Source organism: Rattus norvegicus, chromosome 2 (assembly GCF_036323735.1).
Source record: "Rattus norvegicus strain BN/NHsdMcwi chromosome 2, GRCr8, whole genome shotgun sequence".
Taxonomy (NCBI): domain Eukaryota; kingdom Metazoa; phylum Chordata; class Mammalia; order Rodentia; family Muridae; genus Rattus; species Rattus norvegicus.
Genome location: NC_086020.1, coordinates 98,644,754 through 98,716,842, shown reverse-complemented (window position 1 = coordinate 98,716,842; position 72,089 = coordinate 98,644,754). Strand labels below are relative to the sequence as shown.

General features: G+C 36.2%; 1 long non-coding RNA gene across 1 annotated transcript; it reads left to right on the top strand.

Moving 5' to 3' along the window:
- Positions 1-28,552: 28,552 nt before the first annotated feature.
- LOC134485886 (uncharacterized) lies at positions 28,553-59,335 on the top strand. The gene is made up of 3 exons (XR_010064187.1): positions 28,553-29,960; positions 56,137-56,223; positions 57,882-59,335. It is a non-coding gene; the product is annotated as an uncharacterized LOC134485886 (long non-coding RNA).
- Positions 59,336-72,089: the final 12,754 nt, after the last annotated feature.

The following is a 72,089-nucleotide window of genomic DNA, read 5'->3' as shown; positions in this document are numbered from 1 at the left end:
CTTGTACATGTGCCCTTTTCCTGGAAAATAGGCAAAATACTAGGGAAAATACTCTGAGGGAAACTTTCAGTCACTATCCCAAAAGTGATTAACTGCCAATATTTTCTAAGACCAATAGATGGGACTTCTGGCCGACATCCACTTTCTATGCTGGAGTTTTCTCTGCTTGCTCTTGCACAGGTCTTATGCACGCTGTCACAACTACTGTGAGTTTATATGTACATCTTCCTTAAACATTTAAAGGACAGGAAATTTCAAGCACAACTTTAATATTTAATATGATGGCCTGAATAAACAGTGAAACCTCAAACCCTCTAACTGGCTTTAAGTGTATGTCTAACTGTCTGAAACCTATCCTGAAGTACATTGTCTCTGAAAGAATATCTCTATAACCTCAAATTTATAATCTCTAGAGATGTATATTAGGCAAATATAAGCTCACAGCCATACTAGAAAACACACAGAAAGCAGTCATCAAAATCAAGAAAGAGCAAAGCAAGAGAAAAATTAAACTCTTAGGAATTGTAGATGCTTACATGTTTACCTATAGAATGCAACATACATCTATTGGGTTTATTTTTCATACGTGTGCTTCAAATAAAATCAAGCTATCATAGAGAAATGTAAAATAATAAAGATTGTTTAACACTTAGAATTTTTAGTGTCCTTAAGAGATGCAATTGATATTTCCACAGTGGACAGATCAAACCATTGATCACAAATTCCTAGAAGGAAAATTATAAACTGGAAAAGAAAGACAGATGCAAGACATTGTCTAAAGAATTGTGCAGACAAAGTATGAAACATATGAAATAAAGATTATCAGACCTGAAAGATAAAGTTGAAAACTATTTGGAATCCAAAGGGGAGAATGTGAAGAATATAAGAGAAACAGTATTCAAGTGCCAGACATTTCTCGATTTAATGAAAGATATAAATCCTCAGAATCATAAAGTCGTAGAAAAATCTGTCAGAATAAATAAAAATAAATTTGCTTTTAGATAAAGTATAATGAAACTGAAAACCATCAATAACCATAAAAAGCATACAAGCAATTGCAGTGCACTGTTTGCAAACATGACGGAGAATGTGCTTTGCTGTCCCAGCTGTTGTTGAATAAATTTTCCTCTGCCTTGGAGCACAGGGTTTCCATCTTTCTCTTTTCTTTTCTTTGGTAAAAAAAAAATTTTTTTTGACTGCTTACACAACATTTGGGGGAGTGGAGGACTCTTGTACTGCTTAGAATTTAAATTGTTTTTATGCAGAGATTAAGAACAGGTTCTTGTTACATGCAAATAGAGAATTTTAAAGGCAGATTGTTATTCCCTATTGTTGGATTTGCCTTTACCCCTATGACTTATTTGGAATCCCAATATTTTATTTTACAGGAAATGGTTAAATCTATCACTCTAATCATTAAATTATATCAATCGGCAAAGCCAGGATGTACCATAAAACCTAGCTTTGCATCTTTCTCCACTCACGTCATTTCTAAGCTAAAGACTGGGCCCCACTAGTCTATGGGGGGAGGGCGGCAATGGGGGGAGGGTTGGGAGGGGAACACCCATAAGGAAGGGGAGGGGGGAGGGGGATGTTTGCCCGGAAACCGGGAAAGGGAATAACACTCGAAATGTATATAAGAAATACTCAAGTTAATAAAAAAAAATAAAAAAAAAATAAAATAAAATAATGATGCCCTTTAAAAAAAAAAAAAAAAAGACTGGGCCCCAAAGTAAATAATGGGAAAACTACACTGAGGGTACTAAGACCCCATTTGGGGAATTATTACAGTCTACAGTTAAGTCTTTTTTCCCCGCTCCAGATTTTATACCCCTCCCAGTCCACTCCTAAGAGTTCCTTATCCCATACCTCACCCAGACACCCTCCTCCCCCACTCCCTACCCCCACAGTCTCCACAAGGATGTCCCCACTCCACCCACCCCACCAGTCTTTTAAACTTCCTGGGGCCTCCAGTCTCTTGAGGTTAAGGTGCATCTTCTCTGACTGATCCAAGACCCGGGAGTCCTCTGCTGTATATGTGTTGGAGGCCTCGTATCAACTGGTATATGCTGCCTGGTTGGTGATCCAGTGTCAAAGAGATCTCAGGCACCAAGTTAATTGAGACTGCTGGTCCTCCCACAGGGCACCTTCTCCACAGCTTCCTCCAGCTTTTCCCTAATTCACCCAGAAGGGTCAGCAGCTTCTGTTCCTTGATTGGGTGCACATATTTTCCTCTGACTCTTTCAGCTGCTTGTTGGGTCTTTTGGAGAACAGTCACAGTAGATCCCTTTTTGTGAACTCCCCATAGCTTCAGTAATGGTGTCAGGTCTTAGAGCCTCCCCTTGAGCTGGATCCCACTTTGGGCCTGTCACTGTACATTCTTTTCCTCAGGCTTTTCCCATTTCCATCTCTACATTTTTTTCAGACAGAAAGAATTATGGGTCAAACCTTTGGATGCGAGATAGCAACACCATACATCACTTGATGCCTTGTCTTTCTGCTGGAGATGGGTTCAATAAGTTACCTTTCACTACTGTGGGACCTCTCATCCAACCCTGTCCTGCTTTGTGTCCTGAGAGTCTCTCACTACCCAAGTCTCTGGTATATTTTAGAGGGTCCTCCCAACCACTTTCCAACCAAAGTTGCCTATTTCCATTCTTTCTGCTGGCCTTCACTTTCTACTTTGCCCCCACTCAATACCGGATCATTTCCCCCTCTCCCCCAACCCCCATCCCCTTTCTGTCGCCTGTCCCTACCTCTCTCCCCCCTTGTGGTTCTTTTCTTCTCCCGTCCAAGTGGAACTGAGGCATCCTCACTTGGGCCCTTCAGCTTGTTGAATTTTTTGAGTTCTGTGTACTGAATCTTGGGTATTCTCTACTCTTTTTCTGACTAATATCCACTTATAAGTGAGAACATATTGTGCATGTCCTTTTGGGTCTGAATTACTTAACTCAGGATGACATTTTCTTCTCCCATCCATTTGCCTGCAAAACTCAGGATGTTCTCGTTCTTAATAGCTGAGTAGTATTCCATTGTGTAAATGAACCACCGTTTCTGTATCCATTCTTCTGTTCTGGGACATCTGGGTTGTTTCCAGAAGTCCTATTTGTGCTAAAAGCCTACTTTATCTCCTAACATCAACTTCACAAACTACAGGCCACTTTTATATCATGTCACATATAAGATAATTAAGGTTTTATTAAAATTTACTGAGACAAAGAACTACTAAGTAGACAATTTGAGAAAGAATATTTAATTTCAGAAGATAGGTTTGCAAACTCTCCATAATATAAAGTGTGGTTTATTTGACATTATTCTCATTTTGCCTACAGGGTTTTCTTGCTTTGCTTTTTAAACCCAAATGGTATTTTCTCTCACAATCCATCTAAATGTATAATTTTAGTTTTAAAATTTTACATATATCCAAAGGAAAAAAATTCGAAAATGTGTTCTAATTTAATCTCAAATTATACTGTAAATTAAATCTGATAATTGATATAGAACAGTTAGAGAACAATAGTGTTCCATGTGTCCATAACTATGCTTTATGTAGAGGATACTCTGTTGAAGCATAAAATTGTGAATTTCTGTCATCATCATAGTTACACTTAACATTCTCATTGTAGCTACTTTCCCTGAACTTAATTAGCTTTAAGAAATTTTTTTTAAAAAGTAACTAGTATTCTGAATAAGATGTTTGCAGTTAACATTGTAATTGTTTTTAACAGAGCACAACTAGCATTAATAAATTCATAAAACTATTATTTGGCAGTATGCTGACAAGCCTCTATTGTAACATTTTATCATTTAAACATGTTATCCAAATGCACTGAACTCTTTAGAATTGAATACCCAAATTAACTATGAATAGAAAAATCACCTGGCTTGAATTTATATTGCTTCTAAAATTGTTCATCACTTCATAAGCCTTTCCCTTTGCAGTGTGCTTTGGAAACATTCTCTGAGTATATAAAAAACATCATTGCCCTTGGTTATCAGAAAAAACACTTCCTTCTTGTGATTCCCAATAAAGTCAAACAAACGACCAAGCACAAATTGCAGTACTTAAAACTAGTACTATCCTGCAAATCTTTGTGTCCTATTCCAAAGGAAGGAGTTAACGTACCGATAAGATGTCTTAATGAAGAGGAGGTAGAATTGTATCTCACTGTAAAAATAATAATAAGATGGAGATTGTATCTGTGTTACTGTAGCAAAAACTTAAAATGCAGGGCCTCAGTTCATTATGGTACACAACATAGTTCTGACTAAGTCAAGAGGCTGATAGATGAGCTTTGCCTGTTTGGGTCTTAAGGGCCTTGGAGTCAGGAGGATGGATGACTGCTTAACAAGAACAACATCACATTTTTGTAGAAGACAAGAAATCTAGCTTGGCGCCAATTGACTGTGTTTCTTGCTTAAACTCAATATTCAGATCATGACTATTTAATTTACCTGTCAATGGTTTACTCCTGATTTACATATCACCTGCTCAGCGTCTCCAGGGCAGCTGTTGTGCTATCAGTGTGCTGTAGAATCAGCTTTTTGAGCAGCCTGGGAATCAGTCCCTTTTCTAATCCTGTTTTTATTTCATAAAAATACTCATGCTTTAATTGCTGTGACTAGAAATCACACAGAATAACATGTGAAATGAAAACCATAAATATTCCAATAACTTAGCCCTCTCAAGGTACTTTAAATTAAGAGAAGAGAGTGTAGTGTTAAAGCTGCACATCAAACAAAAGTGGGAAAGACAGGAAGATAATTACAAAGCCGATATCCTGCTAGTAGAGAAGGATGCTATACAAGTTTACATAAGAGAGTGCCACTTAATAGACTACAATTTGGGAGAATAATATACCCACTGTAAATTGTGTAAGTATGCCAAATTATTTACTTATTAATAATATAGTGTTTGGGAAATATTCTTTATCAATACAATAATGATTGGCATTATTTGGCTTTAATAAAAATATTTGATTAAAAATATTATTGACTTAATTTCTTCTGATATCATAGAGCGATCTAAATCTTTGAAAAAACAATGAAACATAAGTAGCTAGCTCACAAGTGTCAAGAAAAGTTGTGAGTAATGTTATGTGGTAGTTCCCAAGACAAAATCATGTAGCTTAAGAAGCAACAGGAGTCAAGAATACCATAAGAAAATGGACAGAATCAACATACCTGTGCTCACAGAGACTGAACCAACAACCAAGGAGCCTGCATGGAACTGACCTAGGCCTGCTACATATATATGTTGCGTAGTTTGGTATTCTTGGGGGATTCCTAACAGTGGGAGCATGAACTGACTCTGACTCTTTTCCTAGCTTTTGGGACCCATTTCCTCATACTGGTTTATCTGGTCCAGCCTTATTAGGAGGGGAGGTGCCGAGTCTTATAGCAACTTGATATGCACTGATTTATTGATATCCATTCCTGAAGAGAAATGAAAAAGTGGCTAGGGAGAAAAGGGAGGCACTGGCAGATGAGTAGGGGGAGGAAATGGCGGTTGGGATGTAAATAATAATAATAACAATACTAGTAATGATAATAATGATAATAATAAAATATAAACAACTCATAAGTCTCAGGAGCTCCTGAAATGTACAGGATTCAGAAGGACCAATCAGGGATGGGGCTTTTTTGAGTTGTCATACATAATGAAGTTTGCCTTTCAATGATGCAGCCCCTTTTGAGTTGTTCACATTCCTTTAAAAAAAACTCCTCACACTTACTCTCTTAGGAAGGCAGCCTCAATAAACTCACTGGTTCATTAAAGTAGACTTTGGGAGACAATTTTTTTTCATAATTCTGGTACTCAAAATATCAAGAGCCAGGTTGCCTCATTCTGAGGCTTGTTCTATGAGTGTAAACATCCTGTGATTTCAGATGACTTCTTATTTATTTACACACTCAAAGAGTTAGGGGATAAGTTCCCTTGTATTCTACTTAATATATTAGTATATGGATGAAAATCAGCCCTCAGAGTCTCATTTGATCCTAATTGCTTCCAAAATCATTTCCAAAGAGCCTCACTATTGGTGGTACAGCTGGCCCACATAAACATTTGGGAGACTAAAATACACAGCCTATAGCATCTAAAATTGGATTAAGTTGTTCACAGCATACAATTTTAGAATAAATAATTTATCATGTCAATCATTTATAAGCAATATTTTATTCGTATAAGTCACATTGAGATAAACTTTATATGATTTTATAGCTTAGTCTAGTAAAAAAGTCATCTTTGAAAGCTTTAATAAAGGTTGTATTAAGAACATGGAGTAGTTTGAAAAAGAAGTCTTCCCCCCAGTAGGTTCATATATTTGCATGTCTTCTCCACAGTTTATGTACTTTTGAAAGGATTAGAAGTTATATCCTTGTTGGCGGAGATGTGTTCTTGTGGGAGGAGGTATATGGCTGAGAATGGGGTTTGAGGTTTCAAAGGCTTGCCAGACCAAATCATCCCTCTTCCCTCTGGAGAGAGAGAGAGAGAGAGAGAGAGAGAGAGAGAGAGAGAGAGAGAGAGAGAGAGAGAGAGAGAGACCCTCTCCCCGTCCATCTGTCTGTCTGTATGTCTGTCTGTCTATTTGTGTTTATCTCATACACTCCCTTTCTGTCTATCTCTGTCTCTACCTATCTTTCTCTCTCTTTTTCTCTCTTTCTCTACCTCTCTCCTATGTCTTCTGTCTGCTGCTTGATGATCAGGTATAAAACTATCAAATACTATTCCAGCACCATGTCTCTATCTCCTCTTAGCATAGCAATAATGGACAAAGCTTCTGAAACTATAAGTAACTCACCAATTAATTGCTTTCCTCTATAACATGGTGCCTCTTCTCAGCAATTGAACACTGACTATGGCACTACCATAACATACTTATAAACTAAATTATATTATAGCAGCACAGGATAGCAGTAAAATAAGTTAATTTAAAAATTCAGGGTAGGTTTGCTGACAGTAAAGTTGCCACTATGATCTTGTGGTTTGCATCTTTCTTCTTAGGTCACATGTAGGAAATCCATGTCCAGAAGCATGTGTAAATAGTGTGTCATGTCAGAATACTTGGAAAACAATTACAACATGTGTGCAAGATCTCCAAAATAGAATTAGTGGCATTAAAAAAAGGAGAGGGGGGACATGTTTACCATGTTATAATGTAGCAAGAAAGTCTTCAATAGATGCTGACACCATAGTCATAGCTATCCCTGCCTCCACATCCATAAAGGTATCGCACTCTATACTCTCTTTTTATAAGTTACCGAGAATGTGTCACTTACTCATAGCCAGGATATTGAGTGGACTATTGTAATAAAGTTAAGAGGAAAGTTTATATCATCAGACCAATCCCATTTTTAAATGATCAAATTCCATGGTATATTAATTATAATTTTAATATGACATATTATCTATAGACATATTAGAAGACAGACAATAATTTTATGATTAACTGATGGATATAACATGATGACTTGTGTTTTTATTATCTTCCATCATATATTTAGTGACTAACATTTTTATGAAAAATGTAAATTAATTGATAACATCAGACTATACAAGAATTACATGCTCTATGGAATATGGGTACATATGCACATGTACATATACGTGTGTGTGTGTGTGTGTGTGTGTCTGTGTCTGTGTCTGTGTCTGTGTGTGCTGTTTCAATGACATCGAAGATATATTCGAATGAGTGATTTCAAATTTCACTAAACAAACAATAGCATATTGCTATAAGCAAGCATATAATATACAAACATAAGTCAATTTCTAAAGTATTCTATCATTATCAAATTATTATCAAATTTGTTTAGAAATGATTAAATTTAATAATCGAAAGAAAGTGTGGTGATTGAAAATGATCTGTTCTGTTCTTTAAAATAACATTGATAATTTTAATTTTTATCTTTTGGACATTTACTCTGGACATATTGTTATTATGAGGTTACACATAGTGTGGAAGGGGTTAGGTGCATAAAATCAAACTCACTGAGTTATATACATTAAACATATATGACTCTCTTGGTTATAGCTCTAACTGATATGTTTACTTATACAACAAGACAACTCAAGGATGGGAGAGCTTATTGGGTCCATGGTTTAAGGGTCCAGTTCATCCTGCACATTTCAAACTTCAGTAAATATCCAGTTTCTTTATTTACAATGTAGACTCAGATGTAATTTATATGATGAAGAGATTTTCCCAAAATTATGATGTAAAATATGAATTCTTATAGATATTAGCAAAAATTCCCCAATATGTCCACAAAACACTCTGTATTTTCTAGCACAGAAACCTTGGCCTGCATTCTAATCTTCATTTTACAGAACAATTTGCCACTGTGGATAACAAATGAGTTCTGACTGTATTTCAACTTAGATTCCTATCATAGTAAACCATACTGCTCTGGTGTCAGTAAGCTCGCCTGGTGTCTGTCTGGTTCCTATTCCATCACTCAGAACACTGAATCTGTGAGATTAATAAAAGAATGACAGAGTAAATCTAAACTATGCTCTACTGCCTCCTATAATAAGCTAAGATTGAGCACTTGCTAATGAAATAAACGTTACATTGACTTTCTAAACATTTCTGAAAGAAAGAAGAGTGTTTAGCCTCTTCCAAAGACATCACAGCAGTATGTATAGCAGTTGACTCTGTAGTGTTACATCCAGGATTGGTCTAATATTATTCAAGCTGGCCAATTAAATAAGGCTTTCCATTGTTCTGGCTGAACAATGATTTGATTTTGCAAACTTACTAATCCATTATTTTAATTATCATTAAGTTCATAAAAAGCTAATTCAGCTTTAAAGAATCTTAAAAACCCTGAAATAAATACTACGAATACAATTATCAAAAAAAAAAAACCAAGAATAATTCTCATTTGGGTAATAAAGTAGAAATGCTTTCAAGGAAAATAATCACAGCAATAAAGCTGTGCTTTAGATGTAATTGGGAGGATCTAAAAGCTACTTACATTATTGCCATTTCTAGCATGGTTTCTGGAATGTGCCTGTCAAACAAGACATTTCATGGCTTATTTACTAGTCCCTTTCATAAAGTTCACAGAGAAGTAGTAATCAAACATTACTCAGAGAACCTCAAAAATCTCATAATAAAAGAAACAATCAATCAAAGATGAAACAAAGATGACCAGAGACTGGGGGGAATGCCCAGCCAAAACTGGCCCAACTTGAGACCCATACCATGGGCAAGCACCAATCCCTAACACTATTCGTGATACTCTGTTATGCTTGGAGACAGATGACTAGCACGGCTGTCCTCTGAGAGGCTCCACCCAGCAACTGATTCAGACAGATGCAGACACTCACAGCCAGTGAATGCAGCTTATGCAGGGACTCTCATGGAAGAATAGGAGGAAGGATTGCAGGGCCCTGAAGGGAATAGGAACTCCACAAGAAGACCAACAGAGTTAACAATCTGAACCCTTGGGGCTTTCAGAGTCTGAACCACCAACCAAGGAACATTCACTTACACAGGCTAAATCTTCGCCATTCCACACATGTAGTAGATGTGCAGCTTAATCTTCATAAGGTCCTGAACAGCTGGAATGGAGGCTATTCAATAAATTGTTGTCTGTATATGGGATATAATCTTTTAGATGGGTTGGTTTGTCTGGCCTCAATGGAAAAGAAAAAGACTAGTCTCATAAGGGCTTGAAGTGCTAGCCACGGAGAGGGGTTACTCAGAGGACCCCACCCACTCACAGGAGAAGGGAAGGTGAATAAGGGAAGGATTGTTGGAGGGGTGATCAGGAAGGCGTAGTGAGCAGGATGTAAAGAGAATAAGTAACAATAAAATAAAAATGATGAAACCTGATACTTAAATGACTAACTATGAAAAGCAACATCTCATCTAAAGAAATCATTCTGATATTGGAAAAAAACACTAAGTCCATTTTTGGATAAGAAAGTTTATTCATTTGTTTCACTACATAGAGAGACTATTTTCCTATAGAAAACAGAAGAAAATGGAGAGTAAGGGAAGGGAGTGGAATGAATGCGTTCATAGAGCACAGATGTTTATATGAAGGACAATGTTAATGCCTGAAGGGTATTTCCAGATTTTCTGGCCCATTCTCTCAACACTGACTGACTCTTTGTTTACAGATAGTCACTATTTTAAACCAGTTAGTTTACATTATCCAAATGTGTTTACTGTAAATAGTTCTGGAATAAACCATTTTGAAGCCAAACTTTGATGTATGTTTTTACAGGTTTATTTTACATGATCATGATGACTGGATGAAATCAGTGCATCAATCCAGAAATTAAACAGACAGGTGACTTTATTGGAAAATCAAAGTTCAGTTTCACCTTATGTATTTTTTAGGCATGGCAAGAGCCGTTCACTAACGGAAGAGTGGAGTCCAGTGGTATCGAGTCTCATGGGAAGGACTACTTCTGGTGTGGTAACTTTCTCTCACAAAGCTGCATTAGCTAGAGTTCTATTTGACGAGGTTCACTCAGTAATTCCTTGGGTACTAATAACCTTGTGGGGTGGGGAAGGAGATAGAATTAGACAGTAGGTGAAATTCCATGCAAGTGCCCAAGACTTTTCACTTACTGAATTGGAAGGGGTTGGAATTGGAAGGGGCCCAAGAACGTGACAGGTATCCACATAAGTTAAATTAGCTTTTGTATTTGTGGTTTGATGGTACAGACTTGTGGAGATGTACCCTGTACCAATGAAACATCTCTGGGCAAAACACACATTTCAACCAAATGAGAGGTGAACACTAACATGCCAAACAGGAAGCATAGTGTTCAGTGTCTATGGTGAAGAGAGTCCTGTGGTTTTTCACAGAGAACCTCATAGGAGGTAGGTGTTCAATGTCTGCCTATGATCCTTAGAGCACACAACACTCCTCAGCTCCGCATTTCCGAATGACAAGTACTTACAAGTTCCTTCCAATCCCTGGTTCTCCTTACTCTCCTTGGCAGCTTGTGACTTCAGAACGCTTATTGCAGAGGACTGCAAACTCTAAAGAATATTTCTAAATACTCAATTCTTCAATGCAAACCATGTAAAGTAAATTAAACCCAAACAGCATTATTATACAGTGTTCCTCCTTAAAGCATCCCTTTGTACTCCTAAATCATGTCTCAAAGATGGCTCCAGAGGGAAGAGGGTGAGATTTATTGAACATTTTACCATGAATTGTTGTCATTTTCTTTTATTTTTCTAAGAATCATGGTGTATTGTTTCTTTTCTTTTCAATCTATAGATGTAGATGCTTGCTCATGGCTATGATTTCTGAAGTTAGATGATAAAAATTAAATATTATTTGATGATTAAGTCCTTTAAAATATATTTAATATTTTTAAAATAACACTAATGCTTGGGTATACAATGTTATTTCAAATAACTACTCCCCAAATACCAAAATTCCAAAAATGCTTAGAAGGAGAAAGTGAATTAACATGGAAGGGTTAAATATAAACACAAATTCACATTAGTATTCTGTTACATATAAATTATCGCTTTATAAATATCTCTAAACAATTATTTAATAGACTTCTAAATTTTAAAGACAGCAAAACTTTGTACATTGTTTTAAATAACAATGTTCTTCCCTAAGCCATGTCAAATTATAGAAGGTTAATTTGTATAACAGGAGAAAGATATATTACATTTATAGCTTTGAAATTTGCACATAAATTTTAATGAGGAATGTCTTTTCCTCTTCAGAGCAATCCAATATTTGCTTTAACGCTACTTACACAGGAAGCAGGGCATCATCATGTCACTCTCATCAACCAATTGTTTATTAAGCTAATGGCAATGTTTTTTTAAGTTCATCTGGCACAGGTGCCAGGTTTATCACCATGGCAGAGTGTTATGTGGGCAAAATAGATGAAGCAGAGTTTAATATGCTCATAAGAGACACTGTGCAAGGCACTGGGATCTGTCTTGTGCTTTTAGTATATACACTTGCAAGGCTAGGCCAGGCTAGACAGTGATGAATACATTTACACATATAAAATGTAGAGAAATTACTTCTAGAGAAATTACTCTCCTAGAATTTAATGACCAGGAAGGGGCTGGTTCTGATGTTCACTTGTAAGCCAGAAAGATCTTTGACTTATGGACTAAATCAATTTAAGATTATCTTATCTCACACACGTTTCTCTAGCTATCATTATCTCTGCTTTACTGAGACACTCTGAGTCTCTTTTGTTTTGCTCTTGATATTTTCTAAAATCTTGGATGATTCCTACTTTTCACTCATCACCACTAGCTGTTTCCTGAACGTATGTCAATATCATATACCATCAGTGCTTACTCAATACCCACTTCTATTTTCTATATGTTCCTGAAGTCTAACTTCCAGAAAATATTCTCCCTCTATTCTTGAGCTATCTATGCTGTTCTTCCCTCAAGTTAAACTGATGGTCGATTTTAACCTTAAGAAATAGCCATCTTGGCTTGAAAACCCATCTTATTCACACCGCCCCATTTAGAAAGCTATTTGGGTCTTCGTGTGCCTTTTTCATTTTCTGCTTCACCAGAAGAGCTGACCACTCCTTGACATGTGCTCTGAGGTCTCCCTTTCCAGTGTTTTCAAGGCCTTTACTCCTCTTCTTCTCACAGGTTGGTTCCTCTCCCTTGGACAGTGGCTTTTTACTTTCCTCTGTCTAGCTCCTATGGTTCTCCGTAACAAACAAAAAGTTACAATATGCCACATTCATTAATAAACCATTTAACAGGGGTTGGGGATTTAGCTCAGTGGTAAAGCGCTTGCCTAGGAAGCGCAAGGCCCTGGGTTCGATCCCCAGCTCCGAAAAAAAGAACCAAAAAAAAAAATAAACCATTTAACAAATTTCCTGTTACTTTAAAATCTTTTAACCTCAACATAGTTGCTTGTGTTTCTATCTAAACAATGTTTCTTAAATCTCTTCACCTCTGGTCTACTCAGCTCTTTCTTTCTCCCTGTGGTGGTTTGAATGAGAATACCCCATAGGCTAATATATTTACATGCTTGATCACTAGGTAAAAGAACTGTTTGAAAGGTTCCTCAGGGTGGCCTGCCAGACACAGTCTGACTCTGCTTGAAACTGGCTGTTCCAGTGCCATGTTTGCTGCCATGCTCTCTGTCCCTGTGATGATGAAAATGAATTGAAATTCTAAGCTATAATCAAGTCACCAATTAAATGCTTTCTTTTATCAGAATTTCCTTGGTCATGGAGTCTCTTCACAGCAATAGAACAATGAATAAGATGCTTCCAATACATTTGTTATGGTTTATATTTCTTCACTTAAGGTATCATGACCCTGGAACTTGATTACCCATAAGATAAATCAGATGCCTCTTTAAGAGGCAGAGCCTAATGCAAAGTAATTAGGCTACACTACCTAGGAATAGATTAGCCTTAACTTGCTCTCTCTAGAGTAGACAATTATATATTAAGACAGTATCATGTGCTTGGACATTTCTGTGTACAGTCATTTTCATCCTGAGTTCAATACAATCACGTGCCTCTTTCAGGCACAACGGGGAACCAGTCTTTCAGTCTGGGTAGAATCTTAGTGTCTCCAACTTTGGGAGTTTTAACTTCGAAAACCGTGAGCTCAATAGAGCTCTTTTATTTATGAAGTTTCTAGCTTTGACTATTGTTATATCAATATCAAATGAATTAAAAATTATTAAGCAGTTCTTCCCCAAAATACCAATCACCTTCAGGATCCCAGAGCAAGAAATTTTACAATCTTCTTTTGAAAGTTTCACATGAACAATTCACCTTTTCCTGAATGTTCCCTACTCATTTTCTATCACACTATGTTTTTCTGTTTTATTTTTTCTTCTATTTCTCCCTTTTACTTATCCTTAATTGCCATTTCTGTAGTACTTGATCAATGATGATATCTTCATACAGCAGTGCTTTTTTGTCCTTCTTATTTCCGAAATTTCCTACTGGTTATTGTAGAGTTTTAAACAACATTTGCACAGGGGCAGGTTGCAAATTATATTTCTACTCAAGATATTTCTTCTAAACTCCGGATTAATATCCTCATAGTTATTTAATATGTCTTATTTTTTATGATAAAAACTTAACATGTCTTTGAGATTAGAAAAAAGTATCAGGAACACTTGTGTCCATCTTTTTGAGTGTTTCATTCTGGGAACCTGTCAAGGGAACTCGTGTTGCCTCAGACGGAACTAGATCTGCTAGATGAAGCAAAAATTTGAGGTTGACGTCAGAGAGTAAAATAACTTGTGATGAGTCCTTGATCTACTTGTGTATTAACAAACATGTTTTTTTTTTCTGCTTCTTCAGTTTTGAATAACAACAACAAAAGACTTTCAGAAACTGTACAGTAGTAGCACATGCCTGTTTGCTCAGAACTTGTAGTGCTGGGGCAAGAAGATCACAAATTTAAATCTACCTTGCATTACATATAAAACAACAATAACAAATAAAACAACTGTGTTTCCAAAATACAAAGATTGAATATGAGATCTATAATGGGGAAGATTTTAAAAAGCTATTGTTGATAAAGTGTTGCAGCTCAAAAATATAAGCCATGTCTCATGTCTATCATACTTAACTCTCCATGTTACTGAGTTTAAAACTGCCCAGCAGAAATGTTACAATATAGACAATAACTAGATGGGTCCTTTCTACAAAGAAAGGATGGAAACTAAGTTTTATAATATCAAAAAATAAAAAAATTAAAAGCATTTGAAATATTTTCCCCTAAAGTTGACAGAAATCGATGATATCCAGATGAAAGGCATCAAACTCAGCTAGCCAAAGCAAGACAGAATGAAATGCAGTTAATGTACCTAAAATTGTAAAATTGTTTTTGAGAGTGCCCCTTCTTATTATATCAAAATGCAATTTTCAAGGTGGAAGAGCTGCAACATGGCTCTGTGCACCGCACTGTGTACAATAAAGCAAGAAAATTAATCCCTTCCCCAACGACCTCTAGAAATGAAAACCCATTATCCTAATAATATTTGTACTTAGGCCTTGACGTTTCTGTGCTGAATTCGAATGCCATGAAATGTTTATATAGTCATTGATGGCAACATATGTGCAGATAATTACATAAATAATCCTCTTTATGTCTGTGTAAGGTGATGTTTTAGATCAAGCACAAATGAGTGTTGCCCTAATAAATCTCAGAATAATTTTCTTTGCTGCTGAGACATGCAGATGCAGAAGAATCATTAGAGTTCCTTGGCTTTTCTCAGGGATTTAGCGATAGAATATAACTAGAGGCCTTCTATCCTCTAGGCCATTGCTAGAAACCCATTCTAAAACTACGAGTACATACTTGGGTCATTAACAACCTGAAAAAGATTGTGTGTGTGTGTGTGTGTGTGTGTGTGTGTGTGTGTGTGTGTGTAATGGAAACAGAATTTTTTTCTACATGCCTTCCCAGTTACCAATCATCCTTGGAAGTTACCTCATAACCCTTAACTGTCAAATTGATAGCCTCCTTTCCTTTGCTTATTATTACATAGTACCTCATTCCTCTGAAGAGGAAGATAACCTGTGAACTTATAAACACTGGTTTCAAAATTTTGTAAGAAAATAAGAATATATATTTTAACAAAAAAGACAGATTTCTGAAACCCAGTACTGAACTACCTTGTGGACTTGCTCTAGTAATCAAGTCATTTTCATGGAGCCATGAGAACCACTTCTAAAATGAAAGGTCTGTGGGTTATACATACAGTTACAGAAAAATAATGTACCATTCCCTTCATTTTCTTCTCTGTAGTTCTCTTTCTTCCTACCCTTTCCATGTTCACTCCCATGTTTCCAAATTCACAGTCTTCTCTTGAAGCACTATTGTTACATATACATACAGATGAAACACATGTAAATATAACCGACTGAGTCAATTTTGTCTTGCCTGCATTATATGTTTCTAAGGGTAACTTCTGCTTTGCCTTTCATTGTTTCAAAATAGCTTTCATACATTCAATTGCCTGTTTTAGAAGCATCCAATGATGTCCAAATAAAGCTCAGTGCCATTCCCAGTTCTCATGTACTTGACGCCTATTTTTCATTTAATTGTTATGATTTCTTAAAACCCTCTCATCCTCTGCTTTTGAGGGTACACAATGAGTTTTGCTTTGTTTGGACATTGACATGGAAGTGTTTGTCTTATTTGTGGTCCTGTAGACAGAACATAGAACTTTTGCTAGGGAAGCAATCTACCACTGAGCAACATCTCCATTTCCAAAGGTTTTTTTCTTTCTTTCTTTATAGAAAGCATCTGCAATTAAAGTGTGTCTTTAATCCATTATATTGCCCTAAATCACCTTAAACTCACATTCTACCTGTCCCAGTTTCTTGAATTTAGTTCTTTGTTACCATGACAGTTTTGATAGTTACTAGTTGGATGAATGAATGAGTAAATATTCTAGTTTTCTTCCACTATGCAGTGCTCCTTGGCCACCTGATAAACACCTACATATATATCTTTACACCTGTACAGATGATGATTATGTTTTTTACTGTATTCCTTGCAGTAAAAACATTCTCTTCTTATAAAATTCTATATGTGATGTCCAAATAACTGATATAATTTTTTAAAGAATTGGCATGCATGAGTTCCTATATTCAGTTCATATTTTTGAAAAAAGAAAAGAGACAGAAAAAAGAGAAAGAGAAAGTTTCAAAAGTTTATGAGAAATTAGGTAGTTTGCCTTCAGTTCTTAAACCTATGCATCTAGGAAAGCATTTTGACAATGGATAGAAAAAGTTTAAAAAACATCCTTTCTAGCATTATCAATGCTAAAAAAGTGTCTGCTAATTATAACAACAAATTCAAGTGCATACTTTATGCTGTAGAATTTAACTGTGTTTCCTCTAAAGTTGATACAATGCTCAAAGTATTAGAGCATTCCGCAAATATTTGTGTACAAATTGTAGTGAAAGATAGTTTAAAAATTTCAGTCCCTGCCTATAATAATTTATAACCTATGGGGTTCTTAAGACATATATGCCAATCACTTCATGGTAGCATATCACATGGCCTAAGAATCAGATGAATTTCAACAATAAAGGTGTTTGTGTCAAGCCAAGTAACCTGTGTTTGATCTATGAGAAACACATGATGGAAGGAATGATACAAATCCTACAATTTGTCTTCTGACCTCAACAAATACTTGGTAATATGTGCATGTTTGTGTGTGTTCATTCATATACAAAAAATAAATAATGTTTTTGAAATCAAATAAAATCAACTTGAGCAGAATAATGATATCCTTGGGTATGCCGGAATCTAGAAGACACTACGCATTACAAATAAAATCAAATGAAGAAGGAGAAGGAGAAGGAGAAGGAGAAGGAGAAGGAGAAGGAGAAGAAGAAGAAGAAGAAGAAGAAGAAGAAGAAGAAGAAGAAGAAGAAGAAGAAGAAGAAGAAGAAGAAGAAGAAGAAAATGTTCTTCCTAATTTGACAATATATTCTGCAGAAACTAACCCATTAAGTGTGCTAATAACACAACAACTTTTGGTGAAAACATGCATTTTTGGTATGTGAAATTTATAGAAATGTCTTATGAAATCTATGTTAGAAGCACATTTGCCAATGGAATTTTTAAAAATCCACTTAGCAAGGAATTTGGTAAAGTTTTTTTGGCTATGAGCTCTCCATGACTGCAAATAAATTCTAAAATAACTTCATAATAAGCACCAAAGAACCACAGCTCTTTTAGAACACAGAAAATCTTGGGTGATGCTAAACCTTAAATTAAAGTATAATGTACTTTAGTGCTTGGATAAGTTTTAGGAATAAACTTGCATTAGATAAGACATTGTAAAATTGTTCAATAATTTATTTTAGGGATATTTATATGCATATAATTTTACACACATGCAGTTAATAATTTTCCATTTGTGTTATATAAAAATAAGATATATGTAATTTTGAAATCTGCTAAAACAATTTTAATAGTTCTTCAATCCTTTGATTTTGCAAAAGAAAAAAACTAACATAGAAATAGAAGAACTTGCTTTTTTCAATTTTATTACACATATATTCTTTTCCCTCTCCTTACTCCTCCCAGTTCCTCACTAACTCCTATACCATTTGCATATACTCCCTATCTGCCTGTCATTAGAAAAGATAATTTGTCTAGGAGATAAAGGCAAAACATAAAAAATGAAATATAATAAGATAACACAAAAATTTTCATGTCAAAAATGAATGTGATGAGCCAACAGAAAAATAAAAGAACTTGAAGAGAAGGCTCAAGAATCAGACTGCCACTCTTTTCCATGTCCAATGGTTAACTTCTTAATGCCAAATGGAGCAAGAATTTGAAGAGTCACAGGGGAACACAAAGGGACATATGATTCTAAATAGAAAATATTACACGTGCTCCACTATGTTCATAGCAGCCTTATTTATAATAGCCAGAAACTGGAAAGAACCCAGATGCCCTTCAACAGAGGAATGGATACAGAAAATGTGGTACATCTACACAATGGAATATTACTCAGCTATCAAAAACAATGCCTTTATGAAATTCATAGGCAAATGGTTGGAACTGGAAAATATCATCCTGAGTGAGGTAACCCAATCACAGAAAAACACACATGGTATGCACTCATTGATAAGTGGCTATTAGCCCAAATGCTTGAATTGCCCTAGATGCAAGAACACATGAAACTCAAGACGGATGATCAAAATGCGAATGCTTCACTCCTTCTTTAGAAAGGGAACAAGAATACCCTTGGCAGGGAATAGGGAGGCAAAGATTAAAACAGAGACAGAAGGAACACCCATTCAGAGCCTGCCCCACATGCAGCCACACAATTAGACAAGATGGATGAAGCAAAGAAGTGCAGGTCGACAGGAGCCGGATGTAGATCTCTCCTGAGAGACACAGCCAGAATACAGCAAATACAGAGGCGAATGCCAGCAGCAAACCACTGAACTGAGAATAGGACCCCCGTTGAAGGAATCAGAGAAAGGATTGGAAGAGCTTGAAGGGGCTCGAGACCCCATATAAACAACAATGCCAAGCAACCAGAGCTTCCAGGGACTAAGCCACTACCCAAAGACTATGCATGGACTGACATTGGACTCTGACCTCATAGGTAGCAATGAATAGCCTAGTAAGTGGTGAGTAGAAGGGGAAGCCCTTGGTCCTGCTAAGACTGAACCCCCAGTGAATGTGATTGTTGGGGGGAGGGGGGTAATGGGGGGAGGATGGGAAGGGGAACACTCATAAAGAAGGGGAGGGAAAGGGGTTAGGGGGATATTGGCCCGGAAACCGGGAAAGGAAATAACATTCGAAATGTACATAAGAAATACTCAAGTTAATAAAAAAAAAAGTAAAGAAAATATTTTAATGAAGCCTTTGATATAGGAACATCAACTTTATATTATATTTTATATTTTGTGTTTCTCCTAGGGCCTGCATGCACTGCTCTTTATCTACTTTAGAAAGAATTGGGGCTGGGGACTTAGCTCAGTGGTAGAGCGCTTACCTAGGAAGCGCAAGGCCTTGGGTTCGGTCCCCAGCTCCGAAAAAAAAAAAAAAAAAGAAAAAGAAAGAATTGCACCATATCAATCCATACAAGATTTAAGCTGAAAATATGAGAACAAGATAGAAGGAAATAGGAAATGTGGGTGAGCTCCTGAAGAAGAACTATACTAACTTGGAGTGGATACTTATGTCTGGATCCTTACAAAGATATGTCAAGAATAGTATTTTTAAAAAATTTGCAAATACATTGGTATTTTCATTACTTCAGCCTACTCTAGCTCACTCATTAGTCCTGCTATCTAAACACAAAGAACACACAATTCTGATAATAAATTGGACTTTGAATAATTTCTACCTCACCATTTACCTGCTTAATAAAATTATGAAGCAAGCAGTTCATACTGTGCCCAGATCTGAATGGATCCGGTCAAACTGCTCCCTGCTCCCAAATCCCATGGGAGGGAGAACTAGACCTTCAGAGGGGGAGACAGGCCTGGGAGACCAGAGGACACTACTCTCTGCTCACATTTCTGACTCTAGAGGAAAACGCCGAGTGCCATCTGGGACCCTGGGCACAGGGACCCAGGAGAAGGAGGAGCAAGCCCTTCTGGTTCCTGCCCACAGGGACAGCTGAAAGCTAGTGGACAGGAATGGATGAGAATGGACTACATGCCTGAGAGCAGAACACTCTTTCCCATTACTGGCTGAAAGAAAACAGGAAAACAGGTCTACAGTACTCCTGACATGCAGGCCTATAGGACACTCAACTCACTGTCAGAAATAGCAAAACAAGGTAACACGAGAGAAACCTGATGGTGAGAGGCAAGCACAGGAACCCAAGCAACAGAAACCAAGAGTACATGGCATCATCAGAACCCAATTCTCCCAACAAAGCAAACACTGAATATCCAAACACACCAGAAAAGCAAGATCTAGATTCAAAATCACATTTTAACATGATAACGGAGGACTTTAAGAAGGTCATAAATAACACAGGACAACACAAGTAAACAACTAGAAGCCCTTAAAGAGAAACTCAAAAACCCATTAACGAATGACTCGGGGGAAAAAAGAAAACAGGAGAAGGAAATGAACAAAACCATCCAGGAGTTAAAAATGGAAATAGAAACAATAGAGAAAACACAAAAGGAGACAACCCTGGAGATAGAAAACCTAGGGAAGAGATCAAGAGTCACAGATGCGAGCATCACCAACAGAATACAAGAGATAGAAGCAAGAATTTCAGGAGCAGAAGATTCCATAGAAATTATCGACACAACTGTCAAAGATAATGTAAAACAGAAAAAGCTACTAACCCAAAACATACAGGAAATCCAGAACACAAGAAGAAGATAAAACCTAAGGATAATAGGTATAGAAGAGAGTGAAGACTCTCAGCTCAAAGGACTAGTAAATATTTTCAACAAAACCATAGAAAAAACTTTCCTAACTTAAAGTAAGAGATGTCCATAAATATACAAGAAGCCTACAATAGATTGGACCAGAAAAGAAACTCTTCCTGTCACATAATAGTCAAAACACCAAATTCACAATACAAAGAATATTAATAGCAGTAAGGGAAAAGGTCAAGTAACATATAAAGGCAGATCTATCAAAATTTCACCAGACTTCTCACCAGAGATTATGAAAGCCAGAAGATCCTGGACAGATGTCATATAGAACCTAACAGAGCACAAATTCCAGCCCAGGTGACAGTATCCAGCAAAATTCTCAATTAACATAGATGGAGGAACCAAGATATTCTATGACAAAACCAAATTTACACAGTAACTTTCTGTAAATCCAGCCCTACAAAGCATAGTAAATGCTAAAGCCCAAGCCAAGGAGGCAAGCTACACCCTAGAAAAACTAAGAAACTAATCGTTTTGGAACAAAACAAAGAGAAGAAAAGCACACAAAGATAATCTCGTCTCCAAATATGAAGATAACAGGAAGCAACAATCATTATTCCTTAATATCTCTCAACATCAATGGACTCAATTCCCCAATAAAAAGACAAAGATTAACAAACTGGATATGTAATGAAGACCCAGCATTTTGCTGCCTACTGGAAACACACCTCAGAGACAAAGACAGACACTACCTCAGAGTGAAAGTCTAGAAAACACCTTTCCAAGCAAATGGCCTGAAGAAACAAGTTGGAGAAACTATTCTAATATGGAATAAAATCTATTTTCAACCAAAAGTCATCAAAAAAATAAGGAAGGACACTTCATATTCATCAAAGGAATAATCCACCAAGATTAAATCTCAACTCTAAATATCTATGCTCCAAATACAAGGGCAGCTACATACATAAAAGAAACTTTACTAAAACTCAAAGCACACATGACACCTCACACAATAATAGTAGGAGATTTCAACACCCCACTCTCATCAATGGACAGATCATGGAAACAGAAATTAAACAGAAATGTAGACAGACTAAGAGAAGTCATGAACCAAGTGGACTTAACAGATATTTATAGAACATTCTATCCTAAAGCAAAAGGATATACCTTCTTCTCAGCTCCTCATGGTACTTTCTCCAAAATTGACCATATAATTGGTCAAAAAACGGGCCTCAACAGGTACAGAAAGATAGAAATAATCCCATGAGTGCTATCAGATCACCACGGCCTAAAACTTGTCTTCAATAATAATAAGGGAAGAATGCCCACATATACGTGGAAATTGAACAATGCTCTACTCAATGATAACCTGGTCAAGGAAGAAATAAAGAAAGAAATTAAAGACTTTTTAGAATTTAATGAAAATGAAGGTACAACAGACCCAAACTTATGGGACACAATGAAAGCTGTGCTAAGAGGAAAACTCATAGCGCTGAGTGCCTGCAGAAAGAAACAGGAGAGAGTATATATCAGCAGGTTGACAGCACACCTAAAAGCTATAGAACAAAAAAGCAAACACACCCAGGAGGAGTTCAAGGCAAGAAATAATCAAACTCAGAGCTGAAATCAACCAAGTAGAAACAAAAAGGACTGTATAAAGAATCAACAGAACCAAAAGCTAGTTCTTTGAGAAATTCAACAAGATAGATAAACCCTTAGATAGATTAACCAGAAGACACAAAAAGTGTGTAAAAAATTAGCATTATCAGAAATGAAAATGGAGACATAACAACTGAATCAGAGGAAATACAAAAATCCAAAAGATCCTACTACAAAACCCTATATTCAAATAACCTTTAAAAATCTGGAAGAAATGGACAATTTCCTAGAAAATCCCAAAGTTAAATCAGGAGCACATAAACCATTTAAACAACCCCATAACTCCTAAAGAAATAGAAGCAGTCATTAAAAGTCCCATAACCAAAAAGAGCCCAGGTTCAGACAGGTTCAGTGCAAAATTTTATCAGACCTTCATAGAAGATCTCATACCAATACTATCCAAACTATTCCACAAAATTGAAACAGATGGAGCACTACCTTCTATGAAGCCACAATTACACTTATACCTAAATCACACAAGACCAAACAAAGAAAGAGAAGTTCAGGCCAATTTCCCTTATGAATATTGATGCAAATATAAAATTCTCGGAAACCGAGTCCAAGAACACATCAAAACAATCTTCCATCAAGATCAAGTAGGCTTCATCCCAGTTATGCAGGGATGGTTTAATATACAGAAAAATCATCAATGTAACCCACTATACAAACAAACTGAAAGATAGAAAACCACATGATCATTTCATTAGATGCTGAGAAAGCATTTGACAAAATTCAACACTCCTTCGTTATAAAAGTCCTTGAAAGAACAGGAATTCAAAGCCCATACCTAAACATAGTAAAGGCCATATACAGCAAACCAGTAGCTAACATTAAACTAAATGGAGAGAAACTTGAAGGAATCCTATTAAAATCAGGGACTAGAGAAGGCTGCTGACTCTCTCTCTTCTTAATCAATATAGTTCTCGAAGCCCTAGCCAGAGCAATCCAGAGCCGGAGGAATGGATACAGAAAATGTGGTACATCTACACAATGAAAGACTACTCAGCTATCAAAAACAACGAGTTTATGAAATTCATAGTCAAATGAATGGAACTGTAAAACACCATCCTGAGTGAGGTAAACCAATCACAGAAAAACACACATGGTATGCACTCATTGATAAGTGGATATTAGCCCAAATGCTCGAATTACTCTCGATGCACAGAACACATGAAACTCAAGAAGGAAGACTAAAATGCAGATGCTTCACTCCTGCTTTAAAAGGGGAACAAGAATACCCTTAGGAGGGCATAGGGAGGCAAAGTTTGGAACAGAGACTGAAGGAACGCCCATTCCAAGCCTGCCCCACAGGTGGGCCATACATATACAGCTACCAAACTAGATAACATGGATGAAGCAAAGAATTGCAGGCTGACAGGAACCGGATGTAGATCTCTCCTGAGAGACACAGCCAGAATATGGCAAATAAATAGGCAAATGCCAGCAGCAAACCACTGAACTGAGATTGGGATCCCTGTTGAAGGAATCAGAGAAAGGTCAGGAAGAGCTTGAAGGGGCTGGAGACCTCATATGAACAACAATGCCAACCAACCAGAGCTTCCACTCTGGTAGTGGACTAAGCCACTACCCAAAGACTATACATGGACTGACCCTGGGATCCAACTGCATAGTTGGCAGTGAATAGCCTAATAAGAGCACCATTGGAAGGGGAAGCCCTTGGTCCTGCCAAGGCTGGACCCCCAGTGAACAGGATTCTTGGGGGAAGGGTGGAAATGGGGGGAGTATGGGGAGGGGAACATCTGCATAAAAAGGGAGGGGGAAGAGTTAGGGGGATGTTGGCCTGGAAACAGGTAAAGGGACTAACATTTGAAATGTAAATAAAAAATACCCAATTTAATAAAGATGGAAAAAGAAAACAAAACAAAAAAATAATGATGAGAAAATAAAGTATGAAGCGAAATAGTTTCCTAAGAATTCTGCATTTCTGCATTTCAGGAAGGTTTTGACCATGGACTATCTTTATTCCATCAGGTTTTCTGGCACTGGCCATGTTTTACACACACACACACACACACACACACATAGACACAGACAAAGTCTGCCAATAAAATGAAATGTAAGTATGCATCAATTAAATCTTTACTATCTTCCTACTGAAGTATATATACTTTCAAGACTCACATAGTACTTTTATTCAGAAAGCCATTTCTTTGTTCAGACATCGAATTCTAAATAGTTTGAAACTGTTTTATAGCAGGAATGCAGTCAATACTATGTTGTAACCACACTCTGTATTTTTATTTGATTAAAATAAAATTCTCAGTAGAAATAACTCAGTTAACAAACTGTTTCTCAGCATCAAGAAATTTAAGTGGGCAATGAACTGTAAGACAGATTGGAATATGAGTGCTAAATATTTTGTTTAAAAATTATACATGATATTTTACAGTTAACACCTCTTATATGCCCATGTATTTTCACCACTCAGAAAAAGTTCATAGGATTGAATATGAATATAAGAATCGGGCATATTAATGAGATGGCAAGGTAAGTAAAGATGTTTGCCTCCATCCCTTGAACCCTATGACCAGAATTCAATCCCTTTAATTTACGTGCAGAAAGCAGAGAACTAATTCTTGCAAGTTACCCTCATATATTTATAGCTGAGTCATAGTCTTTCTCTCTCCCTCCTTCCTTCTCTCCCACACTCTCTTTCACACACACACACAAACACACACACACACACATACACACACACACACATACACACACACACACAAACACCATATTAATGAACACAAATAAAAATATATTTTGTTCATTGAAAAATATAAATTGCATTTGGGAAGCAAAGCAGGTCTCTGGTAGTTTAAAGTCAGTTTGGTCTTTATAGTGAATAACAGGACAGTCACAATTGCATAGTGAGACCTTGTCTCAAATATATATATATATATATACATATATATATATATGCAATATATATTATGTGTGTGTGTGTGTGCGCACATGCGTGCACGTGCATTTCTATGAGGTGACTAATACAATCACAGCTATGGAGATAACCAACTGTGGAATTTCATTCATATTTCTAGTGGATACTGGGGAAGATTCATCCAGCTATTCTCAGAAAAACAAAAGATATTTCTTGCTTTCAACATATAAAATGATAACTGCTTTTCAGGTACTCAGTGTTAAACAAATCACAATAATATAATGTTTAAAGATGGGATTGTCATAACTTTGAATTGTGTGTGTGTGTTGTATGTGTGTATGTGTGTGTGCGTTTGTGTGTGAATAGATCTTGTAAAACATATATTGATGCCTATATTCAAAGCTATAAACTGTATGAATTCATTATAACATAACGATGATGTTCATATTCCAACACACAAAGATTCAGTAAATGCATTAAATTAAGCTGCCACTAAAAGTGTATGTTGCCTCAATATTGGTTTGAATTTTTCATTGGTAAAGCAATGACAACTGTAGTAATGGCCTTAAAAGAAGAAGAGTGAGAAAATACCAGCAGTCCTTCTCTCTCTTAAATCTATTACATGGTTCATGTTGTAGGATGTTACATTGAAGCTAAACAGGGAAAAGAACAGATGGTAAAGCAGAATGCCCCATAAGTTTGGATTGTATCCACTGAGAGGGAAATGCTTTATAATTGGTAAATACTATAATGAAGTATATTAATTCACATTGCAAGGATTTAGAAATCAAGGCCCATCTGTGTAATACGAACTTTACCAATAAAGCTGTTTTCCCATCTGGGTTATCAAAGGATCAAACTGTGATTCAAACACATTTCAATACAAAACCATGTGTTCAAAAGCTTCTCACTTCTAAGGGGTGGTAGCGTGTTTAGTTAGCATATTACCAGAAATATCAGAGAACACACTGACACCCCACTTCTCCTGACTTTTTACTTTAATTTGTTATGAATAATCTCAAGTATGCAGCTCATTTAGAAGCTCTATATAATTGAAGGACCTGTTGGAACTCTTTAAGGTTATTCGTTGCTTCTGTTAATATTGGCAGAGGACAGCATCTGTCTGCCTCGGGATCTCTACTTCATCTTTCATTCTTTTCCATTTTAAGCATTTCTGGAAGCTAAGAGATCTATCTATACCTTGCTTGTTGGGGTTCCAAGGAACCTACATAAAAGATTATTCTGAAACAGAACATTTCTAGCCCAGTGAACATGCAAAACATGTTTCCCTGCCTTCATGCTCATTTTTTTATGTACAATATGTTATCTTGTGTTTATCATGTTTCTGATTTAAGAAAACTATGAACCTGCTTGCAGCGATGAATCTAAAGGCCCAATTTGCTTATAATTAGTGTTCTATCAGATTGATGTGTATGAAGCAATCTGTTCTCTCGGCACCTTCAAATCCCTTGTATCAATCACCAGATCATGATTTACTAATAAGGTTTCAGTGCTTGCACAATAGCCCATATCTAGCCATGTATTAATATTTAATTTGGCATTTTAAATGTACCTAGCAAAAGACCCTAGAACTGTGACAGGACCCATTGTGAATTACTTTAAAGGGGATTCAATATAGTTTACAGTGATTTCATTAAGAAAAGATAAGGAAAATAACTGAGTTTTAATGTTTATACCCAGATATCACAGAACTAGGGTACTTGTTTTTCTTAAAGGTATTATGTTATCATGTATTTTAGATGGCTCACTAAAGAATCACAAGATTGAGTCTGAAACCTGGTTGCAAAATTCACAATTAGATGACAGCAGATGCATCTTGGTTAATAAATTTTATATTAGACAATTTGCTCCTAAAATAATTCATTGGCACTTGCAAAATGTTTTAAATGAGAGGAGGTATAGCCTATAAATCATTGGAATCACCTTGTTATTTGCTTTTAAGTACACGAATCTGTTATGAAGGAGTAACTTGGAGAAAGCTCTTGGTAGATACATGGTTTTGCTTTACAACCTTACTTTCAAAGGTCTGAGATAATCATTAATGCCAAATGCCAGAACTGTCCAGATCTATCTCAAAGGAGAAAGTACAACAGGCAAGAGAATACCCTTATCTACACTGTCGTTAGACTCATGAAACTACCATATTTAATGAAAAGAATAAACACAGAGAATAGGTGTTGAGGATTCCTATGAACGAGGAAAGCCTACAGTCATGTATGAAAGATGTTCCTGCAATAACAGGATGCCACCTGTAGTAACAGGATGTTTATTAGCACACAAATAAGGGTTATGAATGATGTTGCTTATCTGTGGAACAAAACACAAAAGACAACTTATTAGCAAAAAGATAAATTGTTCCACAAAATCTCTATGAGATGCTAGGTTTGGCAAAAAGAATAAGCTTTTTATTTGCAAAGAACGATGCCTTTATAATCTATTTAAAATAATATACTTGCCACTAGGTGGCTATTTCTGATCAGATCATTTTACCATTTTAATTACATTTTTAATATCCTGGCTGCATAAACAAAGATAAATTACAAACCCTGCACAATCCGCTGCTAGCTCAGCCAGTCAGTAATAATATCAGCTTTTGTTTGTGCCTCCTCTAATTAGATTCTGAAGCCGAGGCTTTGTCAATCAATAATTTTAATTTTAGAATCGCCTTTTGATCTTACACTTCATGTTTGTTTGGGAAAATGATCAGTAGGACAAAGCTGATAATTTATGCAGAAACAATCTCTCCACAGTGCTCCAAGCAAATCCTCCCATCCCCACCAGCCTGCAGACTGAGCCTGACACAGGTCTAATTAGCATGCAGATATGTGTCGCCTCATTGGCAATTCAAATTGCTTTTTTATAATGTACCTCAAATTGTGCTACTCAAACATTGTATTTGATTTCCAAAGCCCCCTGGGCATCCTATAATGTCTCCCTTCATCCTGGGTATGAGGCATTTATTGAACAATCTGCTGAAACTGACTGTCTTTTCGAAAACACCCAAACACCCTATCCTGGGGACCAGCCTTGCTTCCTCCCTTCAGAGAGCACCGCCTTCTCCCGTGGATTCCTTGTGCCACATCAGTAGGTTTTGAGATGATAGGTTCTCTCTCATGAGATGCTTCTCCCACGTGGTTGATCTATAGAGGGCTTCAGTCTTATGCCACTCATTTTTTAAGTGGGGGAGGAGGACTGGTGAGTACACATTAATATGCGGCACATAACCACATCCCTGAATGCCAGTCTTCCATTCTTCATTAAACAAAAATGACTGGATTACAGAGCTTGATTTTCTCGTTACCCACTTACATAGACACCCACTTTCAGGGCTGCTTTCTCAGCACACATGCACACATGCAACCTCATTCACATGCACCCATGAACCTATCCAAGACAGCATATCACATGCTTTTGTCACTATTGAGTTATGTGTGAAAGTTGCCTGCTGCACACATGACAAATAATGGGATTCCAGCATACACTGGGGCTTTCTTTTTTTTTAACCGTGCAGCAACAAGTGGCAGAATCAATGGAGTACAGTTATTCAGCAATGTAATTCATTTCACTGGCTTTGGCTTCTAGCCAGATCCGCCATCTGTCTCCAGCTCTCCCTCTCCCCGTCTCTCCCTCTCTTTCTCTTGAATTTGTCCTACATTCTGTAATGTTACGTGCCTGCCATCCTTGTCCTATGCCAGAGGTACACTGCCAGCCTCACCCCTTTTCCGGAGAGGAGTTCTCTGACTTCAGTGACACTTGGGATATTCCACATCAATGCCATGGAAAGACAAGGGTAAGCAAAACAACAACAACAATAACAGCAACAACAACAACAACAACAGCAAAAGGAGTAATTCAATAGCAATTATTATAATTATGATGTTGTGGGATCCAGTTGCTCCTGCTTCTGCTTCTATCCAAAGCCCAGAGTCGGTTCTGCATCATCCAGGAAGTTTCCCTGCTTCTTTAGAATATCTTCGTTTTCTTTATCAAATGCTGGCACACCACGCCAGTACACCACTCCATGGAATGCCTGCTGTTGGACACTTACTTGCAGAGCTCTGCCACCACGCAACCTCCTGCACTGGAAATCAGGCACTCCTCTTAGGATCTTACTGTGCTTGCTGTTTGAAGCTGCAGAAAAGTGAATAATCAATTAAGTATTGATTTCTTGTAAGATTTGGTAAATTTCAAAGGCAAGACAAAGAGGATGGCTTAAGGAAACACTGCAGGGACTTGGCGTAAATTAGACAACTAACGGAGATGCAGAATAAAATAACACCTCAAGTGAAGATTTCCTTGGAAGAATTAGCACTAGCTATTGGAAGACAATGGTGGATTTAATCAAAACAGCAGGCATGCAAGAATTTCACCCGTGAACCAGAAAGAGGAGCTAATTATAACCACCTTTTTAATGGAGCTAATTTTACTGAATGGATGCAAATGCGCTTTACATATGGATGAAGAAACAAGCCTTTCAGCATGATCTTGGGATCATCTTATCTGCTAAGCATTGCAGCTCCTGTGCCCTTCCATACATTTTTATTTCCAGAGAAGGTATTTATATGTAAACAACAGCTAACCATGCAAAAGATTCATCGGGACAATAGACTATTGTATATGAGCTAGAATCATCACTTGCAGCCTCTCAGGATCTCCTCTAACTTGGGGCTTTTACAGTCTTTGCATGCAGCGAGTGATGGTAATAAATGAAAGGTGATGAACTGTTGTGATTTTTTTCAATGTGTATTTTATTAATTTTAGCTTTTGGTAATATGTCAATTCTGGATTATTTGGCAAAAATCTATAATGAGAGGAAGGGGATTGCTATGTGGGGTGCTATTAGGCATTTGCTGTCTTCTTAGAGATCTAAATGTGTAGGTCCCACCAACCCATGAGCTCTTTAATTACAAAAGAATGGTAAAATTTTTGACAATTGAAGAATTGGTTTTATAATGGGAACAGTGTGTTATAATCAGTAAGAGAAGAACTGTTGTATTTCCTCTCTGGGTGGAATGTTCTTGACTGGTTAACTCCTCTGTTGCTGAGGAGGAGTAAATAGCTTAGAACTAGCAACCAGAAGGGAATGCAGTGACAGTGTGTTGTGCCTGTACATCCCCATCTTTCACGCAGGATGTCTGTTAAACATTTGCTTCCATTTCTATTATTTCCCTTTCTATTTTTCTTCTTTTCATCCTTTCTGTCTTGTGATCTACATTCTCTGAGCAACCATAGGAACCAAGTTACATTAAGCTTCAACACAAAGACCTTGTAAGAATAATGATTCCTCATTTGCATAGACATTTGTATTCAGATTTGCCAGGCTATAAACTTGGCAGATCAAGCGGAATATTAAGTAGAGGCTTCCTGGTAAATCGTGGTTCTTGAAATTGCTAAGTACTCTCTCCCCCTGCTTTCCCCCTCACGGAAGGTGAAGTCTTCTTATGAAGTGGATTGGCTCCTTCACCTTTCCGTTCATGATGTCAGAATCAAGCAATCGCAGGTATTCTAGTTGAAAGTACAATATGAACTGTGACGGCAACATTATCTCTCGTGGCCAGAGATGAGAGAAGGTTTTTAAACTAGAGAAAGTGGTGGGATAATTAATCATTATAAATAAATTAATATTTGAATCATTTCTGGTGTGTTCAAAAGTTGAAATATGTGTTTTAAATCTCCTAATGGATATAGGAGAACGGAAGCAGATCTTTATTCTGTAGATGACTGAATTGTGTCATTGAGAGTCATCCTTGCTGGCCAGCTCATGCCATTCTTGAAATGTTTGAAATGCCTTATTACAGTAATCGTGAATGGACTTGTGTAATTCTTCATTTTGCTTGGTTCTGAAACACAAAGAATAGGAATGATTATGACTACATCTAGCAAACTAGAAATATGTCGTGCAAGGTAATATTTATATGACCACAAAAAATGAAGTGAAAAATGTTGATTTTCATTTCTATGTTCATTCTACTCTGTGTAGTGCCAAGCAAGTGGATAACTACGAACATGTGTGCAGGACTTAATTTTTCATACACGATCACAGTATTTCTGAATCTTGTGAACAGAGTATAAATTGATGGACTATTCACAAACTCTCATTCTTGCAGGCCTTTTATTCCCCTGAAGAAACTAATCACTCTGGGGAAACTAATAACACATGTTAAGGAGTTCAAAATTGTGACAATCATATAAAGATATTTATCAATGGTTTTTTTCTTAAATTATATTTTCAAAACCATGTATAATATAAATAATGATATGCAGACTGGGTTTATCATACAGGAATTCCTTATGATATGTGGTGACGAATTTCTGATTTGCTGAAATTACCCTAACCTACTGCTTTAAGTAGCTATTACTTGAAGTACAGATAAGGTTCACTTATATGTGGGAAAATAGGGTAATATGTGAGATGGGAAACATGCATCATCAAATATTGTGATTGAAAACTACAACCCTAAAAGCTTGTAAAATATTTCTAAGAAACATTAGTATCATGTGTATTAATTCATTCATTACAACATGCAATGTTCTAAAGTAAGTTTTAGTTATTCTTCCTAGGCTAACTAATCTATCATCTACAAAGAAATAACATAAATCATGGCTTTAGAATAAATTATAGATTTGTATTCCAAAATATTACTGTTGAGTGAAAATAACTGATTTGATATTTTTATAAAATCATTCTCATACTGAAAAATAATATTAAAACCACTAACTGGCAAAAAGTTATGTCAAATACACTGTTTTATGAAAAATGGAAATTTATTTTCATCAAGTTGTCTTCATAATAATTATGTATCCTACTAGACAGTGTTTGAATGGGCTTCTTCTCCCAGGGCCTTAATGAAAGCAGGCTGTAATGACAGAGAACCATCAATATCACAACAGAGTGCAAGCAAAGGCTACAGCCTATCACATCAAACAAAACATCAATATGTCTTTTTAACAAAATATATGGGACATTTCATATAGATTGGAATTTTCATTTAATATGCTGTAAATGACATATTTACTTATGTAGAAGAGATTACGGACACTATTAAAAGTAAGAATATTTCCAATTCCATTCAAGAATATACACATTCATTATGTATTCAAATACCATTAGGAAGAAACACATTTATATTTATACCTTCTTCAGCACTGCCCATCAATTTGAATCTGTCTTCTCTAATAAATGCTAATGATTCAGTTGATTATGTCTGTGTATGTACTTACAGTGCAGGTTGGGAAATGATCTCTATCAAGGAGAAAGACTATGTGATCTTCTCATTTGCCTTCTGAACAGCAAGAGTGAAAATTCTTTCAAAGATCATAGTGGGTTTTCAATATCCACACAGAAAAGTGTCTCTTAGGTAAAGGTCTTAACGTGTATTAATTATTTCCTCATTTTTGTGCATAGGAATGCAAGTGGATATATATACACTAAAGCAGAGGTTCTCGACCTGTGGGATATAGCATTTTCAAACTGCACATAATTGTCAGGTTTTCCTGCCATAACCAAGCAGCCTATACTCACTAAAAACTAAGGTTGTTTTACACAGACATGATGCCCAAGGGAGTGAAGGGTATGCCAAGGCGAGCTAGATGCTTTGTGGATAGATTAGAGTAGAAGAACCTGTGTTTATTATCCGGAGAACTAGGTTTTGCGGTATATAAAATCAACACTGCTACAGTGGTCATTTATAGGAGGGTGGCTGCAGATTCTGAGCTATTCAAGAGTCACTCAAAAGTGGAGACACTTGTGTTATAATCCTCTGAAGCTACAGGTTTTCATACTATAAACTTGAAAGTCAGCTCAAGACTTTGACTTCTACTAAAAAAAAAACAATAACACTAGATGCTTAAATTTTCTTCCTCTTCTTGTGAAATAATAAAGGTGATTTTTAAAAGAACTCTTTATAATTATTAAAAATTCCTAAGATATTTGTGATGTGTTCCTGTCATCTCTAAGATTAATAGGTAAGAGACAGGTAATAGATGATAAATAAACAAATGGATAGATAGTAGTCTGATAAATTACAGACATTAACTTCAACATAGGCATTTCCCTCGCTGAAAAAAAAATGTTTAAACCATTTCTGCTTAGGAAATATGAATAAATCATAATTTGAAGTTCAATTAAAAATAGAAAATATCATATGACTCAATATCATATGTATGTGTGAACATGTACCAGCCTAGAATATGCTTTGCCTATATAAATTGATGTTTGATATAGGTAATGATCATAAAGGAAAGATATAGAGTGGAAAACAAAACCACCTAATTGGGAAGGATCCAAGAAAGAAAATCTCACCCCTAGTGTTATTTGATATTCTCTTGTTTCAACTTAAAATCAAGTTGCAAGTGTTATGTTTACTACTCAGTTTTTTTTCTTTTCTTTTCTTTTTTTTAGCTTATTCCCAGTATAGGCCATTCCAAGAGTGGATTCAATCACAGAAGTTGTTAGAAAGATTTTGTTAAAATCAGGAAAGCACACACAATATCTTGTGATGTCTGAGATGATATAATTAAATAAAATAATGGTGCATGGTCCTTTTAATATTATTGTTATTTAAAAGTGAGTGTTAAGCAAATGATATCTACTGTGGTTTGCCAAATGTTACTTTAAAATATTTAAATAATAACTCAAATAGTCTTTTAGAAAATAGAAGTTCTGGTTCTCTTAAAACTTGAACAGCATAAAAATACTGATTAATATAGCCAGATAACAACAGCAAACATTGCTAATTTGATTTCAGAACAATTGTCACTATCAAATTACACTGTAATTCTTTAAAAATATTTCAGACATTCAGACATAAGGTTATATCACTGCTCCCATTTTGTCCTCCAAAGGCTCACCCAAATTCAATTAAAATTGACTCTCAGTAAAATCTCTACCGATTGGCTTCTCTCCTATATTCTGGACATTCTAGTGTCTATAGACAAGCATCATTGCTTTCCTGAGGAACCTTGTAGATGGCTTACTAATCTAAACAACACATTTTCTAACCTGTTTTACTTTCTTTCTTTCTTTCTTTCTTTCTTTCTTTCTTTCTTTCTTTCTTTCTTTGTTTCTTCCTTCCTTCCTTCCTTCTTCCCTTCCTTCCTTCCTTCCTTCTCCCCCCCCCCTCTCTCTCTTTCTCTCTCTCTTTCTCTCTTTCTTAGTTTTATTTTTTGAAACAGATTTGGAAGTTGTTAATAAATTTTAAAAGCAGGAAATAAAAGAATTAGGAAGAAAATGAGACACTCCCAAGAATGTGAGTATGAATTTCTCAGAGTTCTTGATGTCTCTAACATTCTAATTAAGGTTACAAGACAGTTAGTTGAGTGGACAGTGGCAAATGCTGAGATATGTGAAGGGCTTTCAACCCTAAAATTAAAAATAACTATTCAAACTACTTTCTAGATTCTTCTGGGGATTCCATTGTCACTCAGCTGAGGGTTGTATACTTCAACACGTAACTGTTCCTCATTGCTTAATCAACTGCTTAGTATAAATATTACCTTTAATACATTTTATATTAAATACCCATTTCAGACAAGAAAAATAACAGCAACGATCTACTTTATCCCAGTGGCCATGAGGTCAATTAAATACTTTCACTCAATTATTCTTCCAACACAGAATCACTAAGCATTGCTCGGTGCCTGACACATAGATATAGAAAGTGAACTGTGGTGCACAATGGAGAAATTTACTAAGGAAAAAAATTTGCAATCAAATATTCTGTCAATTACCATGGGCAAGTGATGATCCTTATAGAATTCAAATTGCAATTTGAAGTATTTCCTACACCAACATAAACAGTGAAATAGTCTAATTATATTATCAAAATGAGAAAAAAATTTTACTACACATTTTTGATTTCTTAAATATATTTTTTCAATTATAAGACAATGGACTCTAATCCATTGGTAAATTTAGTCTTGGAATATATTATTTAGATTAGGATGAAAATCCATTTTGGCTACACATATGTAATTGGAAAACAGGGAAAAAATTAGTAGACTTTTAAGTTAATTGTAAATATGTTTTGATATACATCAAATGATAACCAGTAGCAGTTTTATTGTAGTTATATATATTGTGGAATTTGAAGCCAAATCAATTTTCCCTTATGATCAAAAAATCTATATTGATTGGACATTTTAATAGATTCTTGACACATGCATAATTTCAAAACATAACAAATTAGTCTTCTAGATAATATTGGCTCTTTGAGTCATGTGCATCTCCCAAATTCTATACATTTCATTGTACAGAATGAAAAATAAAGACAGTCACATTAACTAAGTTCTCTTATGAGACATTTCTTTACTTATTTGGAATCTTTTTTCTCTTCCATTTGACAGATTTGTTATCCTAGACATTCAAATGGGCTTCTATGCAAAACTGGCTATTTCAACTGAAGCACAATTACAGGACTGCTTTACTTTGAAGTCACCATGATGATCTGTATTTTACCAAATTAGTACAATGAAATATAGTTTACATACATTTTCTTTTAACATATATAGTTTTTAAAATACAGCTAAGAAAAATGTAACAAAATTCATTTTATACTTAATTGCTTCTTCAAGGATTCTAGACACCTGTGTGTGTATGTGTATGTATATGTATGTGCGAATATAGCACATTTGCTAAATGTGAGGAAATCCATGATTTCTGGTAGTGTTGTATGCTTGCTACCCACAGATTGAGATACAGACTTTCATGCTTTCTGGACTGAATGCAAATTTCTGTCAAAGCAACCCAGGTGATAAAAGTACCATTATGAAAATAGTTTGACCTTAAGGTCTAGATGAACGAACAGCAGTATTGCTTAAAGGCCTGGACCGTGATATGAGAGTCACTAACTTTGAGAAGCCGAAAACATAGCCTGATTTTTCTCTGACATTCATATCAAGTAAAGTCCAGCAAAAATCACCACAATAACACAGCATTCCTAAAATATTTCACAAATCATTGCAGAAATCCTGACAAGAAATTGTATATATAGTGTTCTTTAGCACATATCTTCACTGAAAACCATATGTACATATATATATAAATAGATATGTACATATATAGATATACTTACACACATATAAATGAAGGTAGGCATATGTGTATGAGAGAGGTATATGTCTGTATCTATGAAGGTATATACAAATATATTTTACTGTATATACATTTTTATATATGTATATATATATAAATATATATGCATGTATTTATATGTGTGTGGAGAGAGAGACAGAGACAGAGACAAAAAGACAGACAGAGAGAAAATGCATATACACTTTAAATTTTTAAAAATCCAATATGCAGCCTCCGTTTTTTGTAGCATGGAAAGTTGCGGGAGATTTAACAAATTTTCCAAAGTCACAAGAACAGTAAATGACAGAATCTAGTTTTATATCCAGGTTTGCTAATACGCATAGGTCTCGTTTAACTGTAAGTATTCAGTACGTCTCTCTTATAGCTGCATCTGGTTTAAGAAATAACTATTTTTACATCAACTTCTTGGGAAGTTTTTTCTGAAGCACTTTCAGAACCTCATATGCATATGTACAAATCACATATCTATTCTAAATACTTCAACATAAGCTCTGCTTTTATATCAATTTCATCAGAATCTCAAACTGCCCTGCATTTATAGGCTATCTATCAACATACTTAGTTAGTTTCCTTAACTGCTATATTGATTGATAGCTGATTTCATCGTTTTATTATCCAAATTTTCACTGACCATTTCATGGTCTAGTTATTTTAACCTTCACAATGACCATTTCAATTAAGTCTTGTGACATAACTGCCTAGAAATCAGCTGCAACTCCCCTGAGCAAAAGGGAATTATATACATTTTAGGTGGCCCAAATGTACAGGACACAGAAGTTTAATAAATAATTTTCAAAAGATATAAGAGCTCTTGCATAAGATGCTTTTATTCTATACATTGTCATATTATTTTTTAATTTAAATATGATCACATCACTTCCTGGAGCCCCTTGATATTGTTCTGATGCTAAATTAGCTCCTTAAATCAAAAAAACAATGTGATTTTCTTGTCTATTTAATGGCAGATACTTATTATGTGACCTCTTATTTTCTTTGATTTTAATATTGTAGATTTGATACACAAATGAAACACCTTATCATTTTATGTGACATTTTTTAAACTAACATGTTCACTTTCCATACAAGACTTACTTCATCTTTTATGCTGAGAGCTTTAAAATCAAATCCACTGTGTAAATTTACATATAACATTTTTCTGGAAGTACCTGCTTTTATCTACTGAATAAAGTTCTTTAAGTATGCTATATAATGACTATGTTTAAAATCTGTTTCCTGTAACTAAAGGAAAACTATGTTTAATACTTGTTATGATAATGTTCGAGTAAGTGGGAAAAGCTTGACTCTTCTAACAGTGAAGTACCACAAAATATTAACAAGAAATCCATAAGAGACAAAAAAATGTCACAGAGGGATGGAAGAAAGCAAATTGTTATGTACTTTTTAATTTTGCAATCATTGACATTAAAGGAGCGGACGGTTTCAGAGTCACAAATGAAATCAGCCTATAGAGAAACATGTTCATTTCTTCAGTCATGGGTCAGCAAATTACTAGCATTGAATCCCCGTTTCCACAGGACGAACGTCTCATTATTTTATCATTTACTATAATAATATAAAATATTTATCTGATCCTACCCAATAATGAAAGCTAATGCATCCAATTATTACTGAGAGTGTGTTTTTAAATCAGACTATGCGTTGATGCAGAACTTGCTGAATGCAAATTTCACCAATGTTGAGATGTGGTTTGTCTTTTTCAAATCTCTATGGAAGGAATAAATCAAAGTATCTCTGGATCACTAATGGATGTTCAGGCAACATCTTCATAATCAGCCTATTGTTTTTCCTCTAACACAGCTTAGTCTACATTTAAGAATGAAAATTAACTACTTATGGAAAATCTACTATACAATAAGCAATCAAAAGTCTTGGAGAAGGCTGGGTGGAAGACCCTTTAGCTACTGCTACTAGGCATGAGTGGATCATCATCACTAGCACCAAAGGGAAACAAAAGGGAAATTGTGAAAATGATAATGGTGTCTTCACTACAGAGCAAGGTAAAGACATAGCCAATGGAAAATAAATGTGAAGCATTTGTATTCACTACTTAAAAGAGCTATTGAGACAGAGTTCCAGATATGATCAGGGAAAAGCAAGATACAGGGAATGCACATTACGTGTGTATATGGATATGCACTTTTACTTCAACATGTTAAAAATTACAGCGTCAAAGATATAACCGCTCACTTAAAAGAAAAGTCCATTTCACTTCTGCCTCTCCTAACAAATTTTAGCCAAAGCATGCCAATGGTAAGCCTGAAAATAGTTTAGTTAATGTAAATCAATAATTTATAGATTGTTATGACATACCTTTAGTATTCTAGTCATGAAAATCAAAATTACCATAGGATGAGCTCACTATCGTGGTTCATGTGGTATAAAACTGAAGAGTGGCCATTTCACATTGCAATCTGTGAATGCCTTCATTTGGGATAAACAGCCAAAAGTGTGTTGCTGGCAGGATTGCCCAATAAAATGCCGTGTGTTTATTTGCTGATTCCATCAGCAGGAAAAGGTTACATTATTCAATCAATGTCAGAAATTAAGATGTTTGTTTGTGGTCATATTTATCATTGTTTAATTGCTATTTAAAATAAAATTTTATATTTTATTTTGGAATTGTAAAATTGTAAGAAATTGTTGCAGATATTAAAGTATAGGATTTTAGATGCGAATGATAACAAGGGGTAGATAAGGCTCAGTAATAATGGACATAACCTGTATGAGGCCAGTACTGCCAATTACCACAAAAAACTAAGTAGTGAATAACATTTAAATTTAGTCAACATGTATTGTGGCTTCGATTTTCCAAATTCATATTTCAATATTTTATTGCACCACCATATTGCAAACAAATAAGTTTCATCACCCGTTCCACTGATCAGTCCTCATACTTATTTCTGAATTGCCAGTCAGTTCTTGCTTTTGTTTCTCCTTGTACTTCTTCCTGGTGCTCATGGCCCTAAAATGTCCTCAGAAAGCTTATTCTATTATTTTTACTGCTCCAGCTAGTTTTCTTTTTTTTTTTTTTTTTTTCGGAGCTGGGGACCGAACCCAGGGCCTTGTGCTTCCTAGGTAAGGGCTCTACCACTGAGCTAAATCCCCAGCCCCTCCAGCTAGTTTTCAATCCCTGTCACACTCTACAAAACACTTTAAGGAATGTTTGTCTTCATGAAATGTGTGCTCTTGCCACTGTTCCAAGTAAATAAACTGTGGTTCTTTGGAAGTCAAGCAGCACTTCTTTCCCAGAGTTACATGTATGAAGCTTGGCATTCAGAATAGGCTTTGAGACAAGGCTTTTTCTGTAGTTCATATAGACTTGGAACTCACTGTGTAAACCATGATGGCTTCAAACTCATGGCTTAGCTTTGAGTGATGGGATTATAGGCATGTGTTTCCACAGGTAGCGTATGCTTACTTACTCCTTAATCATTACATATATCCGAGCAACATTCCTATGTGTGTTCCCAAAGAATATATTGAGTAGAGTTTGATAGACAGCTGGGTCAATATTGTCAGAGAGTTAAACTCTTTGGAGATTAAAGTCCAGTCAACGTAGACTCTCATCAAAGACAGTGTAGGTTGATGTCTATATGCAGGTGAGGGCTGGCAAAAGTTAGGCCATGATTGGACAGTAAAAGAGTAAGATGGAGAAGAAGTTTTGGTCAGACAGGAGAGAAGGGGAAGGGGAGAGAATTAAGATGGAGACGGAGAAGGATGACCCAGATCCAGGTGGTCTTAAATGGCCCTAGGTAGTTATATATATTTCTTAAGGGATGGATTTCTATAGATAAATTTATCTTATCTAGGTGGGTTTTATATCTTTATCATTTGGTTGTGAGTTTATTGTGTGGTTGTATTGTGGATTAAGAATCTGTTGTTGTAAAATTATAGAAAAGGGGCTGTCATTTACCCCGACTAGAATCAGCACCACAGTGCTCCCAAGATATCTGTCAGATATCTTGCCAGAAGCACACATCCCAACTCAGTTGGGGGCCCAGTGTCTCTGCCGCCACACACAATTCCAAACTCAATTCTCCACAAGAAAGAACACTCAACACAATAACCTCTGATCCAATAGATAAGACATAATTGCCCACCTAAACATACAAAGCCCTATCCACATCCATCCCTTAAGAATATTCATAACAACCTGTAAATACACAGAGTGAAATCTTAATATCAGCCTCCATGTTCTCTCTGCAACTTTTCTGCCTTCTCCTCCACTCTCCTGTCCTTTCCATTCCAGTCTCCTCCTCTTCCCTCAAACTTTTCTCCCACCCATCCTTCCTTCCCGTCCAATGACAGGCCTCATTCTATCTTGTGCCTGCCTTACCTGTATGACATCATCTCACAGTTTAACATATAAATTTGATTGTTAATTTACAGTTTATTGAGTCATGATTTCACCTGGTAGTTGGGAGCTTTTACCTTAACTATTAGGGGGTGGTTGTGGGGAGTGTGGGCAGAGTCTGTGGCAGGGAGCCTCTGTAGGCCAGCTCCTGCTGGACTGCTACAGCCCTGATTTTACCAGGTAGCTGGAACCAGAGAATTCTTGACTAGTAAAAAGCCGTGGAGAGAAATTCTAACCAGAGATAAATTATGGTTAGTTCAATATGGCCCTCCGGTACCAGAACTAACTCTAGGGACCACTGTGGCAAGGTGCCATGCTAGAATAGCTCAAGGACCGCCTAGGTGTTAAGAGTACTTGGACCCAGGATAGCTAAAGCTATCCTCAACAATAAAAGGACTTCAGGGGGAATCACTATCCCTGAACTCAAGCAGTATTACAGAGCAATAGTGATAAAAACTGCATGGTATTGGTACAGAGACGGACAGATAGACCAATGGAATAGAATTGAAGACCCAGAAATGAACCCACACACCTATGGTCACTTGATTTTTGACAAAGGAGCCAAAACCATCCAACGGAAAAAAGATAGCATTTTCAGCAAATGGTGCTGGTTCAACTGGAGGGCAACATGTAGAAGAATGCAGATTGATCCATGCTTATCACCCTGTACAAAGCTTAAGTCCAAGTGGATCAAGGACCTCCACATCAAACCAGACACACTCAAACTAATAGAAGAAAAACTAGGGAAGCATCTGGAACACATGGGCACTGGAAAAAATTTCCTGAACAAAACACCAATGGCTTATGCTCTAAGATCAAGAATCGACAAATGGGATCTCATAAAACTGCAAAGCTTCTGTAAGGCAAAGGACACTCTGGTTAGGACAAAACGGCAACCAACAGATTGGGAAAAGATCTTTACCAATCCTACAACAGATAGAGGCCTTATATCCAAAATATACAAAGAACTCAAGAAGTTAGACCGCAGGGAAACAAATAACCCTATTAAAAAATAGGGTTCAGAGCTAAACAAAGAATTCACAGCTGAGGAATGCCGAATGGCTGAGAAACACCTAAAGAAATGTTCAACATCTTTAGTCATAAGGGAAATGCAAATCAAAACAACCCTGAGATTTCACCTCACACCAGTGAGAATGGCTAAGATCAAAAACTCAGGTGACAGCAGATGCTGGCGAGGATGTGGAGAAAGAGGAACACTCCTCCATTGTTGGTGGGATTGCAGACTGGTACAACCATTCTGGAAATCAGTCTGGAGGTTCCTCAGAAAATTGGACATTGAACTGCCTGAGGATCCAGCTATACCTCTCTTGGGCATATACCCAAAAGATGCCCCAACATATAAAAGAGACACGTGCTCCACTATGTTCATCGCAGCCTTATTTATAATAGCCAGAAGCTGGAAAGAACCCAGATGCCCTTCAACAGAGGAATGGATACAGAAAATGTGGTACATCTACACAATGGAATATTACTCAGCTATCAGAAACAATGACTTTATGAAATTCGTAGGCAAATGGTTGGAACTGGAAAATATCATCCTGAGTGAGCTAACCCAATCACAGAAAGACATACATGGTATGCACTCATTGATAAGTGGCTATTAGCCCAAATGCTTGAATTACCCTAGATCCCTAGAACAAACGAAACTCAAGACGGATGATCAAAATGTGAATGCTTCACTCCTTCTTTAAATGAGGAAAAAGAATATCCTTGGCAGGGAAGGGAGAGGCAAAGATTAAAACAGAGACTGAAGGAACACCCATTCAGAGCCTGCCCCACATGTGGCCCATACATATACAGCCACCCAATTAGACAAGATGGATGAAGCAAAGAAGTGCAGACCGACAGGAGCCGGATGTAGATCGCTCCTGAGAGACACAGCCAGAATACAGCAAATATAGAGGCGAATGCCAGCAGCAAACCACTGAACTGAGAATAGGTCCCCTATTGAAGGAATCAGAGAAAGAACTGGAAGAGCTTGAAGGGGCTCGAGACCCCAAAAGTACAACAATGCCAAGCAACCAGAGCTTCCAGGGACTAAGCCACTACCTAAAGACTATACATGGACTGACCCTGGACTCTGACCCCATAGGTAGCAATGAATATCCTAGTAAGAGCGCCAGTGGAAGGGGAAGCCCTGGGTCCTGCTAAGACTGAACCCCCAGTGAACTAGTCTATGGGGGGAGGGCGGCAATGCGGGGAGGGTTGGGAGGGGAACACCCATAAGGAAGGGGAGGGGGGAGGGGGATGTTTGCCCGGAAACCGGGAAAGGGAATAACACTCGAAATGTATATAAGAAATACTCAAGTTAATAAAAAAAATAGAAAAAAAAAGAGTACTTGGGGGCAGCATGGAGCCACTGAGATAAAAGTAACCACAGTGCCATGTGGCCCTACAGTGCAGGCATCACCACACGATAAAAGTTTCTGCCTTTTTAAATATTTATCGCAACAAGACAAAGAAAGAAAAAAGAAAGAAAGGAAGAAAGGAAGGAAGGAAGGAAATATATCCACCACCCAAAAAAAAAAAAAACCTTTATTAAACTAAAAAAATAATCTATACTTAATTTGAAAAAAAAGTTTCTAAAGCAATCCTTTCCATATTACTTAACTGTTAAAAGATTAAATTCTACATTTTAAAATAAAATTCCATTTTATTAATTCCTTAGTTGTTCATTCATGGCTTATAGCTCATGTCTAAATGTTCTATAATCTGTGAAACATAGACTATATTTATGTTAGTGGTTCAGCTATGTTCCTGGTCATTCTTATAATTTTACAAAATAGCAATGATTACTCTTTGCATCTGTGAAAAGTCATTCTAAACTACATTGAACAGTTGGGGTCTTTTGTAACTGATCTTTATTTAATAATCATTGTATATTAATGTTTTAACCAAAATTGCTTTGGTTGGCATTTGTGACTTTAGTCTATTGACAATTGGCCTTTAGTTTGCTGGTATCAAGACAATGGACTGTGGGTCTATGAGTTTGGTAGTATTGTATGCCACTATCATTGAGCAAGTTCTTCTGACCTCCCAAATATTTCCATTTAAAGCAATGACTCTTCCAAGTTGGTCTATTTTATGATTCCCAAAGACTGGTGGTGAAATGAAATGATAAATACACTATAATGAGATATTTAAATAAATCTTTATAAACTTTTGTTTATTCCTTATGCTTTTTTTGATATGCTTTTGTGGAAGAAGGTAAAAATTGGGTAAAATTATTTTCAACAATATTAAAATATTAACCTGTGATATAATATTACAGGTGTCTAATAATATTTTATAGTTACAGGAAAAACCAAATTTGGAAATTTATAAATTAATCACATCTGGAGAAGTTGGAATAATAATAATAATAATAATAATAATAATAATAATAGTTAACAGGTAAAAATCACTAATGATCAAAGGATTGTTCTAAGAATTTTAAATTTATCATAATTCATGTCTCACCTCACCAATACCTCTTGATGAAAAAACTGAAATATGGTTGAGTTGAACGATGCCTTCAGTGACCTGATCCGGGACTGCATAGTGGAAGTAATTGGAAGTCCTCCAGTGCCTCTGGTTCTAAGTACTTATTTAGTCACTATTTTATGTCCTGGCATAAAAGTGTGTGTGTGTGTGTGTGTGTGTGTGTGTGTGTGTGTGTGTGTGTGTGTCTGGGTCTGGGTCTGGGTGTGTGGGTCTGGGTGTGTGTGTGTGTGTGTGTTCAGTTCCTTTAATTGTGCTACTAAGGTATTTACCAATGTATTTGTACATTTAGTAAAATTTTGAATGGCCTTAAATCACAACAGATTTCCATCTGTGCTTTTGATAAGTAAGCTGACCACAGTCAGTATCCATTCTTTTCCATCTTCCTGCTACTAAAGTCAAAGCCCTTACTTCTCTATAAATCTCATCCTCTCATTCATGTCTCTTCATTTTACTTTGTGGCCCAGTGAGTTTAACCAGGTCTCTCTGTGTAACCAGGAGTTTTAATCTGTTTAGTACTTTATGGCTGGATCATGAGTGGGCACACATGAACAGCATGGTTTCCCCTTTCTCAGCATCTTTCAACAGTCACTAATAGTATAGTAGTAAGGTTCATGGCTCCATCATCTCCATGCTCACCTATGACTAGTTCTTGAAAAAAAAAGAAACAGGATTTTTTCGTTTTCATTTTTGTTGTTTTGTTTTGTTTTGTTTTGTTTTGTTTTTTTTTGAGATTTAGAGCAAGAAACTGCAATTGCTTTGTTGAGACCATGATGTTAGTGGTTGTACTTTTATCACAGAATAGCACTTTCCCATTTTTTATTCCTACATTCTTACTGCTATTTATTTCTTGCTCCTTCACTGGCAATACTCCCTAAGTCTTTGGAAATGTCTTTATGGCTGGAGATGGTTAAAGAACCATCATCTATTCTCAGAGTCTTTGGCAGACATGATTCTCTAAATTTTACATTGCCTCTACCAAAACGAAGCTTCTTTGATTAAGTTTGAGGGTAACATTTTTATGTGTGGTTATAAAGAAAGGGGTGTAAGACAGTTTGATGCTCTCTTAGTTTAGTTAAACAATAGTAGTTTTAAGCTCGAGCCTACAATGTCTTCAGGCAGAGGTTGTTATTCAGCTTGACAGAACCAGGCGTGGATTTTCTCACACACAGAAACTCTCAAATATACTTGCAACAGTCACACCACACTTACACAAGTAAGTACATCTTACTTGGAAGATTTTTTTTTATTTGCAGCATACAAACAATTAATGTCAGCTATAGCCATTTAAAAGCTTTGTGACTGCTTCCAGCCTAGCTTGAGTTTGCTTCCCCTATATCTTGCAACAGAGGTTTTTGATGACTTTGGAAATAGAATCTCTTTCTCTATTTCTTTTAAGGGGGTATGGTAACCAAGACATTTAACAAGAGTCTGTATTGTTTAAGGACTTCTAGGGTCACCCTGACTTCTAGGGCCAAGCCTGAGAAGGAATCTCACAGCTAGGTCTTACAATTTTATATAGTGTCTCACTACTTGTAGTAGCAAAATTTTCTAAGTATACAAGAAAATTTCCTTCAGTTTACTTTTTAAATTTTCATTGTGTTATAAGATAGTACATTTCTGTATAGTTTTTCAAGTACTCTTCATTATGGTTACACACACACACACACACACACACACATGCACGTGCGCACACACACACACATGCACATACACATACATACACACACACACATGCACACACACACACACACACAACACCCTTTTCTTCTCAATGCACCCATTTCTTGATATGCTTAAGTATTACCAACCCTAGTATTCCATCTCCTTACTTTCCTTTACCAATATTGTACTAACCTCTCTGTTTCAATTCATCTACAAATTTCATAATTTCACTCCCTTCATAGCTGATACAATTCTTTTGTGCATTTTACTCCACTTCATTATAAAGTGATCAGGTGATGGACAGTTAGGCTTTCTCCCTTTACTAGCAATGGAGAAGAAAGCAGAAATGAGCACGATGTGCAGCATCTCTATAACATGATAGAGAATACTTGTATACATGCCCAGAAGTTCAACAGCTGAATATGGTAGTTTCCTTTATTATTTGTTTTGTTGTTGTTTGTTTGTTTTATTTTGTTTTTGTCTGTTTTGAAAACATCTAGACTTAATTTCAAAATGACTTCTAGTTTATATTCCTGCCAAAAGTGTAAATGCTACCCTTTGTCATTTTAATTTCTTCTTTGTGTTTCCACAATAACATACTCTATTTCTTGTTCTTTGTAGATATTCTACTCCCACATAGTTCCAGTTTTCTTTCTATTTCTTGTTTTCTTTTTTTGTTATTGTTTTGTTTTGTTTTGTTTTTGTTTTGAGGATAGAGAGAGGAAAAGAACATAAAGTTCAATAAGAACAGAGGTGGGAGGATCTTGAGAAATTGTTGGAGAGAAAAACATGATCAAAATATTTTGTATAAAATTTTAGCAAAATAATTTTATGGTTTTGTGTTTTTGTAAGTGGTTTTATTGTTATTTATTTCTCCTTTTACTTCTTCTACTTTGCCACCCAATACGCTTACCCTTTTTTTTGTCTACATAAACTAGTTTCCTGAATTCCCATTTATTTTATGTTGATCTTAATGCCTGCACTATCAGAAACATACAAGAAGCTTACAGAACTACAAATAGATTGAACCAGAAAAGAAATTCTTCCCATCACATAATAATCAAAACACCAAATACACAAAAGAAAGAAAGAATACCAAAGGGAGTAAGAGGTAAAGGTCAAGTAACTTATGAAGGCAGACCTATCAGAATTTCACCAGACTTAGTAACAGAGAAGCTGAAAGCCAGAAGATCCTGGACAGATATTATACAGACCCTAAGAAAACAAAAGGGTAAACTCTCAATTACCATAGTTGATGAAAACAAGATATTCTATGACAAAATGAAAGTTAAAAAATACCTTTCCACAAATCTAGCCCAACAAAGGATAATAGATGGAAAACTCCAAAACAAAGAGGAAAACTACACTCAAGAAAAAGCAATAAATTTATCTTCTTTCTATAAACCCCCAAAAAAGATAGCCATACAAATTTAATTCCACTTTTAATAACAACAACAATTACGACCAAAAAGAAGAGGAGGAGGAGGACAAGGACGAGGACGAGGAGGAGGATGAGGAGGAGGATGAAGAGGATGATGAGAAGAAGGAGGAGGAGGAGGAGGAGGAGGAGGAGGAGGAGGAGAAACAGGTAACAACAACTACTGGTCTTCAATATCTGGTAACAACAATGGATTCAATTTCCCAATAAAAAGACATAAACTAACAGACTAGATATGTAAATAGGACCTGGCATTTTCCTGCATACAGAAAACACACATCAATGACAAAGACACACACTACCTCAGAGTAAAAGGCTCAAAAAATTTTTCCAAGCAAATGGTCTCCCCAAAAAAGTTGGAGTATACATTTTAATATCAAATAAAATCAACTTTCAACCAAAAGTTATCAAAATATATGAGTAAGGACACACCATACTCTTCAAAAGAAAAACATACAAAGATGAACTCTTAATTCTGAACATCTATGCTCCAAATTCTAGTGCACCCACATTCATAAAAGAAAAATTGCTAACACTCAAAGCCCACATTGAATCTCATACAATAAGTGCGGGAGATTTCAATACCCCACTGTCATCAATGGACTGATCATGGAAACAAAAGCTAAACAGAGACAACTTGAAACTGACAAAAATTATGAACCAAATGAATTTAATAGAAATCTAAGGAGCATTTCAACCTAAAAGAACAGACTATAACTTCTTCTCAGTACCTTATGGTACCTACTCCAAAACTGACTATTTAAACGGTCACAAAACAAGTCTCAACAGTTACAAAAAAGATTGAAATTCTTAGGCAAATAGATGGAACTTAAAAATATGATCTTGGGGTTGGGGATTTAGCTCAGTGGTAGAGCGCTTGCCTAGGAAGCGCAAGGCCCTGGGTTCGGTCCCCAGCTCCGAAAAAAAGAACCAAAAAAAAAAAAAAAATATGATCTTAAGGGAGGTAACCCGGTCACAAAAGAACACACATGGTGTGTGTGGATATTAGCCCAAAAGCTCATAATATCCAATTCACAGACCATATGACGCTTATGAGGAAGAAAGATCAAAATGTGGATACTTCAGTTCTTATTAGAAGGGGGAACAAAATACTCAACAGGATGTAGGGGGCTGGAGAGACTTGGGAGGAAGAGAGGATGAGGAGGAGAACAGCGAGGACAGGATCAGGTGTGAGAGGAGAAGGGCATGATTTACAGAGGGCCAGAAATTTAAATAGAGATATATAGCAATGGAAGATGGAGCACTGGCTGTAGTCACCAGCAAGTCTCAGATGCCAGGAAAGCAATAGGCTTCCAGGACACAAATGGGATAAGATTAGCAGAAACGCCCAACAAAAGGGAGGGAAAACCTGTAGTGACCATATCCAGAGGTTAGGCAAGGATCCCAGTTGGGGGATGGGGCCACCCAAATTTCTCAAAAAATTAACCCAAAATTGCTCCTATTTAAAGGAAATACAGGGACAAAAAGTGGAGCAGAGACTGAAGAAAAAGCCATCCAGAGACTGCCCCACTAGGGGATCCCTCCAATATGCAGTCACTAGAAGCAGGGGGAGGGTAGATGGAAGAGAGGGGAACCTGAAAAGGTGATACAGGAAAGGGGATAACATTTGAAATGTAGATACATAAAATATCCAATTATAAAGAAGAAATAAAGCTAAAAAATGCTCAGGAATTCCAATGGGGAAAGAAAAACAAGATTGAAAATTACCCCATGCATCCCATCAGAACACTGTGAACTAAAGCTGGTCTTCAATAACAACAAAAACAGAAAGCCCTCATACATATGGAACAACTCTCTACTCAATGATAATGTTCAAGGGGGAAGAAATAAAGAGACAAATTAAAGACATTTTAGAATTTAATGAAAATGAAGGCACAACATTCCCAAATATATGCAAAGAGGAAAACTCACAGCTCTGAGTGCCTCCATAATGAAACTGGTGAGAGTATACACTGGCAGCTTAAGAGCACACATAAAGCTCTAGAACAAAAAGAAGCAAATACATGACAGAGGAGTGGAGGACAAGGAATAATCAAACTCTGGGCTGAAATCAACAACATAGAAACAAAGAGAACTATTAAAAGAATCAACAAAGCAGGAGCTTGTTTTCTGAGAAAATAAATAAGATAGATATATTTTTAGCCACACAAATCAGAGGGCACAAGACATTATCCAATTTAATGAAAACAGAAATGAAAAAAGAGACATAACAGAAACTGAAGAAATTAAAAAATGTATCATATCCTACTACAAAAGCCTAAACTGAACAAAACTGGAAAATCTTTGGTGAAATATATACTTTTCTAGACAAATATCAAGTACCAAAGTAAAATCAGGATCAGATTAATCATCTAATCAGCTCCATAACCCCTAATGAAATAGAATCAGTCATTAAAAGTCTCACAACCAAAATACCCAAGGGCCAGGTTGTTTAATTTGAGAATTCTATCAGACCTTCAAAGAAGACTAATACCAATACTCTTCAAATTATTTCACAAAATAAAAGCAGAGGAAACACCACCCAATTCCTTCTATGAAGCCACAATTATGCTTATACCTAAACCAAACAAAGACCCATCAAAGAAAGAAAACTTCAGAACAATTTCCCTTTTTATATTGATCCAAAAATACTTAATAAAATTCTCATAACCACTTCCAAGAACAAATCAAAGCTATTACTCATCATGATCAAGTAGACTTCATCCCAGGGATGCAGGAAGGTTTCAGTATACATAAATGCATCAATGTAGTCCACTATGTAAACAAACTCAAAGAAAAAAGCCACATGATCATCTCATTTGTTGCTGAGAAAGCATTTGATAGAATTCAACACTTCTTCATGTTAAAAGACTTGGAAGGACCAGGAATTCAAGGTCCATACCTAAACATTGCAAAAGCAATATATAAGAAAGCAGTAGCCAAGATCATACTAGATGGAAAGAAACTTGAACTAATCCCATTAAAATCAGGGAATAGACAAGACTTCCCACTCTCTCCTCATCTATTCAGTATGATTTTGAAGTTCTAGACAGATCAGTTAGGTAGCAAAATGATGTCAAAGGGATACAAATTGGAAAGGAAGATGTCAAAATATCATTATTTGCAAATGATATGATAACAAACTTAAGTGCCTCCAAAAATTCTGCAAGAGAACTCCCTCAGCTGATAAAAAAACAAAGCAAAACAACAACAACAACAACAACAAAAATTTCAGCAAATTGACTGGATATAAATTTAACTCAAACAAATAAATACCCTTTCTCTCCATAAAGGATAAACAACCTAAAAGAAGAAATTAGTGAAACAACACCCTTCACAATACTCAAAATAATATAAAATACTTTAGTGTAACTCATACCAAGGAAATGAAAGATCTGTATGACAAGAACTTTAAATATCTCAAAAAGAGAAAGAAAGAAAGAAATAGAAGACCTCAAAAGTTGAACAGATTGTCCATGCTCATTGATCAGTAGGTTTAACATAGTAAAAATGGCCATCTTACAAAAATAACTACAGATTCAATGCAATCTCCATCAAAATTCCAGCTCAATATTCACAGAGATAGAAAAAGCAATTATCAACTTCATCTGTTATAACAAAAAAATTCCGAGGACACCAAAAACAATTCTCAACGAAAATGAACTCTGGGGGAATTAACTCTTCTGACCTCAAGCTGTACCACAGAGCAACCGTGATACATAAGGTTTGGTATTGTTACAGAGACAGTCAGGTAGAGCAGTGGAATAGAATCCAAGACCCAGAAATGAAACCACACACCTGTGCTCACTTGATCATTGACAAAGGAGCTAAAACCATCCAGTGAAAAAAAGAAAGCATTTTCAACAAATGGTCTAACTGGAGGTCTGCATGTAGAAGAATGCAACTTGACCCATTCTTATCTCCTTGTACAAAGCCTAAGTACAAGTGGATGAAGGACCTCCACATTAAACCAAAAAAGCAATTAGAAGAGAATTTGTGAATGAGACTCAAACACAGGGGAAAACTTCCTGAACAGAACCCCAATTGTTCAGGCTCTAAGATCAACTATTAACAATTGGGATACACAAAACTGAAAAGCTTTTGTAAGGCAAAGGATATTGTCAATAGGGCAAAACAGCTACCTATAGATTGAAAAAAGCTCTTTATGAATCCCACATCAGGTAGAGAGCAAACATACAAAGAACTCAAGAAGTTAGACCACAGAAAACCAACTAACCCAATTCTAAATGGGGTTATAAAACTAAACAAATAATTCTCAACTGAGGAATCTTGAATGGCCAAGAATCACTTAAAGAAATGTTCAACATCCTTAGTCAGAAGGGAAATGTAAATCAAAACAACCCTGAGATTCCACCTCACACCAATCAGAAGGCTAAGATCAAAAACTCAGGTAACAGCAGATACTGGTGAGGATATGAGGAAAGGGGAATATTTCTCCATTGCTGGTGGAATTTCAAGTTGGTACAACCTCTCTGGAAATCAACCTGGAGGTCCCTCAGAAAATTTGAAAAAAATTCTACCTGAAATCTGATGTTTACCACTGCTGGGCATATACCCAGAAGATGCTCTATCATATAACGAGGACACATGCTCCACTATGTTCATAGCAGCCTTATTTTTAATAGCCAGAATCTGGAAACAACCCAGATGTCCCTCAAGAGAAGAAAGGACACAGAAAATATGATACATTTACACTATGAAATTTACTCAGCTATTAAGAATGAGGATATCCTCAGTTTTACAGCAAAAGGATAGAACTAGAAAATGTCATCCTGAGTGAGGTAATTCAGACCCAAAAGGATATGAATGGTATGTTCTCACTAATAATTTGATATTAGCCAAAAAAAGTACAGAATACTCAGAATTATTCCACAGAACTCACAAAGGTTAACAAGCAGAAAGGCCCATGTGAGGCTGACTCAATCCCACTTGGGAAGAAGAAGAAAGCAATCACAGGAGAGGAGAGGAGGGAGGTAACTTGGTGGGAACAGGGAAAGGAAGAAGAAGGAACGTGATCCAGTATTCGGTAGTGGGGGAGGGGGCACAAGACCGGAGCCCTGAGGGCCAGCAGAAAGAATAGAAACAGGTAATGTTGCAAAGTTGGGGTTGGGGGGACCCTCCCGAACGTACCAAAGTCATGGGAGCTGAGAGACTCTCAATGACTCAAAGGACAGGTTCTTAGATGAAATCCCCTACAGTGGGAAGAGGGAACTTGCAGACCCCACCTCCAACAGAAAGACCGGGCATGAAGTGAGGGATGGAATTGCCATTCCACAGAGAACAACTCTGATCTAGAATGGTTCCTGTATGAAAGAACTGCAGGGACAAAAAGACCCTGACGAAAAGGAGTTCCAGTGACAGGTCCAAATTGGAATCTAGCTCAAGGGGAGGCCCCAAGACCTGCCACTATTAGTTATGTTATGGAGCGTTCACAAAACTGGGCTTATCATGACTGCCCTCCAAGAGACCCAACAAGAAGCTGAAAGAGTCCGATGTAGCTATTTACAACCAACCAGTGGACAGAAGCTGCTGATTCCTATGGTTGAATTAGGGAAGGTCTGGAAGAAGCTGAGAAGGAGGGCGACTCTGTAGAAGCAGTCTCAACTCACTTGGACTCTAGAGATCTTTCAGACATTGCGCCAAGAACCAGGCAGCATACACCAGCTGATATGAGGCACCTCATACATATACATCAGAAGACTGCCAGATCTGGACTCAGTGAGAGAAGACCCAACTAACACTCAAGAGACTGGAGGCCCCAGGGTGTGGGGGAGGTTTGGTGGAGGTTTTGGACATTCCTGTGGAGACAGGAATGGAGGGGAGGAGCTATAGGATGTGGAACAGTCAGAGGATAGACCCAGAGAGGATAAAATCTGGGCTGTAAAAAAAGATGAAATAAAATTAAAAAGAAATCTGAAAAGGTAGAAAATTGAGTACAAAAACTAATCACAATTCAGATAATAGAAGAAATGTACATAATCACATACCACAACTGTTATGTGCTAAATCAAAAATATCAACTCAGTCAAACTTAGAAAAATTGATAATTAAATCATTGGAAATACTCAAAATTAATCAGAATTAAAGAACTGATGAAAAATTTTCAGAGGGAACAGATTGTCACTGCCAATTGCAGAGACAATGGTAGAAATAATATAGAGATATATAGATAGATGGTAGATAGATAAATGGTAGATAGATACATGATATATCGATAATAAATTGGTGATTGATGATAGATGATATATAGATAGATAAATGATAAATAGATGTATTTCATTAATCTAAAAGGTAGATGTATGAGGCAATGCTGAGACTAAATCTGAAAACACATTAAAAAGCAGTAATAATACTGCCTTTTATTTTGAGGTGCTGAAAATATTAAACATTAACATAAAGGAGGGGAATGAAAAATCATTGAGTTTATATACCATATTTTATTTTTTCAGAGAAGATATACATGAGTACCAATTGTGTTTTTTTTTTTTAGTATGGGAACACAATTCAGTAAGCTCCAGGATTATAAAGATCCAGCCAATGAACTTGATATCTAAAAACAGCCATGCTTTTTAAATTAAGCCATGGAAGGGCAACGTTCTATTCTGACTGAGTGAACATGCTGTGACTACATAGTCTGCTCCAGTTTCCAGGTGCTTTCCACTGCAAGCGCCTGCACCTTAAATGATGAGTCATTCCTGTTCACAGCAAGATGTCTCCAAGCAAGTCACCTTGTACTGGGAAAAATGAACCATGGAAAGATCTTCATGGGAGGAAAAGGTCTAATATTCTTCTCACATATACCTCACCACTCAAAGTTTATGTTACCGGAGACATCATTTTACACAAAAGCCTTGTGCTATGATTTATCCAACTTTCATACACTTATGTGAGAAGGTGATTTAATCCCAAGAACCTGAAAGCTTAATACCCTGCTGTGTTATAGCTATTCCATGGAAACTAATAAAATATTTTGCCCATTCCCAGGCATGTCATGTTTGATAGAACAACTGTATATGTAAGTCATGTGTATATTCAAATAACATCTAAATTTCATGACCTTCATCTCTGCTGTGATGTGTGCTGTGGTTAACATCTGGAACACATACTTATTAATATTTTCAATCTGAATTTCTTAGTTCTGAACAAAGCTGTGCATGTCCAGTTTACTAACATGTTAAGGACCCTTATTTGTGCCTATTTCCCCTAACCATGCCCTATTCTATATTCTTCCTACTCATCCATTGCTATCTTCACTTATCACTTGTTCAACCTACCTTTCGTTATTTTGATCATCTTCTTGTACTTAATAGAAACAACACTCTACTTATAGACGAATAGAATAGCATTTAATACATGGGAGATGAAATATAATTTTTTATACTTGTCCCTATGAGACATAGATCTCACCTTAAACATTTATTGGGTGTAGGGTGATGTCATTTTGCAGGTGAAGGCAAACAATATAAAATGAGGCCTGTCATTGGACGAGAAGGAAGGAAGGCGGGAAGAGAGGCTTAAGGAGGGAGGGAGAAAAGGAGAAAGAAGAACTGAGCGAGAAGGAGCTGGGAGAACACAGCAGATGTTAAGATTCTCCTCTGCCCATAGATACAGGTTATTATGACTATTTTTAGGGGACGGATGTGTACAGGATTTTGTGCTATCTATATGGACAAATTATAACTTATCAATTAAATCAAAGGTTATAGTGTGGTGTGATCTTCCATGTGGTGACTTAACTGAGTCCACAGTAAAAGAATCTTGAGATAGGTGGTCTCTATATGAAACTAGCATGGCAGCGACCCACTTTGGGAACTAGATGGGTTAGACTGGTGCTGGGATCAGAAAGTAGCTGTCACGTGTGAGATGAGATGGAGCTGTGAGTGAGAGCAGGGTGCCAGGTTGGAACCACTCACACAGACTGCCCAGATCAGAAAGTACTTGGGGGCAGCGTGGAAACTCTGAGGTAAATTAGTGCGAGTTCCAATGGCCAGCTGGAGCTGGAACTAGAGAGAGAGCGACCACCTGGGTATGAGTGGGAACCTTTCCTCCCTTTTGTATTTTTAGCACAACAATTAGGTAATATCTTACAGACCCTTGTTTAGCTTTCATGGTCTACTAAAGCTACATGACTCTAATTTTGTTATTCACTGTCCAGGATGATCTTGTTACATCAGGTGTCCTTGCATGTAGATATTATGACTAAAAGTCTATAACTCTACATTATACAGCATGAGAAAATCATGTAGGCAAAAATCCTTCAGGATGTTTCTTTACTGCAATATATTTAAGTTCTATGAACTCTTAGATTTTAGTTTTTTTTTCCAGAATGTCAATGAGAGGCGAGCTTCAGCTTTGAACCTTTGACTCAGTCTTTTGGAAAAACAGTTTGTTCAAGTGTATCACTGAAATCTCACCTTTCTTCTTATGTCATTTAAATAAATTTCACTTTAGTGCATTACTGGAGCAACAAAAATCTAAGTATTATGAGAAAAATTATTTTAAATCTTACCTTACATGACAAAGATAAAAAGATTACCTAAAATAATTAAATCTTAGTTCATATCATGTTGTTGTTGTTGTTGTTGTTCTTGTTGCTGCTGCTGCTGCTGCTGCTGCTGCTGCTGCTGCTGCTGCTCAGAAAATGCATGGAAGCCACGGTGATGCATCACTGCACTGGGCACACTTATTTGGTCACTTCTGTGAGGCTGTTCACTCACATATAGAAGTAAGTTAATTCTGGGATAATCACTTAAACTTCAGGTCATGGTAAGCTAACAATCTACAAATATTTTTCAGAAACATGAATTATCCTGAAAAATGAACTGTGAGAACCAGGCAGTTATACCTTGCCTTTTTAAATCCATAGTAAATAGAGTATCAGCTGGTCTACCTTTAACACCTCTTACTTATTTATAGATAGAGGACGTGACTTTATTCAAATGTCACAAAATGTTAAATTTTTGTTCATGATTAGAAGTCATTGTGTATCTTTAAGGACTAATATAAATGGTTAGTATTTGGCATGATTTGCTTGTGTGACCATCAACTTGTTGTTAAAGAATGTATTTCTGAATCATTAATATAATGTGAAAATGTTATTTTAAAGAATATATATGATCGGAAAAATAGTAACATTCATATAATTATGAAAAATAAGTATATTCATATTTGCTCTATTAATAAGGATAAAAAGAGTGATATTTTATTCATCTTTTAATACATTATGAGTTGATAAAACAAAATGAAGATAGTATTCATAAACAAAGATATAAATCTTGAAGTGCACAATATTACATTCATGCACAAAAAAAATAAACTTTAAATAAGGAAAGACTTATTCCACATTGGCTAGGCACAAAGCATGTCGAACCCAGACTGTAAATTGCCTCAAATGATCTTTTGACTTCTATGTCTGAGACAACCTATTTTTATAAGGGAAAAAAGTATATTCTATTGTTTTTATCTCAGTCATATGCTAGACACTCACTGGGTATATGACTGAGAAGAGGAGAGGTACACTTTCCCAAATCGTGGCCTAAAACCCTGGTAGGCTATAGATGCTCTGAGACTAAGAAATAGACAAACATTTCTCCTCATCTGCTACAGTTTTCATATTTCAGGGCTCAGAGTAAATCCCTGTTCAGAAAATCACCACTCAGAGTACACAACACCCAGATGTCCTTACCACATAAACCTCTTCCTGACACTCCACAAATTATTGTAAATCACAGAGCAAACAAGCTGAAAAGACAGAAGATCCTAAAAACTGGTTACTAGACTTTAGAAAGGAAAATGGTCTGTCAGTGATGCAGGTTAACCCAAGCAATGGATTTATTTTCTTTCTTTTTTTTTCTTTTTTCTTCTTTCATGGGAAATTCTTTGAAGCATAAATTGTAAAGTGGAAAAGTATAAATTGCCTTCATGGCAAAATTACTTCAAAAAAATGATGGTTTCTATTTATATGGAAACCTAAATTTAACTTAACAATTAACACTATTATAAGTAGAATTTTTCAGACTTTACAGACAGAAGTGTGTGCTTATTTTGTAGTGATAAACCATTACCTATTTCATCATTTGACATCTTTATGCATTCACACATCTTGATATACTTTTAGCTTTTAGATATTCATGTATCATATATACATCTACATGTTAATAGATGTTTTATAATAGCTGTTTATACGTAAGTTGTAAAATCAACTCTCTTACATTATATGGAATTTTAGCTTAAAAGTACAGCTTGAACTAGTTTGTCATTGCTGTGTTAAAACGACACATTGAAAAGTAACATGAGGTAGAAGGGTTCACTCTACCTTACAGGCTGACTCCACTTTTAGGTTGACTCCATCTTTCTTACAGGCTGATTCTATCTTTCTTACAGACTGCAATCTACCATCCTGAATCTTGGCAAGAACTCCTGCCCAGGAATTTAAAGGCAGTTTCTGAAGCAGAGACCATGAAGGAACTGATTCCTAGCTTTCTCAACGTGTGTTTTTGTGCAACCAAGGACTAACTGCCCACAAATGGAACTGCCCACAGTGACCTTGGTCCTTCTACATCAATCACTGATCAAGAAAATGTTCCATAAATATGACGGCAAGCCAATCTGATGGGGGTTTCTTCTTCTTATGCAACTCTAGTTTGTGTCAAGTTGATGAAATCTTACCAGCATACCAATTAACAGAAAAATAGTCAAAGAAAGGAAATATGTACCATCTGACTAAAGTGAGGAGCATTAAGAACAGTACGGGGTCTTCACCTTCAACTTTTTCCAATCTTCCATCAATACCGTCTAAATTCTGTGGACATTTTTTAAAATCTTTTTCACACTGTTAAGTTACCTGAACAACAATGTAGTCAATATGTCATTGCTCTTGAACTCAAACCCAGTGTGACTACTCTAGAATATGTGCTATAAATACCATAGAATGTTTGGCAAAGGTATACTTTCATAAATGTTCAGTGTTGATGATTTTAAATTCCATTCTTAGATTTGTTGTTAAATTTTGGATACAGAACTTGTGGTTCATTTACACGATTGAGTACTACCCAGCTATAAAAAATAAGGACATCATAAATTTTTCAGGCAAATGGATAGAACAGTATCCAGACTAGCCAGTATCATCCTGAGTGATGTAACCTAGGCACAAAAGAACATGCATGGTATGTATTCACTGATAAATGGACATCAGCCATAAAGCACAAAATATTCACAATAGACCCCATAGACCCAAAGAAGTCAGACATTTTTAGAGGCTTGCAGATAAAGATATAGGCCCCTCAGCTCCTTCTGTACCATGCCTTCCTGGATGCTGCCTTGTTCCAACCTTGATGATAATGGACTGAACCTATGAACCTGTAAGCCAGCCCAATTAAATGTTGTCTTTCATGAGACTTGCTTTAGTCATGGTGTCTGTTCACAGTAGCAGAACCCTAACTATGACAGTATTCAACCTCAACTGTTTTTCCACTAATGAGTGAAATAGTAGAGAAAGGACTGGAACCTGTACAAAAGCACAAAACTCAAACACAAGTAGGATATTAACATTATATGAAAAACCTTAAAATTTTGCAAATTATGATCTTTTAAAGTTCTGTAGGGAAGCCTTCTGCAGTATAGACAATTGTTTGAGGAAACTACAAGAAACATATTGAGCAAGTATTCTCTTCCTTTGGTAGGTTTTCACTTTTCAAAAAGTTTTGAAACTTGTTGCAGTATTTCTGGATTTATGCAAATGTGTACCAGATATGCTAAAGTCATTGTTTCAAGTAATAAACTTACAATTCCTAAATGAAAGTTTTTATTTGGAAATTATCTCCTCTAATTTTGCATAGTGTGTTTCACTTTATCAGATCTACACCTAGCCTTATAATATCTGAAATAAATACAAAATATTCCCAGGGGAAAACTCTAGTCAATGGGCACTGGATGTTCTCAGTCACATTTCCTTAATAATGTCCATAGTTACAATAATTGTTGTGTTTGAGATAGTACAAAGAATTACATCACATGGATTTTTCACACTATGAATGAAAAGAACAAACAATAATCAGTGACTATGATACTGAGTCTGGTGGTATGATAGGAAGGTTTGATGACTATATAGGAATAGGGAGAGTATTGAAAACAATTATCGCTGTATTCTGCAGCAGTTCCCTCTTGATTGAAACATTGAATCCTGAAGAAAACTTCATTACAATTCAGAAACTCATCACTTGAAGAACACTACTTATAACTCAAGAAGTAATCACAGAACTATTAGAAAGTCCCCTCTCTCTCTCTTTGAATAAATGTCACTTTTTGAGGCAAAAAAAAAAAAAGAAAGTCCCTGAAACTCACTAGATTTACAATATTCCTACTAATCCACATGTTGTGGTTATATAGTAGTAAGGGTTTTCTGAGAAGAGTAGACTCTTTAACCTATTCAGTTGCAGATAACTACTTTAAAGCCTTGCAAGGGTTCAAAGTTTCATGAGTCCCCGATCCCCACCTCCATGCTTGTGAGGGCTTTCAGCAAGTCCTGATAAATAATCCAGGCTCCTATAACTAATACTTTAACCACACTTCTATAAATATCACCACTATATTCACTGATTCACCAATTTGGACTTTTGAAAGCATCAGTATTTTGGCCTGTCATCAGTTCCACATTTGTGGTTAATTGAAGTTTTTTCATATCTCCCGAGGAAATGTGTCACACAACACACAAATAGAAAAACCTATGAATTATATATCTCCCACATGACAATTAACTTTATATTATAAATATATCATATAATTTTAATTAAATAGAATAATAAATTCACAATACAAAATAAGAAAAATGCTTCAATTTTTATTAGAATTCATGTAACTGGAATTAAAGAATTGACTAATAAGATGCCTTCTCTGGCCTCATTGGGAGAATCTGTGTCCTAGTCCAGCAGTGGCTTGATATTCCTAGGCCAGGTGTTACTCAGGCTGTGGGAATTTCCCCTTCTTAGAGGAGAAGAGGAAGTGAGACATAAGAGGAAGGGCTATGCGAAGTGCAGACTGGGAGGGAGAGCTGTGATCAGAATGGTGAATACATAAATTAATTAATGAAAGAATTATGCTTCTCCCTTCAAGCTGGTTGTTATGAGTATTTTGTCTCATCAATGACTTAAAAGTTGAGTAGAAAGCCATAAATTGATTATTATAAAGAAATTCAAAAAATAGGACATCTTGTGATTCTTAAATTTTTGATAATTTTAGAAACGTGAAGTACAACAAACACAGAGTCAAAAAAAAGTGTCCTCAGTTCTTTCCATTTCCATCTGTAGTATAATTTTAATAGATTCATTGACTTTTTGTATGGATACTGAAACTGTTGCAAGAAAATGCAAGTGCAGCCATACGGTCATAGAAGCATAAAGATACTTATTAATTTATGGAATGTGTTTATGCTTATAATACCACTTGATTGTAAAGTATCTAGCAAGAAAATCTCCTAACAGAGGATTAAAAATTAAGTAACCTGAATGGGACCACCTAATAACATAATGGTTAAATGGGATTCCAGACTTAGCTTCTGGCCTCAAAGTTCCATGTTATATAGAAACAAATACATTAGAAAACTTAAAGTATAAACAAATTTCAGGAAGCCCAAGGACCAAAATAAGACATGAGTATTTCAATAAATACAGCAAATGATTCTGAGTCTTTTCTAATGTTAGCTGATGTTTATTCATTATGGAAATAAAATGGACTCATCAATCTTATTGCTTTTCCTTAATTCTCATTCCCATACTCTAGTCTTCCCTTGCTAGAACTAATTGAATGTCACTGTATAAACATGGCCTCAGAAAATAGGATGCTGAACTATTTGGAAGATAGATGTTCGAAGGGAGAAGGAAAGTGGTTGAAGGGGAAAGTGAGAAAGAGTCAGGGTGGAACACCCTGAAAAACTGAAAGTTAATCAGGAATTGCCTGGCATAGTGACTCAGTGACTAATACAATATTCTGAAATCCGAGTTAGGAACAACAAGGATTGGAAGCTAGCCTGGTCCTCATAACAAGATCCTGTCTAAGAATAAAATATAAACAACAATAAACCTTTAAGTGAATATGGTTTTTTTATAGTAAGGCAAACAAACCCAAGAAAACTAAATCATAATGATATACTTACTGTTGATAGGGCTAAGCATAAGCCCAGAGACGTCAGTCTTCCATCTGTATAAGCTGCCACAGCTGTAACCATTTTCTAACAAGAGGAAAATTGACAGAAGTAGGAAGTCACAATAGCCCATCTGGTAGTAGGGGCGGGAGAGAGATGACTGGGAGCAATGAATCTCATACTTTCAGATTTCATAGAACATTGAAATTTCAAATAAATATATAACTTTCAGTATATTGCCAACATTTAACTTTGCCAAGAAAAGACTTTGAAAAATAAACAAAATCGAAAATAAATATGAGTGATGTTGAGCACTATTTCACACCCATATGCCAAGTTTAAAATAAGCTGATAGCTGCTTTATGAAAATCTGCCTTATGTGGCTCTTCTTCATTTAGGTGAAGACTATTGCATGCTGTATCATGGGCTAACCCTGGGATACTAGCCAATATTTCAGAACAGAATATTCTCTTAACAGAGGGTCAGAGGATTTGACAATAGTTTCTATTAGTTAAAGACTTACAACACAGGCCAGGCTGTTCCCAGCTAGATACCTCATTTAAGTTCATTTACAAAGAGTCTGCCTCTGGAATTTTCATATCCTACCAATGGAGCAAATTTGCATGCACATCTAAGAATCTTTGGGCGTTCACAGAGGTGCTTTGAAGGTCTTGTCATCTGAAGCAACAGAAGAAAACTCTGGCAGGTAAAGAATGTCAACTGACATCCATGAGGAGCTTGGAAATCTATTGTCAAGAAGGAAAATGTCAGAATGGCCAGCACTGTTTTCCTTTAAATGCTCAATCACCTCTATTATTTAAGGCAACTACTATGCCTGATGTATTTTGTAAGGAAAGAGGAAGATACAAGAGGGAGGCTGGGGCAGAGTTAAGTGCAGACACCACAGCTGCTTAGAAGGACTATAAAGGATTTTTCAGTTTCATCCCATGTAAAATTACCTGGATCTGATGCTTCCCTTTACAAAAATCTTTTCAATCTTAGAGTCACTGCTAGTGCAGTTGACCTTACATGTCCATAAATGAAAAATGCAAGTGAAGGAATGAAGGACATTAGAATTTATTAAAAGAGCAATAACCATTGTGGTCCTTGCTTTAGGAACTGCAAAAGGGTGCAAGGGAACCTGTACATGTTAGTTAAACTTTAATGTTGTCGTAAGTTAAAATTTGACTCTTTGGCTTTGGTAGAGTTGAGGGAAGAATCCACAAAAAATGTAGAAAGAACAAGGTAAAAGCAGAATTAGGTAAGGCTGCTCTTCCAGCAGCCTCTGTCAGTCACACCCATAATATAATTATAGCTTCAGCATTTGTGCTTAATTATACAGCACGAGAAACACTCTGTATTTTACAACTAAGCTAAAGCAAACAGCTTTATTGCCAATAGGTTTTGTACTTCTATCCCAAGGAATGAATTTTAAGCAGGCAAACACAAATCTTGACTTAATCAGACAAAATGAAGATGTTTATGGTCTTGCCACACATAGATATTTCATCAGGAAAATCTAGTTCAAATAAACAAATATTTTTTCAGGAAAATCTAGTCCAAATAAACAAATGTTTCATGTCTACTTATGCAAATAATGCATTCTCAATAAGTATTAAGTGTTGTCTTCCCAACCCTTGCTAGGGTCAGCAGGGAAATGATTCAAGATTTATATCTTTTAAAATTTGCTTTCATGCCAATAAAATAAAATCTATAGAATGGTTATTGTGAGACTGTCAAGTTCTGTTCTTTTAAAGAAAAATCCACAATATTCAGTAGAGTCATGTCCACCTCCTCTGATGTTATTCCATTTCCTTTATTCCTGTCCCAAAGATCAGTAGTATTAAAAGAAGGTATGATCCTTCCTAGGGCTATATTTTGCGGTACCAACCACAGGAATTTCTCATGGCTTTAGTGCATAAGTAATTGATAGCATGAAAATTCCTGATTTTTCAAAAATAAATGATGCATAAAAGGCACATAAAGATCCAGTTAATAGGTTCCAAAGCATTCAAGAACATATCTTAACTTGGCCAATGGAATTGTTTATTTGTTTGTTTGTTTTCTTTTGTTTTTTTGTTTGTTTTTAATTCAGTGGAGACCTCTTAAATGCATTGCCTCAGTGCACAGTAAACCTATTCTTTTATCAGGTTTACTTGTTTGTCTGGTATTCAATTAACTGGCCTCTCCTGAAACATAGCAATGACATATATTTGTGGAGGGAGGTATATTCATATAACTTGTCTGATTATCTTTCAGCTTGAACATGTATTATTTATGAGTGTTATTTCTTGAGCTGGTTTATGCCTTCATCAAGCAATCATGAACACATTTTAAGTATAAATGTGAGTCTATAGAAATGGGAAATAACCATGGTTTTAACAAGGTTCATTCTTGCACAGATATCTCATTCAATTTTCAGGGAATTGTATTTTGAGAATAAAATTTGTTTTGTCATTTCCCTTCCTCACTCTACAAACTGTAATACCTATACTAAAAAGAAAAGCAATCATCGCTCTTGCATGCATTCAGCTAAATATTTCTAGACAGAGAAATGCTGTCAACTTATTTCATACATTTTAGATGAACGGAGAAAAAGCCTTTAAAATGCAGAAACATCTATGATAATTCCTCAATGCAGAAGGAACTTCACAGAATAAATGTCAGAAAATTGTATTGATGTATTTCTGAGCGAGAGAATGTAATCAGATTTCCAATGCTTGAGGAAGTAGAGGTATGTTGTCACTCGTGTTTGTTAAAGTTTTAATGCATTAAATCTCTTTCCCCATTGGAAACATAGAGAAAATTAAACACTTTCCCAATTTCTGTGATTTTAAATCTTTAATAGTTTTTTACACTACTCATTTCTCATTCCAAAAGCTGGAATAATTTGTGAATCAAAATTGTAATCTCTCTATGTAACTCATCACTGAGCTAATTTACCAGTTCATGTTGAAGTGAATACTTTGGAAGCATCATTATCTTAGGAATAATTAAAGTCGTTGTGGTTTAGACGGTATAAAGCAATGCAATTATCATTTTTAAAGGTAGATACCGTGCACAACCTGCAGATGGATTAGCTGTTCTTAAATTAAGGAATATTAGGAGCCAGTAATGGGATGACATTCTTTTTTCATGGCTACAGCTAGGGTTATAATGTGACAAGAAAAAATTTAATGTTTCCAAACTGACAGCTTTTTAGATTTGTGGTGCCTGTGGTAGTTCAGCTGAACAATAAACTATAATTTGATTGATAGAAAATTGGAGTGGTTCATCTATTCTGCCATTTTAGCCCAGCATACCTTCGGTTTTGCTTGTATGACAATATATCACAGCTTTAAAAACAATCTTGTTTATATTAGAGAGACGACTATTGTTCTGCCATGTAAACCTGGAAGATTTAATTAAACAGCAATGACCAAAATATCCCATTGATTAGAATGAAATCAAATTTGTTTGGCTCCATATTTCTATGTTTAAATATCAAAGATTAACAAAGTAAATAATGCTATGAACAGTACATTGGTTGAAGATAAACAACTTGGAATTACAAAGAGATGACTTAATGAAGAGAAAACTTACAATCAACAATTATGTTGCCTTCTCAGACCAAAGGAGAAAAAAAAATGCAATCAAATTTACTTCATCAATATACTTCTAAAAACTGAACCGGAGCCTGGCCCATGACAAACAATCTACCACTAAACTCTCCACTCAATTTTTGACCCTTTATTTGGAGACATGGTGGCACTAACTTTACTAAGTTGCCTAAGATATCCTTAGAAACATTTCTGCATCAACGCCTGTCATTTTCTTCTATCAGTCTTGAGAGTAATTGAGGAGAAAGAGGCAGTCGCAGGCCTGGTCTACAGTCTGGAACTGAAATTCACACACACACACACACACACACACACACACACACACACACACACGCACACACACACACGCACACACATGCATGCATGCATGCACACATGCTAGCACATATGCGCACAAGCATGCAAGCATCTTCAGAGAGACACAGAGAGAGAATTGGGGGAGTTATTCAACAGCATGCCCTATTGAAAAACATACGCAAATGTAAGCAACCAACTGACAATCAGAGAACATGAGACTATTTATAACTAACTGCTGAGTGCTGTGGACTTTTTGGGTTTAGTCACAGCAAATGGAAATGCAAGCTCTAGACAGAGCACAATTTTTTTTATCTTTATTAACTTGAGTATTTCTTATTTACATTTCGATTGTCATTCCCCTTCCCGGTTTCTGGGCCAACATCCACCTAACCCCTCCCCCTCACCTCCTATATGGGCTTCCCCTTCCCATCCTCCCCTCATTACCACCACCCCCAACAAACACGTTCACTAGGTGTTCAGTCTTGGCAGTACCAAGGGCTTCCCTTTCCACTGGTGCTCTTACTAGGCTATTCATTGCTACCTATGAGGTTGGAGCCCAGGGTCAGTCCATGTATAGTCTTTGGGTAGTTACATAGTCCCTGGAAGCTCTGGTTGCTTGGCATTGTTGTTCATATAGGGTCTCGAGCCCCTTCAATCTTTTCCAGTCATTTCTCTGATTCCTTCAACGGTGGTCCCATTCTCAGTTCAGTGGTTTAATGATGGCATCGCCTATGTATTTGCTGTATTCTGGGTGTGTCTCTCAGGAGAAATCTACATCTGGTTCCTGTTGGCCTGCACTTCTTTGCTTCATCCATCTTATCTAGTTTGGTGGCTGTAGATGTATGGGCCACATGTGGGCAGGTTCCTTCTGCCTCTGTTCTAAACTTTGCCTTCCTATTCCCTGCCAAAGGTATTCTTGTTCCCCTATTAAAGAAAGAGTGAAGCATTCACATTTTGGTCATCCTTCTTGAGTTTCATGTGTTCTGTGCATCTAGGGTAATTCAAGCATTTGGGCTAATAGCCACTTATCAATGAGTATGTGCCATGTGTGTTTTTCTGTGATTGGGTTACCTCACTCAGGATGATATTTTCCAGTTCCCTCCATTTGCCTATGAATTTCATAAAGTCATTGTTTCTGATAGTTGAGTAGTACTCCATTGTGTAGATGTATCACATTTTCTGTATCCATTCTTCTGTTGAAGGGCATCTGGGTTCTTTCCACCTTCTGGCTATTATAAATAAGGCTGCTGTGAACATAGTGGAGCATGTGTCTTTTTTATATGTTGGGGCATCTTTTGGGTATATGCCCAAGAGAGGTATAGCTGGATCCTCAGGTAGTTCAATGTCCAATTTTCTGAGGAACCGCCAGACTGATTTCCAGAATGGTTGTACCAGTCTGCAATCCCACCAATAATGGAGAAGTGTTCCTCTTTCTCCGCATCCTCGCCAGCATTTGCTGTTGCAGGAGTTTTTGATCTTAGCCATTCTCACTGGTGTGAGGTTAAATCTCAGGGTTGTTTTGATTTGCATTTCCCTTATGACTAAAGATGTTGAACATTTCTTTAGGTGTTTCTCAGCCATTCGGCATTCCTCAGCTGTGAATTCTTTGTTTACAGAGCACAATTTTTAAAAGAATTGTTATATCTCTTTCTCAGCTGCAAGAAATCAAAACAAGTTATGAGAACTGTGTATACATTCAAATGATAAGGATATTTGTCTAAATTTTTGTCAGTGACCCTGAATATTGACTTCGCCGATAGCTCAGGTCCTCAACCAGCCATCATCCTAGGAGCTTACTCTTGCAGTAGATGGCAACAAATACAAAGACACACAAAGAAGCAGTACCCAGAAATTTTGAAATTTTGGAGCACTTGAGCTTAATGGGATGCGGTGATCAAACCCTTTTCTTCAGGGCTCAAAATGTTAAGTGGAAACAGAGGTGTAAAAACAGTACAGCCATAGGGAATGGATGATATAAAGGAAAAGGCTTATCCCATACATACAGAACTCACCCACATGAACTCACAGAGATGGACGCAGCATGCAAAAGGCCTGCGTAGGTTAAGGCCAGGCAAGTTCTTAGTGCTGAAGAGGGAAGTAAGCACCCCACCAATGATCAACCATGAAAGTGTAAAAAGCAAATTGTTGCTGAATGTTTTGAAGTGATTGGGGGAGGGGAACCTAATAAGAATATATTGTATAAAATATTATTTGCAATAAATAACATGCATATAAATAGTAAATGCATGAGATGATTTTAAACATATTTTACTGTCAATATCCAGGAATGTTATTCAAGAATATTATGAATTTTTCAAACAAAAATAATTAATCTCAATGTAGATTTGGATTAGATGTCACACATCATTTCTTCCCTACTGATGAATAAAATATGCTGAAGGGAAAGAAAACAATTCTAAAATTTGAGGGAATATCTTTGTGGACAATAAGGTTTACCCATAGTGAAAACAAAATTTTATTTATCCATCAATTAAAATAACATTTTTAGTATTTATGAAAGTAGTCATTAGTCCCAGTTCATTGTAGAATGCTCATTTAGCATGAATAGAAGTATGATATTATTAATTTTCTTCAAGGTAATATGAAAATGTAATTATCATTTGTGAATATTTATAATATTCTTGAAATTCCATTTATTTACCTTTGCTCAAACATAAACTGTCAATTGCTATCATGAACCACAGTAACAGCTGATTCTTTGACTTAATAATAAATATTTTAGAATTCTGAAAAAAATATTGAAGGCACTATACATTATATTGGAAATTTGAGGATAATGACCATTGTCAATATAATATAATTTTGTTACTTATTATATGTATCATTGAAATTTGCCTCTGTAACATATTCAAAGTATTACAAGTATATACTCTGAGAAAAAATGAAATTGTGTTCATCACATACCTTGAAAGCAAATTATGTAATATTTTACATAGCAAAGGAGTTTAAGAAAGTAATTGAAATAGCTAATATTTTCTTCCTTTTCTTCTGTATGCTCTTTTTGTCATGATCAACTTACACATCATAATTGGAGAAAGTTCATAGATTCAATCTTTTCTAACTTTATGTTTACCTTCTTAGCTTGTTATATAAGACCTTACTCTGGTGAAGTGAAATTGACAATTTTGCAATCAGGGCCTTGAACTGAAAACCAAAATGGCTGAGTATGTGCAATAAAGTATATATATCATCACTTACATCATGAGTAAATCTATCAATATATCTATCAAAAACATTCACAAAGAATAGGCTAGTGAGCATTAAACAATAAAAAGGAAGGTCTTGGCAGGGGTATTCAACACGGATAAGTTTTTAGAAAACCCTGGGCTAACTGTCAACTCTCCCTTTATGGTGCCAAGTAGGTTCAAAGAGAAGGGACCTGATTGGCTCAGCCTAGGATAACAACAGGTTTCTAATATGTTAAAGCAGATGGAAAAGAGGAACTTCTCTCTAAGATTAATTAATAGGGTATTAATGGATCATCATCAAAGTTAGTGACCTAAGCTTTTATTCATTTTAATTCCTCCATTAATTTTATCATGTTATTCTTGAATTCTTGAAATTTTTCTTATATTTTCTCATTTTACTTTGCACATGTATGCATGTGTGTGTGTCCGTGCCTTTGTGTGTGTGTGTGTGTGTGTGTGTGTGTGTGTGTGTGTGTGTGTATTATCTGTGCATCTTTCCATGCATGTGAACGCTGTGAAGGACAGAGAATGACATCAGGTGTTTCTTCTATTACTTTCCAAAATATGTTTTTAAGTCAGGCTTTTCACTAAATCTGATGCTTGACATTTGAGGGAGACCAGCAGTCTGGGCCTGCCTGGCTTCCTACCATATTCCCTGGTAGGGGCTCCAGAAATATACCACTATTCCAGCTTTTACTCAGGTCCTTAAACTTCAACAGCAATGATATTATTACCCATCTACTTAGTCCCTAGCATTTCACTTACTTTGGCTTACCAAAGCAAATTAAACCTTGAGAGAAGAAACATCACATTACCACCATGACAGCAGCAATATAAGCAGTTGAGGTAATAAATGCCCAGAGAATTGGAATTGACATAAAACTTGGTGCATCATAACCATTTGCCACACAAAAAGTCCTTTGTTTATACTTCTGATATTTGATAAGTTTACTCTCAAAAGTAAAATAGAAAAATAAAGTTATGATCTTATTTATGATTTTGTTTCTGCTTTTATAAGGAAGAAGTAATCGTGCAGTTCAAAAAAAAAAAAAAAAGATTCCTGACTGTTTTGTGTATGCCTTTCTGCACAGATTTCTTGTTCATGTTTGTTTTTACCAAATTATTATGATTATTATATTTTGAATTTATTTATTTTTCTTTGCATTATTGCATCATACAGCACTTTCCTTTTAAATGTATTGTTTATTTTTATAATCGTAATGTGATGGAGTTCTTTTCATTATGAATATAAAAAGCTCTAAAATCACTTGAAAGTTGTGTCTAATAGGGCTTTTAAGGGATTATATTAATTATTAATTGAAGTAAGAAGATCTTTGTACTGTGTGTAAAAACATACCCTGACTAGTGTATCGGACTCTACATGGAGTAATAGACATTCAAGTGTTCACTATAAATGGAATAGGGAAATAAGCATGTATGTATTCACTGCATTCGTTATCTGTCTGTGAAAATGATGAGCCCAGTGGTTCAAGTTCCTATCACTTTGGCTTCCTCACTATGATGGACCCAATTCCAAAATTTTGAACTGGGATGGACCCTGTCTTCATTAAATTGCTTTGGTTAGAGTGTTTTATCACAACACAGAACAGAAATACGTAGTGTCTAGGGTGATTGTCACAATAAACTTGACTGTTTAGTATTGTTTGTTAGAAGAACTGTTAGAGAATTTGGAAGGTTGGTTTAGAAAAGTTGTTATCATATGAAACAAAGCAAAATAGCTATTCTAATAGGATCTGGGAAGACAGTAACAATAATACAAACGCAGATCATGGAACCTGGCACAATTTATGAGATTTTGGAAAGTAGAATGAGAAACTCATATTGACAAGTGGAAAAGGGAAGAGTCATGCAAATCAGATTTCTTGCCACCACTATCCTGAGAACTTGAGTGAAGTTGAAACTAAAGTGAATAGATTAATTTATTGATGAAGGAAATGTGTGTGGGCAACACATATTTCAAAAGAACACAGAAGCAAAACCATTATAACTGGTAATGAGATATGTACCATTAAGGAGAAACCTGGTACTCTGCATTATAACAGCAGGAAAATGTTTCTCCAGGTTCAGCACAGCAGTTAACACAACTGTGTCTCAAAACACAAGGCCTATGCTTTCAGCGGGCAGCAGAACATCTATATGGCACAGATTTTGATGAACAGTGTAAAATTGAGGTGGTGACTTATGCAAAGCAGATGAGGACAGGCAATATGTCACAAGTCCCTGAGTGATGCTATGATAGGATACTGCATGAAACTATGAAGGCAAAATCTAAGCTTCAGTGAATATTCCAGAGTATTAAGGATGACAAGACCAGGAAGTATTGTGACAAAGAAGTCTACATGCATGAAAATGTGTGTACGTTAATTGAGTGTGTCGCTGACAGCAGAACTGAAACAGTGAAAGCTTCAGAACCCAGCCAATTTCATCACATGCCCTAGAAAACAGTCTGAAACTGTAGTGTTTGGCATTTTATGTATGGGATTTGGGGTTCATTTTATTGAAGTGTTCCTTCTTATGCCTTGCTTTTTCAATTGGAGAATATCAGTGATTACTTGGTGCTGTTTATTGGAATTAAGTAACTCTTTTCATTTTATAGTGAACACATTTGAGTGACTTTGGATTCTTGATGCATTGGAACATGGGACATTACTAATAATTTTCTTGGTTTTAGTTTTTGGCCACTGCTTGACAAACAGGTTAATTGCTCTTGTTAAAAATTGAGTGGGTGCTGTGCGGTTGATGGTTCTGAGACAATAGTACCAGTCAGTTAGGACAAATACGAGCCTTGATATCAAAATTCTAAGATTAGAATTACTTAGTAGAAGAAGAGGGGAATGAAAGGAAAATTATACAGATTTATGGTTTAAAAATATAAAATTAAAAGAGTAAGTTTCAAAATTCAGACTCAGGCCTAAACACTGTGAAAAGCAATCCAGGCAGCCGTGCCCTGCCGCTAGGACTAACAGACCATAAAGATAAAGAAAAGGAATCCAGGAACCAGCCCAAGTTATCAGGACTGACCCAAACCATCTGGCAGAAAGGCACCTCCCCCAAATTAGTCAGAGTCACACCTTAACCAGATGTCCTTCAAACCCTGATATGCCCCTAGCTCCTAAGATCCTATATGCTCTAGTCAATACGTACTCTCCTGCTGTGCTGTAATCTCACTGCCATGTTTAAATGAGCCAATCACTTATAGCCGCACCAGAAATTAGCCAATTGTGTGTAACCACGCCAAACACCCTAGCCTTCCCTATATAAACCCCTGACTTTTGAGCTTCAAGGTCGATACCTCTGTCTCCTGCGCAGGATACGTGTCGACCCGGAG